This window comes from Magnolia sinica, chromosome 16 (assembly GCF_029962835.1).
Source record: "Magnolia sinica isolate HGM2019 chromosome 16, MsV1, whole genome shotgun sequence".
NCBI classification, from domain to species: domain Eukaryota; kingdom Viridiplantae; phylum Streptophyta; class Magnoliopsida; order Magnoliales; family Magnoliaceae; genus Magnolia; species Magnolia sinica.
In genome coordinates, this window is record NC_080588.1 from 55975087 (window position 1) to 56047175 (window position 72089).

Sequence of the window (72089 nt, forward strand, 5' to 3'; positions counted from 1 at the left end):
CGCAGGAATGTCCGTTTTATATGGTTGAGATGCCTGAGAATATGATAATGTTAAGCTTGTTGATAACTTGGATAGTTGACACGTTATGGATTACCTCACCCTCTTGGGTTGGTCAGGAACATGAAGAGAGATAGTAGTTCCATCGGTAGGACTATGCTATGGTTAGACCCGGGGGTTTGGACGGGTGTGTTCGGGTGGCTGTAGTTTGACTACATGGGTCCCTTATGCCCGATGTTACTCATCTTACGCTCGCCTGACTCATGCTGTCTAGCCTACTGTCTGACCAACCTTGTTTGTTAACCCTGTTTGCCCACACATGTATGGAACCTGAAACACCCTACGACCATTGTAGCTCATCAATAACCCACCTGAAATTGGTCCATAGCCTCGTGTGCCGGGCATGGTGAAATGGGACACTGTGTCTGAACTGTCGGCCTACACTGGGGTACTGCGCCTCCCCGTAGTGATTACGAGCGATCCCTTTCTCTTGGCACTCCTCATATGCTTGAAGTCAAGGATGAGGAACCCGATGGGATCATGGACCGCGGGGTCTCGGCCTCACGCATTGGGGGGTCTTGGCCTCACACCCAGTTTAGGGCATTAATACGTGGGGTGTACCAGATTCCCCAATCTTCTGGATGAATGGACCTAGCTAATAATTCGGCTAATACGATCGCATTGCATCGCACTAGTTAGGGTGGTGACTCGGTAGTCGAAGACGCATTGAGGGAGTGTTGTCATACGCGATCGTTAGATGGAGTTACTCGAGGGAGCGTTGTGGCGAGGGCATGCATCATATCATCCTGCATGCATGCGCATTAATAAGATTAGTTAGATGTTTATGCTTGACTGCTTTTCATTAAGGTCATCTTATAATTGATGCCTGTGATAACTTAAGATTAATAGCACCCACTGAGTTGATCACTCACTCCCACTCTGGGACGGTGTTTTAAAACACCAACTAGACCCTTTTCTGGATGCAGGTAAGGCGGAGCTCGATGAGCCGAGCGAGGTGAGCAAGGATAGGGAAGAGGAGCTTCTCTGCTCCTAGACTTTCGACAAGTCCATTTAGTTGAGTTCGGGCTACCGCAGGGTATGGATCAGGGCCCTAGTCGCTTTGGGTCATGTATGGGTGGGACTAGTTCCCTATTTAGATGACTTTAGATTCATTGTCTGTATATTTTTATAATTAGTAGCAATTGATACTACTTATGACGTACTTCTGCTTCATGCCTTGCTAAATTCATTCATTGCCTATGAGATCATCCAAATGTAATTAAAATATGAAGCCCATTAGGGCACCCATGACACCCGGGAATTCGAGAGCCGAGTTCTTACATGGCCCTTGAAAACCCGAGGTGTTACACTCTCTCTCTCCTTTTATAAGAGTGGGAATGTCAGTTGTTGGAGTCGGTGGGAGCTTGCGCGTGTGTAGCCCTTACGCAGTTCCTTTCGTATGTGTAGCAAAAAATCAAAAATTGACTTGCACTTGGCCTGATTTTCGGGTCTGTGAATGGCCTATCCTTGGAATCTAACTTCATGGATGGGGTCGTGGCCTCCTCTTACAACTTGTGGACAGTCCGGATCATGGATCCGACCGTGTCCATGATCACACAGTGGCCCACGGAGGACCGGACGTTCGGACGTTGCATGTTTGCGCACGTGACTATGCTAAGATGCTCGGTGGGCCCTTGATTGGCGTTAACGGAGAAATCCACTTCGTTCATTGGATTCGTGGCAAAATTTCAGTTAGGAATGGATGGTTTTTCTCGAGTTTGGTGTGGCCCAATGGATCAAATATTCCCACCATTCATCTTGCGTTTGAAATGGTCTTCTTTTGATCACATGCATGGGTGCTTTTGGACAACATGGTTATGGTCGGTTTCCCCTTTTGGATCGAATGGACAGTTCGGATCAGTCATCCGAGTGACTGAGGTGGGTCATATTAAATCACAGCGTTCGTCCCTTACGGACACTGTGTAAGCAAGGGAGATGGGTCGGGTCAACCGTTCTTTGACCGGTCTCTCTGGTTCGGTGCAGTGCAGGTGTGCACCTTTTATGCACACGCACGTCCTAGTGTGAGGCCCATGGTGATGTGAATGGGAAATTTGCACCATCCATTTGCCTTCCCTTCTAATTTAAGTGGTTGAGACCAAAATTGAAGCATATCCAAATATCAAGTGGGCCTCAAATTAATGTTTTTATGGCTGATATTTTTATTGGGCCACTTCCACAAAGATCCAATGGCTGAAATTTTACGTGTACGGTTACTTTATGGTCTTCAGGCTAAATATAAAGTTTCAAGCCAAATAGATGGTGGGAATCATATGATCTTGCATTTAGGATGATTTTCAGGCCTCTTTATCTTCAATCACTGGGTTTTCTCGGATCTCTGTCATCTGAATTCTTCAATCTCAGTCCCTTAAGATCTATCCCTTGTCTTGGTGATTTTTGAGCATCAAATCCATGCCTTTAGCACCCTTTTCAGTCCCAGCTATTAAATTCACCTTGCAACAAAAACATGATTAAAATAGAACGTTAAACATTATCATGTTCGTAAAACTATATGATAAATGGGGTCTAATAAGCAATATTTGACCCTCAACAATAGGGCGAAAATGGAAAACCTTACCCTTTATTCATTTTGGGTATGGATATTGTTCCTTGTATAATCCCCATTTTGTACGATCACTACTAATAGAATTGCATTTTTGCTTTTAGCCTTATATTTATTGACTATTGTTATCTCTACTTCACTTTGAATTTGCTAATTTGAATTGCACTACTCTAATTGCTCGTGTGTGAAATGAATGTGAATCTAAACTAAGTCACACGTGCATTTTCATTTAGGTAACACTTGGGAACTCGGGATAAGAGTCTATGTACTCAGGTGCTGATTTTTGGGACGTTACATAAATGTTGAAGAGGATTTATCATTAACATTCTTGACTCTAAGATAAAGAACTAGATTAGAATCTCTTGTACACACACATGGCACATATTTACATTTGTACATGTATTCATATAATTCATTGATTTTCCCTTTTAACTTTGGATTTATCCTAAGTGGTTGTACTTAAGGGCTTGTTGTATGCCATAGATGTATTTTATTCTTATATTAACGAAATTGCTTTAAAGGGATATTAATTTGGATTTAAACTTATCTTTAACCTTTTAATGAAAACCAGGAGGTGAGGGTGCCTAGAGGAAAGAGAGAGATAAAGAGAGCAATAAGGGAGACAAAAAGAGAGAGATGAAGAGAGGGGGTGAAGCTACATAGGAGCTTATATGCATTGAGAAAAACAATGAAAGGTTGAATGGTGGATGACCAATCCAATTGTTTCCGTTTTGTAGATCACTCAATTGTTCAATACCCTTATTTTTTTGTATCGACATCCTAATTTGAATTAGTACAACATATGCATAGAGTGGATGTAACACAATTTTATAATGGGCCCCATGGAGCCTTTAGCACAAGCTCCATAATACCTACTTCCGTGCATGCCACATGTAAAAGGGACGAGAGTAGGTGCATGTTACCAACAAGAAGAAGTGAAAGGAAAAAAAAATTTCTTGACAAAGCCACTGACCAGAGAGAAGTTCAAGTACTACATGGGCTTGATCAATCTCAATACTCATTGATGAGATTTGACACCCTTGCATAGGGGTGCAGATGGAGCTACATTCTAGGTGGAGAATGTAAGGAGTGGTTTACACTCAATGCAGAGGTTACATGGAAAGTCTTCAGGGTGACTTGGAAGAATACAATTTAAGGTGGAGATTGTTGTTCAGGATACCTTAAATTCTATCAATCTGTTGAATAGAGAAATCTTATCTCGGTTCGACCAAATTATTTTCAGTTCCATCGAAAATTGGGTGGTTTCTTAGGTTGCACACTGTGAAGGTTTGCACACTTTCAGTTTGTCCAAAATGTGTGAGTCTGTTCGGTTCATTCTAATTGAATGTTCCATTCGGTCCGACCGAACGACTTACACATATTAGTGCAAATCGGGATATTTAAGTCCGATCTGATTAGGGATTATTAATATGAGTGTTTTCTCTCTAAGGGCAAAGTTTTGAGAGGTGAGAGGTTTTTAAACACTTGTAAGAGCTTAGGAAGGGATTTTCTCAAGGGACTAGGGTTTTCCTAGGGTTGCCCATCGCAAGGGAAGATCGAGTACTTGTATAATAAAAAACGGTGAGTAGTGAAAACTATAAGGTTTTGATTATAGTTAATATATGTTGCTTTGTGCCATTGCTTATTCTGATTAGTTCAGAAATGTAGTTAGACAGATTAGGAAGAAGAAAGAAGATAAGAAGAAGAAATTGAGATTGAGACGGTTTGACTCACTCAATCAACACATTGAGTCACAAGTGAGTCAAACTCAATTTGAGTAATAATCAGGATAGATTTGGGTCTAAAACAATGGTGAGTGATTCCTCCTCTTTGAATTATGTTTCCTTTTCATAGAAGATTTCTCCAAGTCACTTAATTTCCTTATTTTGTCAAGTTTTGATCTAATTTGATCTAGCCTACTTAGAAAAGTTAGATATGGGTAGAATTGAATTCAAATTTAGGTGTAATCTATCATGGATTCCATCTCTATGTTTGTAGATGACTTTGCCCTCACTAGGAAAATCCTTTTCCTTTTCTCTCATTTCCTCATTCATACGATCAAGTTACACCGAACCGTGAAGGTTGGAAGAATCCTTAGATCGTAACGTATCATTATTGCGTTAACTTAGATGTTACTCTTATTTCATGTAGAATGTTTATATCAAATTAGGTATTATCCTACCCTACTCGGTGACTTGTCTATTCATGAAAATTACATGGATCATAGATGTTGTGTGTTTGAAATTGAGTTGTTAAATTGCATTACGATTGCTTGGGGAATGAATACATTACATGATCATGCTATGCTATAATTGGAAATTTAATAATGAATATTTAAAATTGGATTTATTTTCCTTTTGGGTGATGGATCTGTGGGCATGTCAGGATTGTCCATTTACGTGCATGTCAGGGTTGCTACAGCGCATGCCAGTTGGGTGAACATATAAGGATTGAAAAAAGTTTCTAATGTTAGTGTCATATGAGATCCGAGATCTATAGGCATTTCAGGATTGCCCATTTGTGTGCATGTTAGGATTGACGTAACACGTGTTGGTTAGGTAAGCATGTTAGAATTGTAAAAGGTTCTTAATATTAGTACCATGCAGGATTGATCCATGAGTATGCAAGGATTACTCATTTGCGTGCATGCCAGGATTGCTACAACATTGGACTGGTTAGGTGAGCATGTTAGGATTGCGAAAGGTTTCTAATGGCAATGTCAGTGAGATCTTGAAAATAAGTACACGTCTCGTGTTATACGAGTTGTGGAAAGAGATTGCTCTTCTTAATTAAACAAGATGAAATTAACCTACTGTGCATCATGCATTCATAACGTCAGCATAGTTATGCTTGGTATTTTAGGGTAAACTTAGACATATCTTAATCCTATTTAGTTTTCACCATATTGAATTGTCTATACTTTTCTTAGAATTTAATTGGAACAAATTTGATCTCATTGGGCTTCCCGCTTACATAACCAAATAACATGTGTAAGTTTGCAGGAGGAAGAATTTGCAAAAGGCGCTAAGTACTTGAATGGATATTTTAACTAAAGCATCACTAATAGTTAAGGTTTTATTTATATTTCCTTTCAAATTAATATAATGGGACATTAATGGAATTTTCTTTTAACAGGAATGACATTGAAGTAGATTAATTAAACTAGGATTTGAATTTTAAATTTAAATTTGGATTAAGTAATAGTTTAATAAAGTATTTAAATTAGGGAAAAAAATGTGGTATGTGGAATGAAATTGCAAGAATGTATGCTCAAATTTAAATCACACCCTGAAACTCACGATTTGAGTCACTATATTGGGATTCCAAATTTCAGGGCATGACAATTTATGTCCTTAGCAAAGTAGTCGGTTATTGATCATACATCGATATTGACATAGACTTAACGGTTCCTTATTCCTATCCACAGGTTACTTAAGTGGTATATGACTCTTAGAGGCCTGAACATTGATTAGCTAGCATTCGTGTATCTAGTGCATGTCGTGGAGATCTCGCTCATGTCATTGGGTTAGATCTGCATCATCGGATCTGGCACAACTGGATCTTGCCCAAACAATTACGTATAACACAAATTTACTTTTTAAAAAAAAAACAAGTCCCCATTAAAAACTTTTTTCATTGTTTGTGGACCCACCATGTACTTTTTACACTATCATATTCATTCTAAAGATGCATTTAACCAAGCTAAATAATTAGAAAAAAATAAGGCCATTCTAGAAGTCCAATGGGCTATATTAGAGGAAACATTTAGGATGTAGATGCCACAATTGAAAACTTTCCAGATTGTTTGTGGGCCCACCTTATAATGCATATATAGTCGAATCCATCAAGAAGATGAGTCTGACTGGGATGAACAATCAACCAAAAAATCAGGCCATTCCAAAAGTTCTGTGGGCCACAACACAAAGAATAGTTGATGAAAATTCTTCACATTGACTACAAGGCTAACCGTGTAGTGTACAAGTTATGCAATCCTTTTACAAATGTGTGTGATTCTTATGAATGGTTAGCCAAGAAAGTAGGCTATTCTAAAAGTCATTGTCTACACTATGTATTTTATATGTTATCTAATCCATTTGGCAAGTTTGTCTGGCACGATGATTGGTCAACTAAAATGGTTGATTCACAACTCTGGTGGGCAACATCGCGGGAACAAAAAATTAATGTACACATGCCCACTTTGGCTATCAAAGAGTTGGGTTTGAACTAAGGCAAGGTCATTCCAAGCCCAACCTACATAGTGGGACTTAAGCCTAATCTTAGCCCAAGCCCATGATGAGCCAAAATGGATAGGCCTAGGGCCGTGATAGGCGTAGAGCTGGGCAGGACCCGACTCGATTCGGCAGATCCGACTCGTCCGACTCGATCTAGTGGATATGACTCGACCCGAACCGAATGCTAGGGTCAGGTTCGGATCGAGTAGACTCACCCTGATCCGTATCCCGACCGATTGAGTCGAGTTCGGGTTACGTAGTAATCCGATCCGAAACCTGACTCAGAATGGAATCGAGTAGTATAAATTAAACTTCTTCTTTTTTATTACCTTTACCATTTTATCTACCCTAACCCTACTCGCGCCGGTGCCGCACCGAACCCGATTGGAATCTAGGCCAACCAGCAGCCCAGCACCCGATCTTTACCGGTCATTCTCGTCCATTAATCATGTATGTTTATTTTATAAGTTTTTGTTTCTGTGTTTTTTCGGTCTCAGGGTCTTGGGTGTAGACCGCTGGTGGTCCGCTTTGGTTCGGGACCTTGGGGCGCAGGCCGCTGGTGGTTCGACCGAGATCATGACTTCGGTCGTGGCCCGCCCTGGCTCTCGATGGATGCAGATTAACTACTTAAGTGACGTCATCATGTTCTTTGGGCCTCACTATGATGTATGTGTTGTATCCACACCATCCATCCATTCAGAGAGATCGTTTTAGGGCATGGTGTCCCACTCTGGCTTGACCTCACTGGTGGCCCGATCTAAATCATACCCAACTTGATCTGACTCGATTTCTCTAACCGAGTCAAAATTGGTTCGGATCAGCCCAGCCAAGATTCGGTTAGGATCGAGTTAGGCCTGTTGGACTCGGTCTCGAGTCGGATTGAGTTCAGGTCAGGGAGTTGGCAAAACCAGATTAAGTTGAGTTGGACCTAACTTGGTTCGACTCGACTTGATGCCCACCTCTCGATAGGCGTATATGGACAGGCCTATACCTGTAACAGGCCAAAATAGATAGGCCTAAGCCTGATCCTATAAGTTAATGACGTGCCCAGCTCAAGCTTATGCATGAATTTATTTACCAAATATGGAATTTTGATAATTATCTAAAAGAATATTAATTACTATTAATAATTATTTAGGAGAATGTTAATTGCTACTGGAATTTGAACAATCATAAAAAATGTTAATTGTTATTAATAAATTATTTAATATAGATTAACCATTGACTCTTTCGAAAATATATTGAAAAAAAAAAAGGAAATAAAATTTTGAAAAATCATAAATGGGCCAAGTTGCGATAGGCCTTTATATACAGCTCAAGCCCAACCCTATTAATAAATGGGCTTCACTTTTAGGGCTAGGTTGAGCCGAGCCTGGTCATATATGACCGCTCAAGTTTAGCCTCAAGTGAGTAAAGCTTAAGATAACAATCGAATTATGGAGTTTTGAATCGATCAGATGGTGGGAACCCTATGATCTTGCATTCTGGACACTTTTCAGGCCACTTGAGCTTCAATTTCGCAATTTTCTTGGATCTCTGGCGTTGATCTTGGTCTCCTGGAGTCTGGCCCTTGTCATGGTGATTCCTGAATGTTAAATCCATATTTTTAGCCTTCTATTTCAATCCATGCTTGTAAATGCGTCCTGTATTACAAATACGATTAAAACATGCCGTCAAACAGTATTATATTCGAAAAATCGGGTAATTACTGGGGTCTGATATGCAATATTTGACCCTCAACACAGTGGCCTGAAGACCATAAATGAACCGTACACGTAAAATTGCAGCTCCTGGATCACTGTGAAAGTGTCCCAATGGACAGATCAGCCTATAAAATAGTGATATGGGGCCCACCTGATCTTTGGATACGCTTCAGTCCTGGACTCAACGTCTTAATTTAAAGGAGGAAGTGGATGGATGGAGTGGATTTCTCGAATACATCACCTGGGACCCACATCATACAGTGCATGTGCACAGCACACACACCAGCCGAGCCGCACCGAACGGTCAGCCCAGTCAAAACAGGGCTGACCCGCCTTCTTCGCCCGCAGCAATAGCGGACGGACAGCGTCCGTCCGTTTTTCGGTAGTGGGCCCCACTCGCCCTCCAGATGATAGATCTGGACCGTCCATGTGAATCACAAGGGCCATATCATGCATGCCTAGGTGGACAATTCTCAAAAGGTCCCGGAGATTCAGTTTTGATCGTCCAAAAGAAAGATAGACGGTGAATGGATCTGGTCCAATGGGCCGTGCATAATTTGAAGAAACCCACCCTTCCTGACCAGTTTTTCGTCAGGAATCCAAATAACGGAGTGGATTTATCATTCAAACTCAATAAGTGGGTCCCACCGATAGCCAGCGCAAGAAGCGCTGGCTCTGTTCCGCAGGTCCCCGGCAACGGCGCCAAAAACTTGTTCACACCCCAAGTATAGGGTTGTGATGTAGTAATAAACTCGGTAAGACCGAGGTCGAATCCACAGGGACTGAAACTTGTACGTTTCCTGAAACTAGGTAGAAATAGAACTAGAATAAGATATGATCTAAATCAAATAGAATTTAAGAAATAATTGTGGAATAATTATCTTAAACTTTAAGGAATTCAGAGGAAAGAAACTAGGGTTTCAGGGGATCCACTTGTAGAGATCAGGGAGATCTTATGCCTGCATCAAGGATTATGGGATTCAAACTGAACTTAATTGATCTGGTTTTCAAGAGATGAAAGGTATATGAATTAGAATGGATTCCATCACCAAACCATGCCCAGGAGACAAAGTAAACAATAGAATTAAACTAATTACCAACCAATCAACAGTGTATGAAGATCAGGAAGGGGACTGTCATCCTACCATGCCCATGGAACAATGATGAACAACAGGGGTTCCTGACTTCATAAACATAAAAAGGGAAAAGAAATACTCAAAGCCATTGCAAACCCATTGTAATTTCAGTCACAACAGACCATAAAAGACTAAGAAAAATATTCCTTTGATAATCAACTATATCAAATTCAGTTTATGAATTAAAGGCATACAGTAAAATCTCCCATCTCGCTACAAGCTTCACCTCTTAGCCCTAGCTAAGAGGTTTAGCCGAGCATGATATGGGCTAAATTCCAATTAAAAAGAAAAAGAAGAAAAAGAAAAAGAAGAAGAAGAAACGGAAGAAGAAAAACCGGGCACACCTCAAAACCGAGCTCCCTGTCTCCTCTTTCTCTCTCCCTGATGTGCAGCAACCACAGGCGAGCTCCCTGTCTCCACACGCTGCCTCTGCCTTTCCAACCACGCCCGCTCCAGCAGCCGATCTGTTTTCCTTCCCACGTTCCCAGCAGCAGCCAAACTTCCTGTTTTTTTTCTTTTTTTTTTCAGCCGTCCTCCCTTCTCTCCTTTTATCCTTCCTTGAACGCCCCTTCCCAACCAAAGACGACCTCCTTTAATGCTCTCTGCGGAACTGCTGTTGAGTCCTGCTCGAAGTAGGCTGCGGAAGCTCTTAGAAAGTTTCTTACGCAGCCAGCTATGCAGCAGCATGCGCAGCAACGCAAAAGGAGTTGCGTTTGGCCTCAGTTTGGGAGGCTCGCCGTCTAGTAAACTTAAAACCGACTTCTTGGCTGGTCTTATGGGTACCCGTTTCAGCCTGTGAACGGTCTAGATCATGGATTCAGACGACCTCTTGATCACAGAACGGTCCTTCAGCGCCGGATTTCACGGAATGGATGCAATGGGAGCGTATTAGGTGCAATCCCTGCCTCAGCAGACAGTGTGGCCCTTTTTGTCAGGCCTATCTTGATGTATGTATTTTATATCCACGTCATCGTCCATTACGTGAGATTAATTATTTCAGTGCATGAACCCAAAGATGAAGAAGAACCAAATCTGAGGTGGACCATATTATAGGCAATAGTAGTGATTGCATGTCCTACCATTAAAAGCTTCGTAGAGACCACAATAATGCATCCCACATGTTTCTTTATCATCTAACCTATTGATAATGTCATATTAACAGATACCATCTCGATCCAAAACTTGTGGCCCATTAATGGTAAATCACTGGTTTTTGTTAATGTACTGTCCACCTGAGAATTGGATATACTGCATTTTTGGGCTCATGCTTCGAAACGATTGGACAAAATGGATGGATGACGTGGATATAGAATACATGCATCAAAGTGGGCCCTTAGTTCGTTCTTTTTCTCATGATCTAAAATGATCTCTCAGGATGGATGGACGGTGTGGATACAATAAATACATGATGGTGGGGCTCACAGAACTTGATGACGTCACTTCAGTGGCGGGTCTTGCTACTGAACATGTCAGCAGCTAATCGGCGTCCTGTACGGTAAGATTTCGTAATGAACTGGCAAACATATGCCCACCTCTCATTTGGAAGCAAATGTTTGGAAGAACACATCCCAAAGTATTAAAAGACGGTACGTCGCAACTGTATCTGTTAGATGCAGCGTCATGCTGGGTGATATAAACTTTCGGTGGATAAAATTGGCTACTTCATCACATCAGCATTCAGAGATCTCGATCAATGGCGAAATAAAATCCAAACTGACGGTCTATGCTCAAGGAAAATAATTGAATGTATACAGTATTGAAATATCTCAAATGCGAGTTATATTGTTGATCTACTGTAAGATCCATCGAGTAGACGGTTTGGATTACCGAATAAGCACGAAGATCCGACGAATCATGTCCCGACGTATCGTATCTTAATGCGTCCCGATGTATACAGCAAACCTCTTGGAAGCAAGAGGTCGTCTCAGGTCCGTCCGCATACTATACACACCAATACCATATCTCCTCGGAGGAGAGAGAGAGAGAGAGAGAGAGAGAGCATGCCGAGCATTGCTTCCCTTCTCTTCTCGCCTCTTCCTTCTCCTCTGCTCCGCCCACGCTCTCATCCTTCTTCATCTCTCTTCTTCCGTCGAAGCCCACAATCCCTCAATTATCCCTCGAAATTCCGACTCCTTACGGTTGCGTCTTCATCGTCGTCTTCTTTCGATGGTCTCAACTCCAGAAGAAGATCGGATGTCGATGGCTCGAAGGTTAGTCGGTTCTCTCTTCCCATTCATTTCCCAAATTATTTTCTGTTCAAGAGTTCGATTAGTTGAATTTTGGGGAATACTGTTTTGGATTTTAGTGTTTGATGATGTCGAATTCTGAAATTTAAATTTAGCTTATATTTGGATTCATGGATTCCAATGGAAAAAGAAAGGAAAAGGTAGTGGTTAGGCAATGGTTCTTTCCATGAGCACTATTGATCATGAGTTCCATTTTTGCGGGTCTTGTTGGGATAGCAAGTGGGAATTTCATATTTGATGAGACAATGGTCACTAAATTCTTGTGTCAGTTGGATAGCAATTGGAAATCTCATATTTGTAAGACAATGGTCACCTAATTATCTTGCCAGAGAATCCAAACTATGGAAAAGTGCAATAATTGCTTTGTGCAATCCTCCCTAAATCTCGTCACAACCATGTAACCCTTTTGTAGATCATCACAAGTCGCTCAATTCATATTGGAATAACGTGACTTGGGTTTTGAAAGCTAACTCAATAGGCTTTCAAACGGGGCTGACTTCGTGTCATTTGGATGTTGTTTGGTACCTAAAGTGGTCCGAAAACTAAGCGACAGGAGTAATGTTACTAATTAATCTGTTTTTTCTATTTAAAACTGCTAAACATGGGAGATAGTCTATTAGTATGGACCATACAGGCCCACAGATCAATCAGATCATCATGTGGGTCGATTGACCATCATGTGGGGTTCCACTAGCTGATTAGACAGTTTCATGGTTCCGATCCTCTGATTTGATATCTTGATCATGTCCACTCTTGGGCTTCATCACCTATGGATGCCCTTGCAAACAAGTTTTTCATGGTACTTCTCTCTACGCAGTCGTATCAAATCAACCATATACCCTTACATATGCACTTGCATGGGTTATAGTCAGGGTCCATAAGCCTTCAAGACATCTATCATCATCAACCAAGATCAGAACCAATCACACGTGGGCGTTAACACATCCACACACTGTACACCTTCCAGCATCCATAATATGTAATTCAACAGCTTGTGGTGTGCAGCAGCCAATGTTTTGCAGGTCAAATTGGATCGTAAAATCACACGAGGATTGAATCATAAATCATAATTGCAAATCATGAAATTGTGTAGGAATTTATTAATCTTTTACATAAATTTATATTCACAGCTGTGACTCACAGCTGGGAATATAATGTCCCCACACATCAAAAGGGGAAATTTGTGCAGTTTGGTATGTTGATTACTTTCCTCGCAAACACCGTAAGTTGTCCAAGTAAATCAGTAGACGAAATTAGGTTAAACAAAGTAAATACATTCCTATTTGGATAGCAGAATTCAAGGTGTTGGACATGGAACTAATGATAATTTCCATTGGCACTATTGAAAAATGGATCTCACTTTTGGGGGTCCTGTTTATTTTGCAAACGGAAATCCTAGATTCAAGTCGTAATGGTCACCTTGTGTCTTTTGCTAGGGAAATATAATTTTGGAGATTATTTTGTGGAATCGATGGTTTTCTTTGCAATATAAACAGCGAAAAACAGTTAATGATGGGGAGATGTTTTCTATTTCCTGTAGTTTCTGCTTATCCAAACAGGGTCTAAGGGATTAAGAGACATGGTAGAGGAGGATTAGCAGCAGGGAGAATCTGAGGAAAGGATGTGAGAGTAGCAGGGAATAAATTTTCTTTTCTATTTGTGGTGTGATATTCTTTAGTAGCAAAACAGCAACGTTGGTAAGGTTACAATTGTGAAAGCATTTTCAAGCAATAGTAATGTTGAAAACATTAGCAAAAACTGGAAAATAGGCATTTGGTTGCATCCTCTCATAAACTTATTTTGTTCGAAAGGTAACACTACTAGGGTTTGAACCCTAGATCACACGCACACATGCCTGTGCGCACAAACACATGTGCACGTGCGCGCGCACACACACACTAACTACACCGTCTCCACCAACCATTAATATGAATATTGGTATAGTATCGGTAGCTGATACGGCCGTATTGTATCTGTATCGGCCAGTGTTTTAAATAGTGGTAGCGTGATGCATAGTGCTCAGCCCTCTATAGCGTGTAGCGTAAATACATTGTGTATAGCGTAAGCTACACGATACTTCTATTTTTTAATTTAAAAATAGGACAAATTTAATAAATAGTGAAAAAAAAAGGAAAAAAAATATAAAAATGCCTAAAAGATGATTCATTTTATCAATTATAAGCATGTTCAAAAAAGTTATTAGTTATCATTTATCAGAAGCCAATCCACATATATAAGCCAAATCAAATAATTATCACATCAATAACTTTCTAAGCAAACCACTTTAATTAATAATGTCGAATTGAAACCACAAGTCACAATTATGAAAAGAAATAAAATCCCATAGGTTAAAAGTATTAAGTATAATACAAGTGTCACATTCCTCAACATTAGAAGCAAAGAAAATGTGAAAAAAATAATAAAAAAATACACTGTAGCTTACACTACGGATGCTACGTGCTACGATGCCTATAGCGTATGCTACATGGGATTTATGCTATTTGGGATGCTACGTAGCGCTACGGCCACGCTACGCTATGTAGCGTACGCTACGGGCACTATTTGAAACACTGGTATCGGCATGAGATGATACGCGATACGGGGTCGTATCGGACCGATACGAAAAAACTGACTTGTATTTGCTTGTATTGGCCAACACGGGGCATATCGACTATGATATGGGGCTGATATGGCCGATACAAGCTAACATGCCCATAAAAGCCCTTTTAAAAATAAAAAATAAAAAAAATTCCTTCAAAATTTCACTCGTAATTTTAGGCTAGATCTAGACCCAGTTTGGGATCAAAACAAACTATTTGAATGGGATTCGACAAATTGAAGCGAATTGAACCATTATGAGAAAAACTGGAGAGAGGGGTAAAACCTTCACTTATATATATATATATATATATATATATGTATATAGGTAAAAGGTACTATGCGCTCGACCTCACGATAAGCTCCCGTGAGGTCGAGCTGTGTGGGCCCCACTGTGATGCGTGTCGACCATCAACACCATGCATTTGATGGGTCCCCTCTAAATTATGGGATATCCCAAAAATCAGCCGTATACAGAACTCAGGTGGGCCATATCATCTAAAATCATGTGAAGACACCGTTAAAACATATAAAAGCACTTGGTGGGGACCACCTGAGTTTTGAATGCTGCTGAAACTTGGTCTGAACCCTCATGCAAGTGGGACACACATAATGGATGGGCTGGATTTGCAAACCACATCTCGGTGGGCCCAAAAAATGATTATGAATGTTTTAATGGTGCACGGCCCCTCCCCACTTCTGTATGTGGTGTGGCCCACACAAGTCACGGATTGACTTGATTTTTGAGACCTAGGCCCACGATGGAATGGTGCATTTGACTGATGGGGGTAGATGTTTGAAACGCATCACGGTGGGGCCCACACAGCTCGACCTCATGGGACGGACTCGTGAGGTCGAGCGCATAGTACCTTTTCCCATATATATATATATATATATATATATATATATTACATCTTCTTTTTGTTGTATTTCAATGTAATGGGTCCTAGTTCACCAAATCATGCTTGATTTGTGTTCAATCATGGGCCATTTAGTTGACCTTCAACAAGTCAAATCGACATACAACATTCTCATCAAAGAATGGACCAATATACAATTGAATACATGGTCAAAACACAAAAAAGGTAGATTCTTGGATATCTCATTTTTTCTTATTTTAAAATAAATTTTCATATGTATGTTTTTGTTTAAAAGAAATTCTGATCGATACGGGTCGATACAGCCCCAATCCCGATACGTGATGCCGTATTGTATCATTTTTCTGCCGGGCCAATACGTCGATTGATACCGACATTCAGAACCATGCCGCCAGTTCATCTAGTGAGCAGGAGACATCTAACAAGCTGGAGATTCCTCTCATAAACTCTACCAAACTTACAGAAAAGTTGCAACTGCATGATTGACTGGCCATCATTTTTTTAAAAAGAAAAAAAGCTGTCCAGGTTGATTTTGAACTTGACCATTAGTCCATTACCTTCGGATATGCAAAAAATCTGCCAAGCTTTTAGGATTCAATTCTTGGAGATTAGCCTTTGGCAAATTGGTGAAGTTCTGGATCAGAGACTGATGTTATTGAGCTTCGTTTTTTCTTTCTTTGAAGCTCTGCTTCCAACTGATAATTATGTGTTTGACATTTTCTAGTTGGAACTTCCATCTTAGATTTGTACCTCATACTAATGATTTCTTTGCACATAGAACTTTAAATTTAAGCTTCCAAGTTTTAGTTCTATTCTGCTAATCCTGTGGTTTAACCAGATTTCTTTTTTGGGGGGTAGAATTGGGTTGAAATTTACATTATATTTTATCCATTTCAGAAATCGGTCCTCTTAAATCTGATACAAGAAGTAGAGCCTTTGGATGTAAGCCTTATCCAAAAAGATGTTCCGGCAGATACAGTGGATGCCATGAAAAGGACTATCTCAGGCATGCTTGGTTTGCTTCCATCCGATCGGTTTCATGTCTTAATTGAGGCCTTCTGGGAGCCCCTTTCCAGGTTGTTGGTTTCTTCAATGATGACTGGGTACGTGTGTTCATTTATTTATTTATTTTTTTATTTATTAATCTTTGCTATTGTATAACATATGTCCAGTTATTGTTGTTGTTTCAGTTGTTCTATTTGGTGACAGATTGAATTTTGATTATGCCGAAATTCTGAGCTGTAATTTCTATCGAATCCCATCTGCAAACCTGTTTTATTCGTTTGTGTAAGAATGGTAGAGTTATTAGTACTTGTTACTGTAAATAGAAGGCTTCGAATTTCGGGAATGATTCATGAATTTCTTTAGTTGGACTTTGATACCAAAAAGAAAAAAAGAATGTAAAAGGAATTATACAAGCCCACAAACACCTCTTCATGTGCTACCCTGGCAAGTGTGTGGAGCATTTGAGCCATGCATCAGGTGGGCCCACCCTGCAGATGACCTGGTAAAATCAGGCTGGTCAACTCGTCAGGTGGGCCACACAGAGAAGAAAACCATTTTTTTTTTTTTTTTTTTGTAGTTGCAAAACCAGGTATGGTTTCGAAAAGTCGCCAACAGTTCACATTGAACATATATACATGGCTAATGGCTAACCTGATGAGTTGACTGCCCATTTTTGGGCAAGGTCATCTATGCAGTGAAGCTCTGGACATTAGTAGCAGTCAGCGTATGAGCTTGTTAAGTCTCGAGCTTCAAAGTCTAGTCTTTTTGTTATTGACAGAAGAAAAGTATTATGTGGGATCTCTCTCTCTCAAAAAAAGAAAAAAAGAAAAAAAAGGAAAAAAAAGAAGAAGAAGAAAAGAACAAAAAGAAAAAAAGAAAAAAGTCTCATGTGGGTTGCTGTTTTTCCATTTTCTTTGTTTGTATTTTGATTGGGCTTAGTTTCTATTGATGCCCCTGTTTTGTACCTATCATGCATTTTCTCATTGTATTTCTTTTTAATCTTTTCATTAAAATTCAGATTACTAATAAAAAGGGAAAAACTGTTTAATAACCATATCTTAGAGCCATGCCACTCAAATAACTCTATATTCATGATAATCTGGCAACTGACTAAAATAATTGAAGTCTTTTTTTAATCCCAATGACTCTTTATGAAAAGTCAAAAGATATTTGTAGAGAAAATGACAAAAAAATTCCATGATTCTTCGTCCATGGTGAGGGATTCCAATCATTGTGAGTTGCTTGCATGAGGGTAAATGCATCTATATTGCACCAAAAGAGGCAGTTTTGTCCCTGTTTCCAATTCAGGATGCAATGTTTGTTTTTGTCCGCTGGGGCCCACATGCTGAGTGGTCCACTGATTGGAACCCTTGATGTTTTGGAACTTAGGGTCGTGACCAATGTTGTCATAATCGGCATCGTATCGTGAATCATAATTTGGGATAAATCGTATTGTATTTTGAATCGTATCGTAAATCGTGAGTTTTGTTCCATTTTTTTAAATCATAAAAAATCTAAAAACTTTTAAATAAATCAGATAAAAACAGATCAATAGTCCATTTTCTCATGAATATGAGCCAAAAAACAATACTAATCATGATATTATCATGTGAACAATTGTATATGGTGTAAAGTTATGGGATTTGGTGATCGAGAACATAAGCTATCAAGTTGAAAAAAGCCATTATTCATCCTTTGGGGGCAGAATCACATTAATCAAATCTGCATTATCCAGCATGCCAATATTTTCTTGTTGTTCTTTCAGTGCTTACCCAATGTGATTCGGAGACTTCAATAAACTCCAAAGGGCTTGCTCTAGAAGGAGAGGCAATCAAGAACAAGTTTCACTTGGTGAAGGGGGAAGAGGTATACAAGTGAAAGTCAAAAGGTGGTTTGGGAATAAGAATTGTTATATTAATGAATGGGAATAGCAAGTTTGGGGAAGAAAACAAGTGTCTATGTCACCGAGTAGTTGGAGACATATATGGAGTTGAGATGGGATGGTTCCTGAAGACCACAACTAGGTACAAAGTGTCAGGTGCTTGGAAAGTGGTGCTAAAAGTGGCGAGCTTCCTCAGAAGGGAAATTGCATTCAGGCCTGGGGAAGGTACAAGCGTTAGCTTTTGGGGGATATATGGTGTGAAGAAAACACTCATTCAGAAGTGTTTCCTTCACTGTATAGGTAAGCAAAGCAGGAAAATAGCCTGATACATAGGTTTGTTTCGGGCGGGTGGGGTGTTGCCCTCCTTCTAGAATAAACCTTTATGGTGATGAAATTGAAATGATGGTTGGCCTCTTGAGCTTTATTCAGGATTGGATTTGAACTTAGAGGAGTTAGATCAATGGGTGTGGAAGGTGGATAGATTGTGTAGGTTTTCAGTCAAGTCCTATTTGGCGGTGGCTGGTTTCGAGGGTCATTCATTGAGTGACCCATCCATCCTTATATGGAAGTACAAAGGTCCAACCTGTGTTCTTGCTATTGCGTGGCTTGTACTAAGAACAAAAAGTGCTCACGATTGACAACTTAAGGAAGTGAGGTCTAGTCTCAGTCAATGGCTGCATGTTGTGTCTTCGCAAGGCAGAATTGGTTAGCCATCTATTCCTGCACTGATTGTTTGCTCCAGCAGTGTGGTGGAGAGCCTCGTCATTGTTTATGGAAGAGTGGGTGATGCCTCATTCTGTTGGGAAGCTCATTACTGCCTGGCTTGGTTTGTAAATGGAATGCAAGAAAAGGAAAAAGCTGTGGTGGACCTGGCGGTCGTTCTTACTCGTGGTTCTTAGATCAGTGTGGTTTGAGCATAATACCAGGATTTTTTGACAACTCAAACCAGCCCAATATTGTATTGCTTTTTGGGGGTGGGGCAAGTTGAGAAATATTCTTGAGGAAGGGAGGGTCCTTTTGTTAGCTTGTAGGGTTTGTTGGCCTGTTTCATCGATGACTTCTTGTCATCTTTTCTTCAGTAAAATATGGAATCCTTCATGACTTCTTGTCATCTTTTCTTCAGTAAAATATGGAATCCTCATTCCCCCACAAAAAAAAAAAAAAAAAACCGACTTCATATACTGTATCTATTAGTGTAGTGTGCCATTTGGTCATAATCGAGTTCGAAACATTTACTCTTTGCCCATGTATATGTATTCATCGTTGTAATTAAAAAAGAAAATTCCTTCGCCCATTTTAATGTATTCATTTGTATAATTTAAAACAAAACAAAATATCCAAAAAATCTACCTTGGCCCTCAACATCGATGAATCATCATCTTGGCCCTTGCTCTTGTCATTTGTGGCAGCGCCATCATCCTAATCATCGCTAATATTGATATCAACATTAGCATATTCTTTTTCTTCAGAATTTGAGGTTAAAACAAAATTCTTCTTATTCTTCTCCCACTCCTACTTTTCACAAAATATTGAGTTTCTTTCGATATATTTACCCTAAAAGAACAATAAAGGAAAGCGAAGAATCTATGACTAATTTATGTTTTTGTACCTATCTAAATGTAGAATCTCAATGGAGAAGCGATATTTGAATATGTTGACCATCAAAGAGCATCTTGAGTCCTTTTGTCTAGGTTTTTTAAGTTAAAAAATTCCAAGTCTCTTCTCTCATTCTCTCTCTCTCTGAAAGGACGCAAAAGAAGGTTTATTCTAATAGGTGTGGTCCATACATGTCTTTTACAAGTAAAAAGGGTTAAAAGAAGAATGAAAATTTAATTTGTCACTGATTTTTTGATGAATTATGCAGTTAATTGGGTCATATGATCAGTCGAATTGTACAATTCACCATTTGAACCGTATGATTTACATATGAATTGCATGATTCAATATCATATGCGATTTGGGTGTATGATCCCAATTGTGCACTACAATATGATCTGAATGATACGATTCAGATAACTTTGGTTGAGCCCATCCCACTTCCCAACTGTAGATGAATATAGAACAGTTAAAATAAAAATTTTTGATTGCCGTCATTCAACTCTAAAAACCAAAAGTTAGGATCATCAGTGGAGTGTGATAATGGGATAATAGCTTATCTATTGTATTAACAGCAATATGGATGGTTCACATCATCCGGCTATCTTTGCATGTAGGCCCCACTAGCAAGACATGAAAGATGTGAGTAGCCTGCACGACCCTAAGTGTGTATTCGGTACCTGCACCAAAAGTCTATGTCTGCACAATCTTTTTTAAGTTGTCCATGCAATAAGAAGCTCTGTGGGGCCCATCGTGTGTGTCTAAAATCCACTCCATCCATCATGTGTGACAGATCATCTTAGGACTTGTGGGATTCAACACTAAAGTTGGCCACACCACAAGGAAAAGTGAATATGAGGATGCCAATTATTGAAACATTCTTGGGGCTCACTGAAGTTTTGGATTAGGTTGATATTGTTTTTTTTTTCTCCGTCATTCTTGTGGGATTCTCCTTATGAACAGATTTGATGGCGCATATAAACATCATGGTGGCCCCTAGAATGTTTCAAGGGTGGGTGTCTCTAGCCCCACCATCCCATATAGTGTGGTTCACTTGAACCGTGGATTGGCCTGATTTTTGGGATGAAGTCTAACATGATCTGGTGTAAATGATGGATGAAGTGAATTTTACACACACTTTACGGTGGAACTCATGGAGCTTTTTCTTGCACATGCTCACTACAACAAGAGTGACCAAGTATGGTATGGTGTCCTATGGAGAGATGGCTCTACTTTATTTTGGTTTTTCCGGCTCTACTATATCGTCTTCCAATGATAAAGTAGATTGGGAAAATTGTAATATGGTAGACCTTATCTCCGCAAGACACATGGTAGACCAATGGGTCCACTGCATGTGCCTATGGCATCCAAACTGTGGATTATGGGTTAGGTGACCTTATCATGTTGCTAGAATAGTCAATACATGTTTAATAAACACAATATTACTATTAAATTAACTGGACCTGACTTGGACTCAATTTTGACTGGGTCCAGGTTATGGACCGGACCCAAGTCCGCTTGACTGGAATTATCCAGGTCCCAAAAGGCAAGACCTGTACCTCCCCCAATTTATTGATATGTCCAAAAGATTGGACCTGGACCTGTTAAAGTCAGGTTCATTCGCTACATGCTGATCTAGTTACTCTTTGGCAGTCCGGCATGCATTAAGTGAGCTTACCATGAAAGTTGGACACCCCTAAAGTCATGCTGATCCAACCAACATGTGGGCCACCATGTGAATTTGAATTTTTTGGATGGTTGTCCTATGCTTCCTTGGGTGGGATCCACTGTGTTGTGTATATGCCATCTCACCCTGCATTACGTGAACCCCACCATGATTTGGTGGGATGCCCCAAAAAGCAGGCCTATACAATCATTAGGCGGGCCACATCATAGAAAATCATCCAAAACCCTCCAAATTCTCATAGTGATCCACATGATGATTGGATTGTCCTGATTTTGGGGGCTTTCAATTTTCAGGGAGGGGCGATCCTATGGAATAGGTTTGATATTGTACACACTTAAGTGACTCCCACTCACACTTCTTGTAGAATAGCTTATCCTAAAAGGACTTTTAGAGGTTCCAGCCTCTCATACACTTGAATGAAGGGGGATGTGCTAGAATCAGAAGAACCAGAAAATGGTGGAGCCATCTCTCCACAGGAGATGGGTAGGGTGATTTATCGATAAGCTCCAACCATATACTGGCACTAGGATGGATGGCTTAAATTTCAACATTACAACCCATTAGACAATCCTATCCCACTGCTAATTTGACTGTTCACCACCACCACCACCATCAACATAGGGTTGTTTGATTGAATTAAAACTAAAAATAGGGTTATTTTAATATAGGGTTGCTTGAATGAAATAGATCTTGTATGTCTTTTTTTTTTTTGGTGAAAAATAACAATGAATTTTATTAAGACCAAGCAAGAAATGAAGAAATAATCTAGGGGAAGTGGGGTGAAGGATGGCAAAATGCCATTCCTCGAAACCCTCAATCCACCTGATTAAGCCACAATAGCTCAATCACCCATGCGAGTCATCCGTCTTACATAAATTGAGCCCCTTATTCCAAGATGTTCTATTCATGTGTCAGTCTGTTATGTCTGACTGTGTTGAGATGCAGCACAAAACTCGTAATAATATAAGACTCAGAGTAGCTAATTTGTTCAATGTACTTCTTGCACAATGTGGTTCTTTTATGGAGTTGGTATAAGTTTTTTGGGCTAGAAGCTGAGTTAGTTTTGCACGATTGTCTTCTTCCAATGTAGTACCCCTGCTCGATTGCTAATGAGATCTCAGATGTTTGACTCTTAGTTGCACAATCCTTACATCAAGGTGCCGCTCCCACTTTGAGTCGTGCTTCATTGGGGAGAGGCTGAGTCTTCTAGTAAGGGAGAACATGATGAGAGCAATATCAATATCACATAGAGTAGAAAGTTCATAGCCTTTCTTGATGAGTCCATTTCTCCTTTTGGGGAAAGTGAGTTGCCAATTGGTTATCTACTTTCTTTATTTGAAGCTCAACTCATCCCATTTCTTGCTTCGAAAACTCTCAATTTTCCTTTTCTTGTTAGAAGATCAAACTACAGTAGGCAAGAATAGAAAGATGAGATTGTATTTGGATGCGATACTTTCTAATAATTATTACGCATCACATAAATAGATGCATATTGATGGGAAAGATTGTGGGAAGAAGGTTGGCCAAGGAAGAAAAAAGAAAGGGATGGAAGATGGAGAGAGGAGGATTATTGTGTTTAGGAGAATTGATTTCTCTTTGTCAGGCCATTGGTTTATGATCTTACAGTGTATTGTGCCATTATATGTTATTATTTATAAGAGGGTTAGGCTAAGGAGAAAACATGCACATGCTAACTCTGACCTTTCCATGTAGGAGAGAGAAGGTTTAAGAACTTAAGGGAGTAGAGAGGGTTTTTAGTCAAATGTCCCCTGCTAAGTAGCAATGGTCTTATTTATGGATGTAGGAGATGGGTTTTTGGTAAATTTGGGTGAGCTTGATGGTAAAAAGGTACTAAGGACAAATGGCACAATTATATAAGATTGTGCACAAGGGACTCATGTCACATTCCCATAGGACATTGGGGTAGGTATTTTGGTAATTTATAACTCTTGAGGGTAAAGGTACATGGAGGATAGATGCCATATTCTAAAAAAATGTGGGAATAAAGGGGGAGGTTCCTATAAAGTTGCTTTTGTGCAAAAAGTGAAAGGAGGAGACATGGCATTTTCCTATGAGGGGGACACATGGCACAAAAAGACAAAATGAGACTCATGGAACAAAAAGAGAATGAGACTCATGCAATGGAAAGATATAATGGAAACACATGGCATAGAAGACAAAGGGGGACATGTGGCCAAAAGCCAAGAAAGAACATGGAACTTAAGGGAGACACATGGTCCTTTCCTAAGGGGGACAATGGTAAAAGGACAAAAAGGAGACACATGGCACTTTCCTAAGGGAGATACATGGTATTTTCCAAAGGGGGACACATGGAAAAAAGACAAAAGGGCTTGGTTTAATCCTATGGTCATGATCACTTGTGAAGTAGGAGTTGAAATGCGGCCACTCCTGATCTCTACTCTGATCAAATGATTTCTAGGAATTTTTAATGCTAGGTGCGGTGTCTACATAAAGATATGCATGTGCACATATATCTCTACAGCCCCCCTTAAACTAGAGCACAAATGTCAATTAGTTTGGTTGGTTTGTGGCAATCACATAAAACTCCAGAGGCAAAGGACCTTATAAGATAATGTAATTTCTATTGCACCTTTTATCTCATAATGAATGCTAAAAACTGCATGATATAGGCTTTATCATGAATGGAATTTTTTTTGGGTTGGAAGTTATCCCTTTCTTCTTCTTCTTTATTTATTTATTTCCTTCGAAATGTCTATCGAAAAATAATCAGTGGTCCCACCCTCTGCTTCCATTACAGGTATACACTAAGGAATGCTGAATATAGGCTTTGATGGATTATTTTTTGGGATTGGAAATTATCCCTTTCTTCTTCTTTATCTATTTATTTCCTTTGAAATGTCTATTGAAAAATATTTAGCGGTCCCTCACTCCCTCTACTTCCATTACAGGTATACACTAAGGAATGCGGAATATAGGCTTTGCCTTGAAAGGAACCTTGATATACACGACAGCCATTTTGAAAAACAGAAAGAAGACGGTGCAAAGCATGATGATCATGAGATGTTGCTTCATAGGAACACAAGAATATTTAATTCGTCCAATAAAGATGATTCCTTACCTGAATCTGAAAGAACCAGAGAAGATCTGCCCTGGGAAAATACTGATGTTCAAGGTCTTAAGGAATTGACCCCTGAGGCTCGGGATTATATTCTTCAGTTGCAGTCTCGTTTATCTTCTGCAAAAAATGTACGTGGCATCTCTCACAATCCATTGGTTCTTTATTCGGTGAATTAGATCTAAATTGTAATGATCGATCATCGTTTTCACCTGAGACACCCAAGAGACAATGCTCTCTTTAAAATTGTGGACTTTTATGGTTAGTTGAATGCATAGTTGATATCTGCTTTTGGTTTTTGTGACTTAAAAATCTTCAGTTGCATCTGCTTCTACAGATAATAGTGCAAAGTGGCGTGAAATGCAACAAACATTTCATCTAAAGGGATTTGAGTATGAATGTGTGTGAAGTTAATTCGTTCTCAGTAGGGCTGTCAACGGGCTGGGCCTGGGGTAGGTCTTAGATTCATAATTCTGATTTTTCAGGCCCAAGCCCGGCCCATTGACAGTCCTAGTTCTCAGTGGTTGGGTGCATCTGTAGACTAAACACTGATTTGATTAATCATCTGCATGTTCATTATGAGTTATTATTACAATGATCAGGCTGAAAGTTTGTGCACTATCCCTTGTGTTTATGATGCAGGACAATTAACCATTTGCTCTAAAATCTCGAACTGTTAGAGTATGACGAATTAATCCCTTTATCTCATAGCCCATGCCCCACATCGCATGGGTTAGGACCTCGGCCAAACCCCCTTCGTGGGCCCCAAATCACATGGGCCGCCCACCCCGTGTGTGTCCCCGCATCCCACGGGCTACCCCACTCGAGCCTAGTGTGAAATGCGCATTGATCACCCTCGGTGAGGAGTCTCGAACACGAGACCTCCTCCATGGGCCGCACCCACCCCGAATGTGCTCCTGCATCCCACAAGCGACCCCACTCGAGCCCGGTGTGAAAATGCCCATGCATTAGTTTATGGTTTGTAAAATTTGGTTCACTATGAATGGCACATTCACCAAAAATCTCTCAAATGGAAAATTCCTTAACATTGAACACATGCCCAACAAATAAACGGTTAAGAAAGAAACTACAGCTATAATTCACATTTAATAAAAGAAGCCAAATATTCTATAGGTAGGATCTTACAATCCGGGGGATTTTTGGTGCATGTGCCCACCCTGGGGAGGTCCATTTTATCAGTGCTTTAGACCATTTGAGTGTAAATTGAAAACCCAAATGCTACTGTTAAAATTCTTGGCTGTGCATTACATAATACCTCATGTATACCCAAATACCTAGAACTTGTTTAAGACACGTACATGTGAGGCTCCTGAAAGCTAATATGACTAACAATTCTTTACCTTTTCATTTGCATCCTCTGCCTTGTCAACCATAGCATAAAATCTTGACAGTTATTATTTTGCTTGCCATCATTCATGAGAATCTAATTTATGTATGAGATTGATGGGTTCTTTAACCATTTATCATTTTTGGATAGGACATCTTCATGTTCCTTAGTTTCTTGTGAAGCATGCTGGGGATAGTTTGTTAAACAATTAGCATCCATATTTAGAAATGTTCCCAGTCTTTCCCTAAATTTCTTATATGCCTCTCATTCCTCTCATTTGTTGTTTGTCTGTCTATTTTAATCATATTAATTCATTGAAAAAAGAAGGAATTCATATTATCTAACAATATGTTGTAGAACTTGCTGTTAATTTGTTTCATGTTGGCAAACTGTTGCTATGCCCTTTAGAAATGCTAATGCTTGATACAGTCCTATAATGATTAAAGATGTGTAAATTCCCAATGAGTGCTGGCACACAGAAAGTTGGATGATTTCAGCTATTTTGCCATTCCACTCTATCACACTCCATCATCATCAGCTTGAAAGGAACCTGTTAATATCTACTCAGTGACATCAACTGGCACTTGACTGCTGTAAGCTTTGGTAACTTTAAAGTGACTGGAAATTACTGTCACATATATGTACTGCTCACAGTAACTACCAAATATACCTGGATGCTTGTATATGATGAGCAGTCAGCACAGTAATAACAGTTAAAACACAATATGATAATGATACAATGAACTGGATACTTGTATGATATTTTTAACTGGGTCCTGTTGTATTAGGTTCTTGACATTTAAACGGCTGTTGCATACTTGAGAATGTTAGAAATGGGGTACCAATATCTGTATGTGTCCTGATATTTGGGAATGGAGCTGTCTTCCCATTCCCTGTATCCATGTCCATATTTGGGAATCATAGATAACTACTAATTCACTGATTTGTTCGCAAGAAGAAAGTAAACAGCGATTATATTAATGCAGCTAGTCCACTCTAGTAGACTATGGCCTGGTTTCAAGATATTTCCAACTTTTTATTATACCTATTGAGGACTTCTTCTTTTTTTTCTTTTTTTTTTCTTTTCTTTGTTTTTTGTTGGGGGGGGGGGCAAAAGACTGGATACTCTCTCGCGTGACCGCTTCTCAGACCCACCCACAACCCCGAATTTGTTGAATATTTGACGGATTTTTTCCTGTCTCCAAAAGTTGATTTGATACCCTACTATATATCAAGCATTCGAATCCCTTCTTGTCACTTTTGTGGAAGATTTCACAAAATTTTCAGGTCGAATTACAGCATTCATCTGGCACAGTTCATTGGTATTCACTTGATATCCTCGACCATTTTTTGCTCTATCTAGACACCTACCAAATTTTTGTTCTAACCATTCCATATTCCAGGGGTGGTGGAGCATTTAGCTAATATGCAATTCACACAGTTGATGCTCCATTTTTTTTTATCATGACAGATTGGATCCTAGATCTCATCTGGTTTTTATATGGGCATGTCTAGGAAAAAAGAAAAAGAAAAAGAAATGGGTGAATGATTTGATTGATAAGAAAGTTTTAGTATTTCTAGATCTCAATTTTTGGTAACGTGTATGATTTTCCTCTTTTGTATCTCTAATGCAGCTTTAGTTTGACATTTAGGAGATTTTTCGAAGTGATCTGTTCTGTGATCTTGAGTGTAAATGTTGGCGAGATCGAGCAAGATGAATGGTTACCAAACCAAGAAATGGCTGTCTGAAAAGTCTAATTTTATAATAGAGCATTAGCTAGAATTGTGAACAAACACAGGATATGGGAAGTGAGAAACGGTGGTATTTGTTATAAAAATGAGTTTCTAGGTAACCAGTGTTTCCATTTTGACAAAATGTCGATATTATCGCCGATAATATCAGTGTCGCTAGTCTAGTGACACTGAAACCCCATTTTTTCGTTTCTCTTCGGATTATTGGCGAAATATCTGAGATATCGCTGATAATTTTGGATTATCGCTGATAATATCGGCTGTAGCCACCAACCATGTTACCTATCACGGGAAAACTATAGCCAACAACTTGTATTTTCAATAAATAGGTAAAAGTTTGGAAAAAATATTGGAACTGAGAAGATATCGTACTTGGTTGATTGGAACTTGGAGCTTGGAAGAACGCCTCGATCAACAACGCTGATCTTCGAAGATTCCGTTCCGATTTGCAGGTAAGAAAACCCCTCTTTCTTCGGCAACAACCCTCCCTCAAAAACTCTCTTTCTTCGGCAGCAATCGCCTCTTCTATATATACGAAACTTCCAAAATATAGAAGAAATTGGATTGCGTACCGAGTTACTCAATACGCTTTATCATACTGAGTAAATTGATTTGGGTCCACCTTGAATGTATGTGGTCTATTCGCGCCGTCCATCTCTCTTTCCATCTAATTTAAGGGGTTGAGCCTAAAACTGAAGCATATCCAAAGATCAGGTGGATTATACCACAGGAAAGAATGGGGACAATGATTTCCAGCGTTGAAACCTTGTTAGGCCCCACATTGATGTTTATTTGTCATCCAACCTGTTCACAAGATCATAAAGATATGGATGAACGGAAAACACAAATATAAGCTTGATCCAAAACTTCTGTAGTCTCCAAGAAATTTTCAATGGTAGAAGTTCAATTCAACTGTTTCCTATGGTGTGGTCCACTTGAACATTGCATATGCTTCATTTTTGGGCTTAAGCCATAAAATTATTTCGGAAAATGGATGGATGGAGCGGATAAAATACATAAATCATGGTGGACCTCACAGAGTTTACTTAGTATGCTAATCGTAGTGAGTTACTACGCAATCCGCTTCCGATATATAAGGGACGTGGTTTGGCTAATGACGCTGCCACTAGCTAGGGGGCTAGTGGTCAGTGCTATGTGGGACCCACCATGATCTATGTGTTTTATCCACACCGTCCATTCATGCTTACACATCATTTTAATAATTTTCCCCATAAATGAGACAGATCAAAATCTCAGATGGACCACACCATGGGAAAACAGTAATGATTGAACATGTACCATAAAAACCAATGGTAATTGGTAAAATAAATTTTCCTTGTAGCCTCTAGAAATATTGGTGATTAAAAATAATGAACTGTGAATCCGTGTTTACAGTTGTTGTGGTTTAGGGATGCTAGGGGTACGTTCTCATCCGCACTAGCAAAAGCATCGACAGAAAAGATATTACCGTGTGGGTATGGTAACATAATTAGGTAATTGCATTTTTCGTTTAAACTTCAAACTAAAATAAGCTCCTTATGGATATATAGGTGAGTGGTGGGCGATGTACGGAGTCGACATGCCCGCATTGCAGTTATTGGTTGTCTGTGTTCTCGCATAGACTGTATCCTCTTCACCGTGCGAGAGGAATTGAAACACATGGTTACAAATACACACTAACAAGAGAAACATGTTAGCATATGAGAAGTTGCAGATGCTCGTTTACTGCCATTATAATATGAAGTTAAGACAAAGGCAGTTGTGGGTAGACCGAGACATGGAGGAAAATCTAGACCCGCTCAGCCTGTTATCTATAGGTACCATGACATAGATAAGTGATGATGATGAGGACCCACTGTATGAGTGGGTTAGCTGATTTAGATGATGCGGAGGGAGGCCCTGCTCCACAGGTACCCGAAGGAGCAACGTCTCTTGGTATCGATGTCAATTATGTAGTAAGCTAATAGAGGGTGGATACAGACTCCTTTGATCCTTTGGTGAGGAGTTCGACACTTTCTGATAAGGGTGAGGAAGCATCTTCACGGCCTCCTCTCCATCATCAAGTCGTAGTGAATGATAATGATGAGACTCAACCCCTACTCGACATTGGTCGTGTGGACGACGATGACGACGACGGTGATGAGGGAGGGGACAGAGGCACCGACACTAGTATGAGTGGTACTAGTGGGGGTGGGGGTGGCAGGGGTGGGGGTACACGATTGGTCAGAGCCAACGATCCGTTGGCCAGCACACTGAGGAGTAGAGCTTTGACCATGCCATTCAGGATGAGGACCATGGATCTCGTCCACCATCCAGGGTGAGAGCATTAGAGGCCACATATATGTTCGAGTGTCGTTCGAAGAAGAAAGCCAGACACGCCGCAGCTAATGCTCTTACACGTAACTTGTCATCTATGGACATAAGTTCAGATAAGGGGAGCTCCACCTCCGTCCCACCTTATGTTCATGGGGGATATCATGGGTATGACCATGACAACTCTAACATTCAGTCACACTCATCTACCCATGGGTACAGGTAGCCGGAAGATAGTTCTTTAAGTCATGACCATTTGATCGGTGGATATTCGGGGTACTCGTATGACTGACAACAATACTATCAAGGAGTCAGGGTTGGACTTAATCTGTTCCCTCAGCACCCTACTCAGCAAATGCCGTCGATGTATGTCACGCAATACCCACGTCTAGGCATACTCGTACAGTTCGGGGAGGATGATTATCAAAGGTACATAAGAGAGTTCCTCAATTGGTACGAGCAGAGGATGAGCTGGGAACAGTACTGCCAACATGTTGGGCAACAGTACCACTCTCAACTGCCACGAGATCCGGACAATGATTACGAGCCACCTCGTCATTCTATGTGGGGATGATATATGACTAGAAACGTGTATTTTTTTGAATTCATTTACTTTTGCATGTCTTAATTATTGTAAGCTTGCATTTATATTGTATAAACTCATTTTGGTTACCATTTGAGTGATTTCTTACGACAACGCATGCCTTTTGGCCCCCATTAAATGGAAACTTATTATTTAATGCATTCTTTTTGCAATTTTTTCATTCTTGAATATGTATATATGTATATGTGTGTATTTAGGCATGTCCTGAAGTTTCATTGAAAAATTCCACCATTTTCTCCCTTTTCCCCCGCATTTCCGGTTATCGGTGATATTATCGGCGATAACAATATTATATCTTTATCTCCGGCCAGCGAAACTTGTAGCGATACCGACAACTCGAACACTGCAGGTAACCACTATAGGATGCTTCTACCAATTCTAGAGCTGGGTGGAAGAAATGGAGATGCGCCTTTGGAGTTCTGTGTGATTGCTGCATGCCCATAGAACTTAAGAGTGAAGTTTTCAAAGATGAATGTGAGAATGGAAACTTTAGGCGAAACAGGATTCATAAGGCTGAACAAACTTAGCTGAGACGAGGGTATTATGATGATTATGATCTATGAATTTTCTTTTTTGTCATGATGAGAAGCCTTACGGAAGTCATGCATCTTCTTTTGCTGCTGTGGAATGTGTTGTCTTTTCAAGAGGAAATGATTACTGAAACTTCAATACAACGGGTTTAGCCATGTCTTCTATATTCAGGATGACACCTTGCCAATTATTTTATTAGTCTGTGACTTTTTTCGTACTTATTCTAAGAGAGTTATGTACTTCAGTCTCAACCTACACCTGCTCTTAACATGTATTATGCACCCACGTATATGTTATTGTCCTACGATTGTTCATAGCTATGCCATGAGAATTTAACAGCCCCCTCAACACCCTATGCAAAAGCCAAGAAAGATCTATGTATGATTGTATTCAAATTTAAAGCTAAGTATTATTATTATTATTATTTTAAATTTTAATAATATTTTCTATTATGTATTTATGAACAAGTTGAAATAGGACTTCACGGAAACCTGAGAAAATTCAGATCTTATGGCTTGAAGAATCTAAGAGTACACAGACCAAGGCCCCACAAGAAACAAGTTAAAAATAGGGAATGAAGTTCCAAGTTGTCGGCAACGTTGATTGGACACCATGATTTTCTGATTCAGATTTTGATCTTTTTGAATAATCCAAGAGGTAGTATGGCAGCCCCCAAAATCTTGGATTTTCAGCAGGTGGGAATTGAAATTCGGGATTTGTAAAAGTGGGGTCATTTGGCACCCCTGAAAATCCTGAATTTCAATTCTAGGGTGGTTCAAAATCTAGATTTTCACCCCTTTTCAATTCCAATGAAGACCCTAGCTTGCAAAATCCTGGATTTTTGGGTCATCTCCAACCTAAGGTATTCAATAACGATAATGGTGGCCGCAACAGCTGTTGCTGTTACCGTTATGATACAGGTTCTAACGGCTGTTACGATCTCTCTGAAAATAACCCGTGATAGGGCTGTTATGGGTCATGTTTTCTATAACGGCTGTTATGGCCCCATAATGCGTAATGGTTCCCACCATTACTGTTACATAACTGTTTTTTAATACCATGCTCCAACCACCATAACCACTATACCATCTCCTCATTTCTTAAGGTATTCACATTCTTTCACACCTTTGAATGTTTTCACTTTGCATTCACACCAATGATGGGTTGCTACAAAAATCAAAGCCTATGCAATTATCATGTGGGCCATCTCATAAATTTTTTTTTTTTTTGACAATCACCCAAAAAGAAACATAGGATTTGGTTTCAAATATGAAATTAGTGGGCCCAATTTTGCAAGCTACTAAAAGCTTGGAATTGCCTTATGTTTGGGTCATGACCTTCTTACAATGGCCTTAGTGTGATGATCAGTCTTATGATGCACGTGTATCATGTTTAGAATATGTGAGAGCATTTAATTCATCACATTCATTTTCCTGCAAATATACCATATATATATATATATATATATATATAATCTAGGAATCAAGGAGTCAAAATCCAAGCTCCCAAACACAAATTTTGAATCTAGGATCTTAATTCCATGCTCCCAAACGAGCCGTATGCGTCACTATATAAACATCTGATATTCAAGTTATCACTTTGTTTCTTACAAATCTTCTTCTGCTTCTCATGATCATCCCACCCCAACCCCCCCTCCCCCTACTTTGTTGTTGAATGTTGCTTGTTTGAGGCTATACAGCAGCAACGCTAAGTGAGAAGAGATAGTTTCATTTGAAAAGAAAGCCTTCTCTGGGAAGGAAGAAATTTGGGTACAAGGTGAAGCACAATGCTAATGGATCAATTTAAAGATTCAGGGATCTTCTGGTTCTGAAGGATTACACTTAGGATATGGAGTTGCCCTCGTGGAGAGTATTGCCTCCATGCATTGGATGACTACTGTTTTGTCCTTATTATTGTTAATGTTATCTTTTGATGTTATTTTATGTCTAAGTCTCCAAAGGTTGTCCATTTTTCAGCTTGACATGAAAAATTCCTTCCTTCCTGAGAATGAGGTTTGGCTCGAGTTGTCACTTGATTATTTAGGAGCCGTGGAAGAAACTATGAACGCTTCAAAGAATCGTCAGCTCAAATTTTATTTGTAGTCTCAAATCTGTTCTAAGAGCTTGTTCTTGAAGTTTCATGAGGTTTTTGAAGATAGTTGATTTTGGGTGTATTTTGAAATGGTATTCCACCAATATCTGTTAATGCTCATGTGGCTTGGAAACAAGCAATAATTTGGGAAATGTGGAAATAATTTTTAGATAGTCTCTCTTAAGGGAATTGGTATGTACACTCAGCCTGATTGATTTGCTTACACCCATTTTCTTTTTTGGGAATTGAAGCAGATATATCAGTGTGGGTGTGTAGATAGTGGCTCCCTTCTCTTAATTGACAATCTTCAATATGTTTCTGCACCCCATGTACAGAGTCGATTGTGAAATCCCTTTTCTGTATGACATCTTCTGTTTACTTCGCTGTTTTGGGATATAATGGAAGTCCTCAAAATTCCAGTAGCTGTTACTGTTCTGTATTCCATGGTCCATTTATTTTCGTGCAGTGTATTCTAGTAGTTGTTTCACGGGCTAATGGGATGTTCATTCATGTCAATACTTCATGGATTTTCTTGTTTATGATTTTGGCAGGAATTACATGAAATGGAAAGGAAAAATGCTGCCCTTCAGATGCAAAAATTTGTTGGGGAAGAAAAGAACGACTTGTTGGACTACTTGAGATCACTGCAACCTGAAAAGGTTTGTTTCAATTTTTCTTTTAGTGTTTCTTGTCAAGCATTTGTGAATTCATTATGCAACAAAAATAAGTGTTTCTCATGTTTTACAAAGCTCTCATGATTTGAGGTAGTCTCAAGTGTTTCATGCAAGGATTAACTATTCAATCCTAATTCTTGAAGGAGCACCCTCAATATTTGTAATGAACTGGATCCATTGTCCTGCTACCAACTCGTAAAAGGTGACAAATATGTAGAGTTAATTTCTCAATGAATTTTTTAGAGAAGCCTTTTGAGAATGGCTTGTGCAATGATGCATTTGAGTGGTGTGAATGTTTTGTGGGTTCCTCTATACTTGTTGATTTATATCAAGGTGTCCCGTATCGGTATCGGTTGGCGTAACGGTGCCATCCGAAACCGATACGGATACGGGGGCATGACGGCCCGTAACGCTGTAATTTTATTTTATTTTTTTGCCAAAAAAAATGAAAAAATATGGATTAAATCCAGAATATTCTAAGCATTCCAAATATGCATTCATTTATAAATTGGAAAATGTTTATGGTGGTGTAACGGTCCACTCTTTGGTGAGAAGTTGTATCGGACTATCTGATGAATTTATGAACCAGATAACTTGAATTTGATTACAAAATTCATATATTTAATTTTCTAAATATATAATTTATATACTTAACAATTTGATATCGTTTCTCCTAATAGTTTTTTAAAAGAATGAAATTAAATTCAGGTAGATGGTGTTGCCAAGTTGGGGCTGACTTGGAGGACCAATCCATGCCCCAAATCAGCCTCAAATTCATGCAATTTATTGGCGTTATCCCACTTATAATTGGTGGACATTTATTGGATAGTGAATCATGAAAAAAAAAATCAAAAGGCCCTATTTAAAAAAAATAAGCGTCCACAAATTAATAATTATAACTATTCAAACAATTTGATTTTGGCATTGTGAGTTAACATCTATAGTTCATAATTTAATTGGTAAATTTTAAGTTAATACATGTCTGGTGTACAATTTTTTAAGGGCCCAAATTAGGCGGGATTCGGATTGTGAAGTGTAGCACACGAGTGTCAAAGTTTTTTGGGCCCCACCGTGATGAATGTGTTATATCCACACCGTCCATCCATTTTGCCAAATAATTTTAGGGTATGAGCCCAAAAATGAGGCAGATCCAAAGCTCAGGTGGACCGCAGCATAAGAAACAACAATAATTAAACATCCACCGTTAAAAATTTATTGGGGGCTACAAAAGTTTTAGATCAAGCTGACGTGTGTGTTTTCCCTTCATCCACGTCAGTGTAACCTAATTAACAAGTTAGATGGAAAATAAACATTATAGCGGACCGTGTAACAAAACAATGCAAGTGCACTGTTCAGCGTGCACCGCAGAACACAAAAAAATAAAAAATAATAAGCGCGTGGCTGTGAAACAGCCACACAGTCCATTCCGATTTCGACGTTGGAAATGAAAAAGAAGAGGGGGAAATCGAAAAGAAAAGAGAGAGAGAGAGAGAGAGAGAGAGAGAGAGAGAGAGAGAGAGAGAGAAGAAGAAGAAGAAGAAGAAGAAGAAGAAGAAGAAAAAGAAGAAAGAAGTTGCGGCCGAAGCCACAGTAGGGCCGCAGCTCACAGCCACGCGGTCCATTCCGTTTTCGATGTCGGAAATGAAAAAGAAGAGAGAGGGAAACTGAAAAGAAAAGAGAGAGAGAGAGAGAGAGAGAGAGAGAGAGAGAGAGAGATGAAGAAGAAGAAGAAGCTGCGGCTGCAGCCACAGTAGTTCGAGAAGAAGGAGAAGAGGAAGAAGAAAGAAAGAAAAGGTATGTATTTTTTCCTTTTTTTTTTTGCCCGTAACAGCTGTTACGGGTCAGTAACGGCCGTTACGCCCGTAACGGGCCCGTATCGGCTGATACGGGTACAAAAAAGGGGAACGGCCGATACAGCCCCGAATCGCGTAACGGGTACCACCGTTACCGATACGTATCGGCCATTACGGCCGATACGTCACCGATATGGGACACCCTGATTTATATGCATGGTGTTGGGGGACCGCGGAAGCACACATAGACGAATCAATCAAAGTATTCCAATCGACAACCAAGTCCAATCACAAACACTCTGAATTCAATGTAGAAAAACCCTTTTGGAAAAAAAACCACGGCACAAAGCGACAGTAATACACTATGAAAGCAGAAAATAGAGATTACCCGATTTGAACAAGCCTCGAATCTCCCTTACAAGCCCTTGAAACCCCTTGGAATGAATTAGAAAGCCCTTAGATCTCTATGATATCTCCCTAATCCCGATTACACCTGCATATATAGCTTATATGAGAATCACAATCGAAATAGGAAACAAATCCTGCACTTACGCAACTCTGCGTAACTCTGCAAGATCGTTTGATGTCACTTCGATGGCATTGATAAAATGTCAATAACACCAAACATCTTCGATGTCATCGAACTAAACATTAAAATGTTATATCGATAAAACATGGATTTTCCGGATTTTTCTGATGGCATCAAGCAGCCTTCGATGCCATTGAAGTCTGCTTGATGGCATTGAGCTGTCATCGACAGACCTGTTAATTTTCAGATTTGAAGACATCAACAACACATGGAACTTCCCACATTTAGTAGGTAGCATCTCAGGGCAGACTACTGACCAATAAACATAATCACTTATTACTTATGCTTATTCTTATTCAGATTAGGCACAGGTTATGTGATAATGTATGGTAATCATAGTTTGGGGAAGGCACCATCCATTGGATTGACATAATAAAGTAGCTGGACATTGTAGGGTGATCCTTTGAGAGCAATTTTCCTTTTGTTTTGGATATGGAAGCAGATGTTCCTTGCCACAGCAGTGGACTTCCCTTATGTTTCATTTTCCGTACTGTAAAATCATGGTTACAAAATTGGTGACATCGAAAAGCCGGTGGGGTGATTTTCTGAGATGGAATTACATTTGAAGTGTGGAGAGATGATAGAGCGAGATTTTGAGAGGACCTTTCGCTTAGAAGGGACACCCTTGCAGTGAAATTCCCTCAGCTTTATAGGGTGATATTGAGAAGGGAACTTTTGACTATGATAGCTACAAAAAAAGGTTAGAAGTTAGTTTGGGACAATTTCTTTTAGGGCGCGTATGGATTGAGGGAAAGTGAAGGAAAACTAATGATAGCAAACTGTTTTTCTTTGATGTGACATTTCATTTGTTTGAATCCCAGAAAAGGGAAGCAAATCAATTTCCTTTCCTTGGCAAGGGAGTAAAACCTTATTTTTCAGAAAGTCAAATGGTGGGAAAACATTTTTCCATCTGAATTGACATTTTAAATAGCAAAATTGGAGGGACAAGAGGGTTCCCTTGAAAAATTGTAACCTAAACAATGGAAAAGATAAAGGGAAACCACTTTCCTTTATAGTTTCTTTAGCAAAACAAACAGGTACAAGGTATTTCCTTTCCTCTATGCTTATGTCAACTTTATAGTTGCTTATGCCATCAACTATCTTTTACTTTTCTTTGTTTTGTTTTCACCCAATTCAAACACACCTTTAGGAGAAATCTGAAGGGTGAAGAGGTGAGGTGTTTGGGGATCTTTTGGTTTGTTTGAATGGTTTACATTATAAGTGACGGGACTTAATAAATTCGAGATGGAACACAAGAGGTTCATTCTCCATGATCCTTCTATGAAACCTTGACTTCCTAATACACTTACTATTGAGAAGCTATTCATCCACCATGCTTCCTATTGAGGCGTTGAACATCCACGACACCCTAAATGGAGAGAGAATGCACACACCTACCTAGCCACCATATAATGGAAGAATAGATGATTAACTGACTCTTTGTCATTCCTGTGCATGACGCATGTAGGGAAGATCCATGTTCCGCTTCTTTAAGTTATATAACGTAATGAACTTGTCCGCTGTTGCCAACCCAGCCAATGCTTTAACCCTTGGTGGAACAAAAGGCTTTCATACTTTAGCACCTGAAGATGTCCCCTCACTTGCTGTCAACATTGAGAATTTTTTAAAGCTGAATATTCACCATTTTCAGACCACCCCCATACTTACCTATCCTCCACTCATTGATCCTCATCCATCTTATTCAACTTAGAAGACTAGCAAATTGGCCCAATCCCGCATCATATAGGTTCCTTTTCATATTAATTTCCCAAACCATGGTCTCCCCCACCATTTTGTAGCATTCTTGAATCTTTGCCTCAACAGCTAGATCAAGTAGATCTTGGAAAGACTACTTTATAGGCTAGTCATCTAACCATGCATCCTTCTAGAAGGAAACTCTATCACCCTACCAATCGAAAACCGGATCCCCATTTCAAACTCTTTACTGACTACTAGGGGTATGGCATGTGTGACACACATGGAGTGAGGAAGGGAAAGAGATTTGGAGAGGGAGAGGAAATAGGAGAGAGAGGCAGAAGGACTGCAGTCCTCTACAACACCTATTTTGTGCACCACATAAATCGCCCTAGTTTGTGCAGTTCACCATGTTCTGAATGTAAAATCCACTCTATCCATCAGGTTCTATACTTTATGGGCCACATCACATGGAAAAATAGGAATGAGATGCCGACCATAGGTTTATGCGCAGAGCACCATGTGGTGTATCTTTCATCAAAGCCATTGATCAGGTCTAATTCACCAGGATGAAGAGAAAATACAAAAATCAGCATAATAAAAAACTTGGGTCGGCCACACCGTGTGAACTAAGCTGTTTTAGGGTTCAGTTTTACATTGTTGCCATTTGTGTGGCCCATTTGAGTTTTTTTGTCAGGTTTATCTTCTAATTGGCTCAAACAATGGTTCTCATATGATGGATGGAGTGGATTTTACATAGACAACATGGTGGACCCCACAGCTTCTCAGTCTCCTCTTCATGCCGGATACACCCACATAATATGAGAAATTGTGCGTGCTACACGCATTGAAAGAAGTGAAGGAAGTGAGTTCAGTCTAAGCTATCCCTGATGTGGTAAAATCTCAACCGTTCTTTGCCAAGCAGCTACATTTTTATGACGAATTTACCCTTTCTTAACCAATGTTGTGAAGAGTAATGCATGGTCAAAAATGTCCAAAGCTATCGGCCTTCTATATACTAGAGATGAGTGAAATGGTCCTATTAGCAAAATTTCATGAAGAATAATCCATTTGCCTACTGCTCATGCCTTGAAACCGTTCTCCCTCTGATGAACCATATACTGATGACATTTTACATTATCATATTTATCAGTAATGGTAAAGCTCGAACAATGTAATTTCAAGGGTTAGTATTTCTACTGGTGTAGCTTTCATTAATTCTCTCTCAGGCCTAACATGGTTCTACTGGTTTCATGACAGGTAGCTGAACTATCAGAACCAACATCCCCTGAATTGCATGATACGGTTCACTCTGTTGTACATGGTCTCCTGGCAACACTTTCTCCAAAGATGCATTCAAAGGCTCCTCCCCAGTCTGAAAATGCCCCATCTGGAACCCTGAATGTCGGGAAGGAAGATTGTGCAGAGCTTCTTGAGAACACTTCCCTTCAATTTCAGCCCCTTATTTCAGTTACCCGGGATTACCTAGCACGTCTGCTCTTCTGGTTTGTCTAAGCTCTTTTAACCTGTCCACTTTATGATTTACAATTGAAATCCCTTCTATTTGGCTGCTTGCCAGAGTATGTTGAATCCTACTCATCCACATGCCAATGTGTACAAGATCCAAGCTGTTCATCCAGTGAGCCCCACCATGTATGTATTCTGGTCTGAAAATAAGGCTGGTTTGGCCTCTGGTTTGTGTACTTATGTACACGTTGAATGTGGACCATTAGTCATTCTTTAAATCCATCCATCTTTTCAGACACGTGAGCAACCTAGTTATGAGAGGTGGGTGACTACCAGCTGAATGGCACAGATACGACAACATGCTGCACGTGCACATGTGGGAATTGCAAGCTGCTGTTGTGTTCCTCTACCATTGGTAGTTGTCTGGTATTTTGATCTTATGGAATCTCCTCTTTTGTCATGGTATTAGGTGCATGCTATTGGGACACTACCTTAGAGGTCTTGAATACCGACTGGAACTGATGCAGCTGCTGACTGTGTCTGGTGTCAATGCCCAAGATGGTGAGCATGCTGCTTGATAGCTGCTGAAGTTTTCCTTTACATCCATTCTTAAAGAGCACAAGTTGCCCATTAAAAGCCGGCGAAGTGTCCCGTACACAGGCATCAATTGAGAGCTTATTTCCATGAAACAACACCTTTTGGGAGAGATTTGGCCAGAATTTCAACACGCGAATGTCACGCGTAGAATATCTACAGTTAGCTTCATATTAGCATGGAGTAGGGAAGGACTTGGGGTGTGTTTAGAAGTATCTGGGTAACATTGAGGCCTGATAATTGTGAATGGAATCCAGGTAAGGAATGGAGGAAGATGATGATCTCAATGTCAGATGGATGGAGGCTTCTGTATTCTCAGCCCTTTAAAATGGCAAGATGTTTTTTTTATTAGCAAATTGGGACCATAAATAGGATCAAGGGATAACCCAAAATTGGTTGAGGTAATGGTACTAAAGTTAGTACGTGTTATCTTTGGAAATAGCTACCTTCTCTTTGGCTCTGTTTCGGAGTCTGTTTAATTCATGAACTCTGTGAAGTTCATTGTATTGTTTTCATCAAGTATCTGGATAGATCATTGCTTCATTGATTCAATATGGATACAGAAACAGAATGCATTGACCAATTAGATTCTCTCTCCTTGTTGGAAATTTATACTTCATTGATTTTATTCAATCTGTTGAATTTTGAGGAAACCTTATATATAAGTTCGTATACCTAACCCCCCCCCCCTATTCTAAAGGAATGGAATCACACTTTGTCAAATGATTTGGCAGATTCACTAATAAAAATAAAAATAGAAAAAAGCACAAACATTGATTAGGACCAATTCAATCTTTGAAATTAGGGTTCTTGTTTCATAAAAAAACACCCAAAGTTCCAATGGCCCCTAATCTTCTTGCTGTCTGCATGGGTAGAAAAGGAATGGAATCACGCTTTGTCAAATGATTTGACAGATTCACTAATAAAAATAAAAATAGAAAAAAGCACAAACATTGATTAGGACCAATTCAATCTTTGAAATTAGGGTTCTTGTTTCATAAAAAACACCCAAAGTTCAAATGGCCCCTAATCTTTTTGCTGTCTGCATGGGTAGAACAGGAATGACAAGCAATTGGATTGGAGTAGATTGGAATACAAAAAAATAACTACTGTCTAGAAACTGAAAGATGGCTACTTGTTTTGCTAGGCCAGTTATAGGAAAAGCCTATTTTACAATGAAAGTTACCAACTTTGTTTTTGAAACTACGGCTATTCTACAAATACAATAACTTTTCTACAAATACAAGAACAAGAATAGGTAGTAGATCCGTGTGAATTACTTCGATTTGATTTGGATGAGTCAGGTTGGAGTTTAGCCAAGGCTCATGTTATGATTTTGACTTTATAAATTGCCTTTGGGTACCAAAGCAAAGAAGTATTATTAAATATTTTATCATGGACAAAGAAAGAGGAAAAGAGTTGTCTGTCATTTACACATGAAGATTAATGAGGCAGAATGGCTTTGTTTGTCTGAGCTTTGAAAATATTGATCTGATTGGATTCATTGGAATAAATTATTGTTTTCATTTTCATGCCCTGAGGTATGCGTCTCCGTGTGAACACGCGCGAATGGTTTCATTTATATGGACCAATGAACCGGCCAGCCACAATCATTAATAAAATGAAAACCATACAAAAAACGTATAGGGCTATATGGACTGGAACCATATACCTCAATAAAACGGGTCATTGATTATTATCAAAATGATCCCAACATGCATTTTTTAAAATCCCATTTGGGCTCTTTCATCAACTGATATAAAGATCAGCTAGTCCACGAGATGATTGCATTGGATTTGGATCTGACAATTTCCAAAGTCTGCTGTTTGGGAATCAAATTTCAATCTATGGATTTATGGGAACATTTATTGTAAAAGAATGGCTTCTTTTTTAATTTTTTATTTTAAAAGACTTATTGTGAGGATTCTTATTTATTTATTTTTGGGATTTGGACTTGCCTTTCCTTGAATTATGGTGACATGAATTTGGGAAATCCATGGATTTGACAAATTCCCAACCCTGAATCAAATTGCATTACTCTGGGCGGAACAAATAGACCCAGCCTCTCACTGTCGAGGTTTCAAAGGAAATCGCTATTTATTGCAGTATGGATGTTTAGGGATTCGCTCAGGTGCTCCTGGAGGCATGAAAATTAGGGATTCGCTCAGGTGCTCCTAGAGGCATGAAAATTTCACACCACCATATGAAGGGTTATGTGATGACAATCCAAATCAGTTCATTCATTGTAGGCAACCTTGGGTGGGCCACCACCAAATCACGCTGACGGGACAATCCCGGCTTCCTAAAATTGGTATACAAAAATAAGTTTTTATTATTTTTTGTAGACCCTTTATTTAAAAGGGTTTTTTACCTGAAAATTCTTGGGAGCTTATGTTATTCCCTTGACATTATTTGACTCTTCGTATTTATCAAAACCTTCCACTGCCTGCACGGATGGGGCATGAAAAGTCAAAATTACCTGAAATTTGAAGAACCAGCACCCTCATCCTAAAGGAAATTAGGCTCCTATGTTGGCCCTAACTTGTGTTTCTGAAAATCCAAACCTATCACTAGTTGCATGACCTAATTTTAGGCATATAATAAAACAATGAGTTCCATGATTTAGGTAGACCATATCATTGGAAAAAGTGTATATGAAGATACCCACCTAAATCATGGGTTGTCCTGATTATGGGCCCTAGGCCTAAATGTTTTTATGGAATATAATGTTTGGAGTGAATTTCTTATAACCTTCATGGTGGTATGCACTATTTCCTTTGGTGTGGCCCATTTGAATCATGGGTTAATCTGGTTTTCTGGCCATGGACATAATGTCGGATGAACAACTTGCGATCATAATGGATTTCACATACACACCATGGTGGGCCCCACAAAAAATTGACAGTGGCATCCTTCCTGCAACTAAGAGATATAGCTTGGGTATATGCGGTGGCCTTGGAAGCGAATTGCGTGGTGTCCACAACCACAACCTAGGTGGTGTGTTCACGTCACCAAATTCTATGGCCCCACAATGATATAGGTGTTATATTCAAACTATCCATCAATTTGGGAGAACATTTTTACGCATGAGCTAAAAAATGTGGCAGATCTAAATCTCAAGTGGACCACACTACAAAAAGTAGTGGGGATTGAACGCTTGTCACTGAAAACTTATCAGGGCTATAGAAATTTTGAATCAAGCTGATATTTGATTTTTTCCTTTATCCAGGTTTGTGTGACCTTATGAGCAAATTAGATGGCAAATAAATATCATGGTGGGCCTTAGGAAGGTTTCAACAGTGGGCATCATTGTTCCCACTGCTTTCTATGGTGTGGTCCACTTGATCTTTGAATTTTCCCCAATTTTTTGGATCATGTCCTAGATTATCTCGCCAAATGGATGGGCGGTGTGGATATAACACATACATTATGGTGGGGCCCATAAAACTTGACGGTGTGTGGCACGGTTTGGATAGAAGTAAATGGAAGCGTATGAAGGGAATTGGGAGTAAATGAAAGTAAATAATATTTTAAGTGTGTTTGGATAAAAATAAATGCATGTAAATAAAATGAAATGGAAGTAAATGGGCTTGTAAGTGAAATACTCTCCACCACATGTGATTTTGGAAGTAAATGGTTTTTGAGCTCCCTTGGAGAGTTGTGTGGCTAAACAAAAGTGGTGCTATGCACATGTCCACCATATACATGACATGCTAGAGATGCTAAAAAAAACTATTTAAATATAGGATACATCACTAAAATCACACTAATAAAATAATTCAAAGTTTCTTGTTTGTGTTCCTTATATTTGTGGCCCATCTAAGGCTCAAGATTTGTTTTTTTAGTAAAATTATATATTTTAATAGACTTATTACAATCAATCTATTAAATATCACATGCATATACTGGTTTGAGATATTAAAGTTGAATTTGAATATCACATTTGTTACTGTGAATATATCGAAAAATTCCAATGTATTCCAAATCCTCCCATTTACTTCCATATTCTAAATAAAATATTTAAATTTTAAATGCATTTTATCCACTCCCAGTACATTTACCTCCGTTTAGGAGCTATCAGATAAGAGCTATCCGCTTCTAGGCTTCTAGCAATCAATGGAATGAAGAGATTTAATTTTAGAGAAAAAGAAAATTATGAGAGGCACATACAAGCCCACTATAATGTGTATGTGAAATCTATTCCGATCATTAGTAGTGTAATGCAATGTTAGGCTCAAAGCCAAAAATAATAAGGCTGACCCGTCATTTAGATGAGCCACGCCAAAAGAAGCAGTTGGAGAGATGTCCGACATTGATTTTTTACACGGCTCATTACGAAGATTATAAGAAATCCACTCCAACCATTAGATTCCGTAAAAAACTTTCAAGTATGTGGCTTAAGAATCAGGACAATCAATAATTTAGGTGGGTCAAACAAAGGCAAACAGTTTGAAGGGTGAGCATGTTGTATACTCCGTTTCCAATCAAATGATTTACCTAAATCAAGAATGGAGCTCTTCTTATTATATATATATATATATATATATATATATATATATATATATATATATATATATATATATATAAGGTAACGCAATTCGTAGTCAACTTAGATTTTCGGAAGAACCCTAGGGACATCATAGCTTCGAGAATTCGGACCCTAATTTCCTTCCACGCAGGAAAAGGATGGGGCATCCGGTTCTTCCAAATTCTCCCCAATAATGATATTTTTGACTTCTTCCTCCAAACCTACAATTAAAGAAAATAACGGTTTGATAAACATGAAGGGGCAAGGCATGTTCAAGTTTAAAATGGTGATAATTGTAATGTTTAGTCTATATTTAAAAAGATTTATTTCAAATTATCAAATAAACAAAATTCATTCAAAATTACTTTAAAAAAAAAGAAGAAGATAATATCCGGACATTAGCAATATCGCGAAAAAAAATTGATAATTTAAAATCTGCCGAGATTTTTGGAAGTTTCCAAATTTATCCATTAATAATTAATAAAAAGGTATGCTCAGCACATTCGTGTATGGCCTTCCACATCTACAAGCCAACACATCAGCCTATATGGCATACGTGTAGAGGATCTAAGCTTACCACAAGATGGGCCACGTTGTTTTGATCATCAACTCCAGAATCAGGCCGTTTAACTGCTAAGGTAGGCAGGAACGGCTCAGATTACTTTTTGCTGGCTGTCCATTTGTTTCGTGTAATATAGCCCAAGTAATAGTGAATCCGCGAATCCGCCTGACCAGGCAGATGATCCAGACATTGTGGGCCATGTCATTGAAGGCTCGGATCTCATACGCATGTGCCATATTGGCATGTGAGGTGGCACGTACATGAGCAGGGCTATTCACACGTTGGATTAGCAAACCATATCTCCGTAATTTTTCATTTTATTTTCCTAATTTCTAAATATGGCTTTTATTTTTTATTTTCTAAATTGAACCAACATTACAACTAGAAGTTGCATAAATGCATATTCATCCAAACAATCCAAAACTGTCGGCTCAATGTGGATGAAGCATAGGCCAAAGTTGACACAATTACGATGATCCTACCTGTACAATTATTTTCCACTAGATGGACGGTTAAAAGAAAGTGATAGATGGCCAAATTTTTACCTGATGGAGATTTGAAAAGAATGCTTCAACCATGAAATAGTTGGTAGTCAAATGGATGGTTTAAAAGAAAATGCGTTTATCACTGTTTCTTGACGCGCACCCTCCCTACATTTGCTATAGTACGTCGACCTAATGTAGTTAGGGTGTGTTGACCTGACATACAGGGTAGATGGTGACTGCCTTTGAAATGTTTCAAATTGGAAGATCCTTTTATACATATGTATATCTTTTTAACTAAGAATTTTTATTCCATAGAGCTGATCTTACATTTTCAGGTACCCCAGGAGAAAAAAAGGACTTGGACGGAACCTATAATAAGAAAAACTAAAAATCCCCAAAGGACCAAAAGAAAAGGCAGATCTGAGCACCTAACTTCTAGCTTCCGGCCAAATCCACTCTATTGAGGAACAGCTGACCCTGACAATGTTGGGAAGATCGGCCTTGACCCTAATCAGGGCTAAATTTTGATTAACGCTACCCCATTTGGCCATCCTGGCCGGTTCATTCCCTTCCCCGAGAATGTGCTCAAAATTTACGTGACCTTTCTACCAAAACCTATTAATCCTATCCAACCAATGCTTCCACTTCCACCCCGGATTTAACAACCTAGTAAAAAAATTTACCACCAGCTGAGAGTCGGATTCAACAACTACGCACTCGGATTTCCAACCTCGTATTTAACGCCATCCTGTAACCCGGGAAGAAACCAAATTGGAAGATCCTAAACTTCAATAATTTCAATAAGTGGTCTATAAAATAATTAGACAAGACCGTCCATATTCGAAGGAAAATAGTTAAAATTTTCCAAAGAGTTTATATGCAAGCCTTATGCGCAAAGATTCTGTGTGGGGCCCACTGTGATGTTTGTGATAAATCTGACCCGTCCATCCATTTTTTGAAATTATTTTAGGACATGCGACCAAAAATGAGGAGGATCCAAAAATTAAATGGGCCACATGAGAGGAAATAGTGGGAATTTACTGACCACCGTTGAAACATTCATATGGCTATGAAAGTTTTGTATCGATTAAAGTTCCTGGTGTTTTCATTTCATCTCAGTGAAAATGACCTTATAAACGGTTTGGATGGAATATGAACATCAAGGTGGAGCCTAGGAAGGTTTCAATGGTAAGCATTCCTTTTCCCATTGTTTCATCTCCTATGGCCCACTTGAATTTTGGATCCTCTTCATTTTTTGTATAATGTCCTAAATTGATATCTAAAAACGAATGGACGGGCTGGATTTCACACAAAGATCACAGCAGGCCCCACATAGAATCCTTCCACGGGATCTTCATGGGAAAGGCTTTAGCAGGAAATCCGCGTCCCTTGGGTTTGGGAAACGGACTGGCTACTCCCCTGCCACCTGCCAATGGTGGGTGGTGGGTGCTATGTGGGCCCCACTATGATGTATGTGTTTCATCTATGTCATTCATCTGTTATTTTAGATCATTTTATGATATGAGACCAAAAATGGGGTATATCCTAATCTCAAGTGTACCACATTAGAGGAAACGGTGTTGAATGAACGTCGACCATTAATTTTTTTTTTTTTGGAGGCCATAAAAGTTTTGGATCAAGTTGATCTTTGTTTTTTCCCTTCATATGGGTCCATATGACCTAATCAACAGGTTGGATGTCAAAGAGAAGATTACTATTGTAGACCTTAGCTTTTATCCAACGTTTTTTTATAAAGGATCCAAAACTTACCTTCCCAACTTAGACCTTGCACATATGGATAGAGCATTTGAGGATGAAAATACCCCTACTTTTCAAAGTGATTTGTCATTTCTATAGGCCTAGGGCTACGGATTATAACCATAGCCATAGGTAGCATAAGCAGGGATATTTTCATCCTTAAATGCTCTGCGCGTACATGCAAGGTCTAAGTTGTGAAGGTAAGTTTTGGATCCTTTATAAAAGATGCCGGATAAAAGGTGGGGTCTATAGGGGTCTACAGTGATAATTTTCTCGATGTTAAATAAACATTACAGTATAATACGGTGTGGACATAATACATACATGGTGGGACCCACAAAACTTAGTCATGTCACTTTAGCTCCTCAACCTCTCGTTAGCTAATCCACGTCCCTCTCCTCTCCGAGACTGAAGCGGATTGGCAGGTGTACCACACACCAGCTATATAGCTGATGTATTGATGTCAGCAAGTTTTGTTGGTCCCATCATGAGGTATGTGTTATATCCAAAACATTCATCCATTTGGCAAGCTCATCTTAAGGCTTGAGCCAAAAGATAAGACAAATATAAAGATCAAGCAAACCACAATGCAAAAAGTAGTTGGGGATTGAACGTCTACCATTGAAACCCTTTGGAGTCATGGAAGTTTCTAATTAATAAGAAATTTATTTTTCCTCTTCATCTATATATTTGTGATCTTATTAACAGATTGGATGGAAAATAAATGTTATGGTGGGCCCTACAAATTTTTTAACGATGAAAATCATTGTCCTGGTTGCTATTATTGGTGTGGTCCATTTTAGCTTTGGATATGATTCATTTTTAATTTAATGCTCTATATTGATCTCAAAAAATGGATGAACTGTGTGGATATAATAAATAAATCATTGTGGTGCCCATGTAACTTTGATCTCCTTTGAACTGTACGTACAACTCGGAGCTCAAAGAGTGTCCACGCTTGTCTTCGCACGACATTAATCTACCCCAGCTATACAGTTGGCGTGTGGTACAACAGCTAATTCGCTTCCCTCTGAGATGGAAGGGGATTGCTTAGCTTATTGAGTAAACTGTGTGAGGTCCACCATGATTTACGTATTTTATCTCCTCTGTCCATCCATTTTCTCAGATAAATTTATGGCTTGATCCCCAAAAATGAAGTATATACAATGTTCAAATGGACCACATGAAACAGTTGAATTGAACTTCTACTGTTAAAAATTTCTTGGGGTCACAGTAGTTTTGGATCAAGCTTATATTTTTGTTTTCTGCTCATCCATGTCTATATGATCTTATGAACAGGTTGAATGACAAATAAACATCACTATGGGGCCTAACAAGGTTTCAACGGTGGAAATCATTATGCCCACTATTTCCTTGGCATGATCCACTTGATCTTTGGATATACTTCAATTTTGGTCTCAACACCTTAAATTAGATGGACAAAGGGATGGACGGGGTGGATAGATCACATACATTCAAGGTGGGCACAACTCAGTTTACTATAAGGTACGTGGGCAATTCGATTTAATCTGACAACGCAGGCAATCCGATTTAATCAGACGCTGAGACTCTCTCTTTGCGCCGTATAATTGGATGCCGATTGTGTCCTACCCCCTCCCAGACGGTCATCCGTTTGGGCAGGGCTCTGTGGGGCCTGTGGTGATGTAAGTATTTTATCCACGCCGTTCATAGTTTTTCTCTCATCATTTTAAGTTATGAAAAAAAAAAACAATGAGGTCTCAGGTACAGGGCTTAAGTGGACCACAAAGTGGGTGTTGAATGTCCACCATTAAAACTTCTTAGGAGCTGGAGAAGTTTCGGATAAGTTGATATTTGTATTTTCACTTCATCCACATCTACATGACCTTATGAATAGGTTGGATGGTAAAAAAACATCACTGTGGCCCTTAGAAAGGTTTTAACAGTGGGCGCCATTATCACTGTAGCTTCCTCTGGTGTGGTCCACTAAAGCTGTGTCCCTGCTTCATTTTTTTGATCATAGCTTAAAATGATCTAAGAAAAGTGATGAATGGCATGGATAAAGCATCATAGTGGGCCCTACACAAAATCCTTGCACATGATCTTTATGCGAAAGGCTTTCGTGGTAAATTCGCTTGCAATTCCAAGAGTCTCTCATGAGTGTAAGAGAGAGTCTTTTATAATTTTTTTTAAAGTCTCTCTCTCAATGAAGCTGAATCCTAGTTGTTCTACTCATTTTATGCTTACACGAAGGCTCGCATATAAACTCCTTGCGGTATTGTGTGCAGGAGACCATTATTCTCTCTCTCTCTCTGTGTGTGTGTATATATATATATATATATATATATGAAAGTGCCCTGGTTTGTCAATTAGCGTGAGTGTTGAGTCAGTTAGACTGCAGAGCCTCATAAGAAGATCAATTCAAAGCGTCTGCCTCAACCGGATGCGTGCAAGCTCGCCACAGGTAAATCTAAGCCTCACATCCCATGTCCCAAAACACCAAGTATATAAAACCTTTAAAACAAACTATAACATCATAGGATTTTTAAGTTAAGAAAACTTTTTCAAAAATTAAAAAATTCTCTAAGTTTTCTTGCTTTGTCGATTTTATCGATACACATCTCGATATGATCGATCTATGCTGTCGATGTCCTTGATGCTTAAACGATATCATCGAAATGAGGATAAAGTACGTCCAACAACCACATATACCTCGGGACAGATTTATCGATGTATTGATATACCTATCAATATCATTTAATTTGAATCTCGAGTCCATCGAAGGCGACTCAATAATATCGACAGATAGATCTCCGGTGCCCCTATTTTTACTTAAGAAAATCACATGTGCATCGATATATAGAAGCCCTTCTCGAGACCATCGAAATTTAAATCTTGATGATATCGGAAGGCCTGCGATGTTATCGATCATGGGCGCTTAGTTTTTCAATAATTATTTCAAATATCGATAACATCAGTACAGTTCATAGCAAGTCCATCTCAATTTTCAAAGTATCGATGAATCAAACCTCTCATCGATGTTATCGGAGTTCGAAATTCGATGACATCGACATGTGTTTCGATTTCATCGACCAGCTGGCAAAAGGGTTCAAAAGCGTATGACATTTGAGTTTGTGTCATCGAGCGGCAAGTCGATGCAATCGAGAGTATACGCTCGATGATATCGAACTCTGTCATAAATGTGACCGTTTTATATCCGTTGGAACCTTTTGCCTATATAAAGAGGACTTGTTTATTGTTGCGGGTAGAGAAAGAAGAGAGTGCTTTTGAGTATTTTACCTTAGATCATTTACCCAAAGCCCTTTCTCTCATGGGAGTTCATCCTCCAATCCACCCTCATCATTGATATTCAATAGAGTGGATTGGGGAATGAACTTCCGCATTCAGGGATCCTCCAGCTACTACCTTAATGGTAAATCATTAAGCTGGGATGCCTTGAATGCATAGATGACTGGAATCATTCTATCTTCCTTATAGGAAAATATTTAATAGAGTAGGATTCCGTCTTGACCTTGACCGAACCCAAAGTCGTGTATTGTTACATCATCTATGTTGTGGATCAAAGAAGCAGAAGATTCTTCATCAATAAGGAGGAGATCTTCATTAACGTACTGAATGGGACTCATCCACTTATTTGTAAGTTATTAGAGTCTAGAGGATACTTGTGATCATTCCTTTTTAGGATTGGGTCTAAGGTGTTTCTCTCCCTTGCAAGCCCTCGTAGGAGGCCTCCGGCGGGAGTGTACGTAGTGGGTACGTTGTGTTGACTCTTGCTCTGTGAAGAGCATAAAAGTTAGGTTCCTTGTGTGGATCCTGGGCTAGTGTGCCTAAAACCGGGTGCGTTGTGTTGACCTTTGCTCATGGGAGCATAAACAGAGGTTCCTTGTGTGGATCCTTGAATAGTGTGCCTTAAATCGGGTGCTATGTGTTGACCCTTGCTTAGGGAGCATAAACAGTCAGCCTCAGTGTAGGTTGTAAAGGTTGAAGGTGAACCTGATTTAAAACCTTAGGTTTGAGGTGAACTGCTGTGAAACCTCCTTAGTGAAATTCGGCAAACTCAAGGGTTGAGTGCGTCTGCCGGGAGTGGAGTAGACAAGTAGTCGAACCACTATAAAAATGATTGTGTTTGTGATTGATCTGTCTCTTATTATTTGTGTGATTTCTTTAAATGCTTTTATATTTGATCACACTTCACACACAGTCACATCCATCATAGACTATAAACTATTTCATGTTTATCATTCAAATAACTTTGTGATTGGTTCCTTAATTTGGCTTGGAAGCCATTTGAGTTACTCTAATGATATCCTGATGCTCTTTATGCCTAATCACTCAGGATTAGATTAATAGGATTGTTAATAAGCATAAAATTTTAAAAAGTCCTATTCACCCCCCTCTAGGACTATTGGCATACTCCTACTTCAACTTAAGCAGTCATTACCACTGTCACGCCCCAAACTCGGAAACCGGGCTCACAAAATTCCCGATCGCCGAATCCGGCGCCGACAGCCTCCGTAGAACCCCATTCTCAGCTTCCAGCGCCCATTCACCAGGTTCCGATCCTGGGATGCTACGAGGAAGATTTTTCAACATCAGTTTGATTCGTAATAAGCATAACCAAAGGCATAACCCACAAACAACAACCAAAACTCCATCACATTTCCACTATGATAAAAAACTTTACAAGTACAATGAGCATAAAGGGAAATACAATAATGATGAACAAAACTCCAAAATAATCTGCCACGTGCTCAAACCTCAACGTTGCTGCGATCCATCGTCACCTGCACGCAACGGTCGTGCATAAGCTTATAGAAAGCTTAGAGGGTGGTGAAAGTGTGTGCTCAAGGTGGTAATGCAGTTATGCAGTATCAGAGTAATGCGGAACATGCTGATGAAAGCTAAGAATACCGTAGCCGTACCAAGGCCATGCGGTGCAAAGCATGAATGATGTCGACCATACCAAGGCCATGCAATGCGAAATGCAACTCAAGCATACAAATCCTCATCTAAGTCCACATATCAATACAACTCAAAATCTGGAATATCACTGGGATCTAGTACACCCCAACCAGATTGTCGCCCCATCGCGCGCAATAAGGTGAGTGGAAGAGACCTCACTATCCGCCTGTCAATATCGGGCTCGGCTCGTCAATAGCGGACCCATTCCTCGAGCTGGTCAGACTCAGCCTAGCATTGCCCCCTACTCTCGGGCGGGTAAGGCCGCACCCCCTTCCAACCAACCACGACACAATGGAAAGCGCAACCGTCTGGTAATCGGCACTCGGCGCTCATGCACTCACTCGGTCTAGACGTTGGAGCAACCTCTTGGTACCATAAGGGTTTAGGGACTTTCACCCAGGGATATCTATAACACCCCATATAAAATAAAATTTTCGGTATCCAATTCTGCCACCACGATACGCCTGTGGAGGCTACGGCCCTGATGTCGCTAGGGCGTACGGTAACCATGTCACGTAATGCAAATGCATGAATCACACTATCCAGTCATGCAGCAGTCCTGCGCGTATCGTGCGCTCATGTAGGGCAGCACCGCCTATCCGGGAGCCCATAAACAAACTACCCGAAGGCATATGCTATGATCAGTCACTTCTCATACCAAGCATACATATGATGCGTATGATCATGAATCATGGAACTATACTAAACATGTTATATGGTAATGGATGCAGTTCATAACGAAGATGGGCTTAGACGGCCTACACATTATATGTACGCGCCTATCAATGGGCCTTGGGGAAAGTCATAATGCGGACATTTAACCAACACTATACTTGCAATGTGAAAGTCAAACCACCATTGCTCCCAAGGCATAGCCCGTCGTAAACATCATTACATAAACCATGTTGGGGTCACACATTGCAATGGTCCTTAGGTACATCCCATTGGCCTTCAATATATCAAATGGGCCAAATCACATGGGCCTTATATTCATCAAGTGGGCCACATCAATGGGCCGCACCAATGGGCCTTATGTACATTGCAATGGGCCATAACCCGTGAGCCTTAAAATACATCACAATGGGCCTCATAATATGGGCCTTATGTGTATCAAATGGGCCACACCAATTGGGCCCCATATGTACATCAAATGGGCCTCAACCCATATGCCCCAATACATTTTAATGGGCCTTAACCCATGGGGCCCTAATACATCTAATGGGCCTTACAACATGCCAAGGTGGGGTCCACTTGGACTATGGATCTGATTCATTCTTCATGCCCATGCCATAAAATAAGCTTTTTAAAATGGATGGACAGATTGGATGCAGCACCTGCCTCATGGTGGGGGTCCACATGAAGGCCAACCATCACAAATTTTATATAATATAATATATATTTTATATACAGTATAAATGCAATATTATATATATAATATAATATTATACACACACACACACACACACACACCCACACACACACGCACACGCACACATACATGCCCACTGTCCCCTAGACGGTGGGGATATGACACATAATCACAGTGGGCTCCACTGTTTGCCTGTACGGTGGAAGTAAAACACATATATTACTGTGGGCTCCACGTGGGGCCCACCATAATGTTTACATACCATCCAATCCGTTGGTAAGGTCCCATGGACCCAAATGAATAAGAAGAAAAAATCTCAGCTGGATCCAAAACTTCTGTGGCCCAGAAAAGGGCTTCAATGGTAGACCTTCATCGTCATTGTTTCCTACGGTGTGGGCCACCTGAGTTCTAGATCTGGCTGATTTTTTAGAGTGGGCCCACTTCAGGGAGTGGCCCATCCAATGAACAGGTTAGATGATAGATATGCATCATGGTGGGGCCCACGGCTGGGGCCGTGTGTTGCTGTCTGCCTGGCCATCTGCTCGTGCATGCACAGGCAACGCCTGCTGCCATTCTAACAACAGCAGCAGCTGCTGCTTAAAATATAGGTATATATATGTATATTTTAAATCGCATTTTCCTGTGGTTTTTCGGGTGTGCGGCCTGCATCATGTAAATCCACCCCAGGCATTGGTCTTTACTACTCAAGACAGACCCAACGAGTCCAATATTTAATATATTTTTGGCATATAAAAACTTCAGGGTAGATTTTAATGGTAGACAAACTGTTTGCTATACTATGGTCCGCCAGCACCTCGGATTGGCTCCATTTTTCAGCCCAACGCCTAAAATGGTCTGAGGAAAAGGTTGGACGGTGTGGATTGAACACATGCATCAAGGTGGGGCCTACATGAATGGACCACCCCATTTGGAAACAAGCTAACATTTTTTTTTCTTCCAGCGACGTCCAGCGTCCCTGGACGTTGCACATGCATGGAGGCTTTGCTCAAGTCGGCCACCTCATGATGAATGGCATGTGTACAACACCTAAAAGGTGGGCCCCACTTTTAGATGTTTTGGATAAAAATACATACCTCGTGGAGGGGTCCATCCAAGTAGGCCACACAACCATATAATAATCTCATAAAGAAAAAGAAATAGAGAGGAAGAGAGAGAGATAGAGAGTGGGACGCGCATGATGGAGGGACCCCGGCACTATGGGCCCTCCCTTCAATGATCTACAATATAAATCAAGTGGGTCCCATTACATGTGGGCCCACTAAATCGAAATCCAATGGTGGAGATCCCTTCCCCACTAAAATAGACGGTTTAGATGACCCTAAGTATGCAAGGAAATTAAACATCATGATGGGGTCCATGGAGAATGGCCCCATCATGGAATAATCATGATGATCTAAGTGGGCCATCGGCCACATCTTAGGGTCCAAAGTGAGATTCAAACCATTGATCGGTTGGCCTCACTTGGCCCATCTTAAAAAAAATTAAAACTACCCTATCAAAGCACCCACCGCTTGATCTTCTTGCTCCCTTGGCTTCTCTAGTTCCTTAGCTTCGATTCCAATAGAGGAGATGAGGTTTGGATGGTTGAGATGGGAGATGAGAGGGATAGGAAAGGTGGGCCATAAACAAAGCTCTCTTGGAGGCAGAAATGGCTTGGACGTGTGAAGGTTTTCTCTTGCTTAGGAGAGTTTGAAAATGAGAGAGAGACTTATAAAGGGAGAGAGAGTGAGTGATGGGTGATGGAGTGATGGATGTGGTGGTGATGGGTGTGTAAGAGCTTTTTGACATTAGGGGTAAATGTTGTAAGAAAAGCATGGGTTTGTAAGAAACTTTTTGACTTTGTGGTTGCTTGTGAAATGAGTGAAAGGTGATGTGTACTTGACATGATGGGATGGATTGATTGATTGATTGAGGTGACATCTCGTAGAGATTCTCTCGGGTTTTGCAACGCGTGGTGTTTTTCTCGCACTGAACGCTGGCCCACATCTCCTGACCAGGGTATCGCCTCGGCGCGCGAGTCGCGGTATCGGAACCGCGGCGACGGCGCGGTCGCTATGGTAAAGGTCTTGGGTTGAGTTGACTTGGGTTGACGGCATGAGAATTAAGGTCACGCACAAATACCGGTTAAGGGTCCAAGTTGCCGGAATTCGACCGAAAAGACCGCTGAAGTCTATGGAATGGTACGGTCTAAGATATAGGGCTTACAACCGTAATTTCAATTGGTATCAGAGCGGGTCTCTCTTTATGGGCTTCATCACCTAGAGAGTGATCTTGACTGAAGTTGGGAATATGGCCAAAGGAGAGGGCTCATCAGTCACCAGGCCTCCAGTTTTTGATGGCTCAAATTATGCATACTGGAAGGCTAGGATGCACTACTTTCTGAGATCTTTAGATCATGATGTTTGGGAGATAGTTGAAAGTGGATATGTGCTGCCAACTGAACAAATTGTACTTGACAGTGGCACAATCATCACAAAACCCAAACCCAAAGAAAAGTGGACGACATTCAATAAAGAAAAACAGATAGCTGAAGCTAAAGCTATGAACGCCATCTACTGTGCCATGTCTCAAGATATATTCAATCAAATAAGTATGTGTGGGACATCCAAAGAAGCATGAGTTCTATTGGAAACAACCCATGAAGGCAAAGAGACCCAAACTACAAATCCTTACTTCACAGTTCGAAAGTCTTAGAATGGAAGAGCATGAGACCTTTATGGAGTTTTTCACAAAGTTGAATATTATTTGCAACTCCATGGGTGGATTGGGAGAAAAAGTTCCAGTTCCTAAAATCTGTAGGAAAATACTGAGATCATTGCCGGAATGGTTTAATCCCAAAGTAACAACCATTGAAGAGTATAGGAATACTGATGAAATGAAAGTAGAAGAACTAGTAGGTTCCCTACAAACTTTTGAACTACACTTCAAACAGATCCCAAAATCCAAAACAACTGTCCTAAAAACTTCAAAGAAAATAATGAATGAGGACAGTGGAAGTGAAAAGGAAGATGAAGATGAGGAAGTGGCTTTGCTGGCACAACGATTCAGGAAATTCTTTTAAAAGAATTGTGACCGTCCTTCTAGAGGAAGATGGGTGGACAACAAACCTTCGGTAGGCAAATTTGGTAGAAAGACCAAAGAACCACAATGCTACACTTGTCAGAAGTATGAACACCTACCTACTGAATGCCCAAACAGAAAAACTAAGGGCAAGGCGATGGCTGCCACATGGGATGATACAAAAGAGTCAAACTCAGAATTTAGTGACTCAGAGAGTGATGGAAACCATAAATCCTTGAAAATTCTTATGGTCTCCACTACCCCAATCATTCCCAATGAATCTGAGAACGAGAAAGAACAACAAGCCACTGAATCATTTCCGTCAGATAATGAGAAAATGGAAAAGGAAGAAGAAGAAGATCAAAACAAACTACAAGAAGCTTACAATCAACTTTATATCTATAGCATCAAAGTGGTTAAAAGACTTGGAATATTTGAGAACAAAAAGGAATTGCTACAAAATGATTTGGATAAAACCTTAGAAATTAATACACATCTAATCAATGATTTACAGCAATATCACTCAACTAATGATAAACTTGAGAAAATTAACTCCTTCCTTAAATTTAAGTCCGAAAAACTAAACAAATAGGTTGAGCAATTAAAAGACAAAAATATGCTCATTCAAAATGAAAATCATACACTCCTGGTTGATCTAGAAGAGTCCCGAAAAATTGCCAAGCTAAACTGTAAGTTTTCCCCAGAGTGTTGAGAAGTTAGAAAAACTTTTAGGTATGGGAAAATCTAGAAATAACAAAAATGGCTTAGGGTATGAGAAAGCTAGAGCAAAAACTAGGTATGGAACACAAATACTTTAAAAATCTAATGCCTCCAGTCATAACATAGAAACTAATCAAGTAGTTGAATCAAATAAGAAAACTAAATCTACTATAATTAAGAATCCTGTCACAAAGTGGGTAATTAAAGAACCAAAAAAATTATCTTGCTACTCACTCAAATCACTTAACAGGCAATGACACTAAGTGATACCTAGACAATAGTTGCTTAAGACATGTCACAGGTGACAAGTCCCTTCTTTCAAACTATAAGAATCTTTATAATGGGATAGTCACCTACGGAGATGGAACCACTATTAAAGTAATTGGATAGGGAATCATAAAAGGGATTAATTTGCTTAAAAATGAGAATACTTTCTGCATAAAAGGTTTGACACATAATCTCCTAAGCATATCTCAAATCTATGATAATGGGCATGTGGTCAAATTCAACAAACATGAATGCGAAATCCTAAACCAATCAGGAAAATCTGTAATGAGAGTCAACGCACAAATAACCACTGCTACATTATCAGAGGCAAAGAAAGGACAGATGCCTAGAAGTACTGAGCATAGAAAAACAAGTCCAGGTCATGCATCTAGATCTGGACATTTGCTGAAATGATGCAATTTTTGCTGAGCTCTAAATGAAATATTTGAGGTTCCTCACCTCAATCTTTTGTATTTAAACATTCAAATGTTTAATTTTGATGTGTGCATTGATTGTACAAAATTTTGCTGTGTATACTATTGATACATAGATATACTAATAGTATACATGGAAGATTGTTTAAATGCTAAAAACTGAAAACATTTACCTTTAAGACACCGATTGATAAATCGAGGGAACAGTTCGATTGCATTGACCAAGAATCAATACCATCGAAGATCTCTCGAAAAACTGAATCGTTGGGACGATTGAACTTCCTTCTGATCTTCAATGAAAATATCAATAAGGTAACCCGATGTCATCGAAACGATGATCGATGATATCGATGGTTACTGAAAAATTAAAGACTAAAGAATGGAAAAAGAGACTCACTGGTTGATCTTGGAATGGGATTACATTTCTCAGAACAGGTATCCTTTCAAACAAAAATGTTTAAAAATCTAGTACTTCCACAACAACCCTCAATGAAGAGCGAGAAAGGAAAGAATAAAGCAACTGACTCATCTCCACTTTTGCAACCTAAACCTTGTGGCAGAACGGTCAGTTCAGAGGAAGAGCATTACACCTTTTGGGATCATTAATCTATTAGAACTGATTGGATGGGGGAATGTCATGAATCTTGGTGGAGGATTTCAGCATAATCTGGTGCATCAGTTTTTGAGTCTAATATACAATGTTGAAAATAATCCTCCAATTGTTTCAGTAGCTATCACAAATCGGACCGAGCACATCACTCGTAAACTGATAAGCCGATTGATTGGGGTAGAGGTCACTAGAATACCTATATCAGAACGAAATATGAATGGTCTTGGTGTATGGGGTGAAGTTACTCGAGCGCTGTGTGATGGTACTACTATACCGAGATATGCAATCCTTCATGTTAAATATCTCAATCCTGCATACAAAATTCTTCATAGCATTTTCAACACAAATGTCTATCCCTGTGAAGTCTCTGATAACATGCTTTCTCCATACATGTTAAATGTTTTGTATGATGTTTATATCGGTATTCACATCTGCCTACGCACTCTTAGTCTACAACAATTAATTCGGGTGTCTTTAGATGAATCCATCACTATACTACCATTCCCATGTCTTATATCCAAACTATCACGTCAATTTGGGCTGCCTCCTACAAATGATATCCCACACCCGTGTGCCTGGTTCAATCTAAAAGATATCCACAAAATCGTTGCCAACGCGCCTCGTGGGGGAAAAATCGATTCAAGCTCAGACAAAGGATATCCTGTACTCCGTCCCGTCTCTATTGAGAACATTTAGGCTGTCCCCGAACAAGATACTATCCAGGATTTGCTTGAGAGATAATCCTACATAATGAAGTGGCTGGATGACTGTGAAGCCTGTCTATTGAAGATCAAAACCATGCTAGTAACTCAGCAACATGCTACTCAACAAATTTTCGATGCCTTACTAGCACAATAAAGGTTTTTGATTGTCTAATGTATGACCAATGCATCACACACCTGGAGTCTCCCTGAAATGTTAAGGGCATAAAATATTTTTTGAATGCTCTTCGCTCATATATATGTGTTATGCATTACTAATCTACCAAGTGTGGATTTTTTTTATCCTCTAAGTAAAGAATATACTTCGGTGTTGGGGGCCCGTGAAGTTTACTGCTGTCTGAGGCAGTATAAGTATTGGATATTTTCTTAAATATGGCTACTTAAAATTCACTAATTTTACTGCCATGATTATGTTTTGAGATCTCCTGGTTCATCAAGTTTGTGGTGTGAAAAGCATATGATGTTTTGATTTAGTTTATCTGCTTCTATCACTACTCTATGTAATTTGCTATGCATACATAATTACTACAATTGATGTCTGATTAATCAACTGTTTGACCATTATACATTTATTCATTATATGCATATTCCTCTGAATATTGGTTCTCCTAAATACTTCAAACTTTAGTCAATATCAACTGCTATATCTTTGACAATGACTGACAAAAAGGGGGAGGAGTTCAAACAGTCCAAACGAAAAATTGTATATCTGCTTGAATGGTGCTGCAGGTGTTAGGGGGAGCAGCTGCACCAAGATAAGGGAAGTTTGCAGTTAGGGGGAGCAGCTGCACCAAGATAAGGGAAGTTTGTAGTTAGGGAGAGCAGATACTGGGTTGTGTACATGGTTTCACTAGAAATTGTAAAATTGTGTAAAATGCATGTACACACAATTTAGGATGTGGTTGTCTAGATATTGCTCTAGGGTGTTTTGGTATTTTTTCACGTAATTGACAAAGGGGGAGATTGAAAGTGCCCTAGTTTGTCAATTAGCGTGAGTGTTGAGTTAGCTAGACTGCAGAGCCTCATAGGAAGATTAATTTAAAGCGTCTGCCTCAACCGGATGTTTTCAAGCTCGCCACAGTTAAATCTAAGCCTCACATCCCATGTCCTAAAACACCAGGTATATAAAATCCTTAAAACAAACTAGAACATCATAAGATTTTTAAGTTAAGAAAACTTTTTCAAAAATTAAAAAATTCTCTAAGTTTTCTTGCTTTGTCGATTTTATCGATACACATTTCGATATGATCGACCTGTGCTGTCGATGTCCTCGATGCTTAAACAATATCATTGAAATGAGGACAAAATACGTCCAACAACCACATATACCTCTGGATGGACTTATCGATGTATCGATATACCTATCGATATCATCGATATTTGAATCTCGAGTCCATCAAAGGTGACTCGATAATATCGACAGATAGATCTCCAATGCCCCTATTTTTACTCGAGAAAATCACATGTGCATCAATATATAGAAGGCCTTCTCCAGACCATCAAAATTCAAATCTCGATGATATCAGAAGGCCCGCGATGTTATCGATCATGGGCGCTTAGTCTTTCAGCAATTATTTCAGGATCGTTTATTTATGATCGAGGGTCACTCGATAGAATCGATATTCAAATATCGATGATATCAATACAGTTTCTGTAAGACCCATATCCTAGTCCGTACTGTTCCATCAAATCCCGCGATCTTTCTTGTCAAATTCCGGTAACCTGCGATCGGTAATCGACGTTTGCGATCGACCCTAAGTCGTATGTTGTAGATTTGAGTCGGCTTAATTCGAGACTTGTACCATTACGACCGCACCGTCGCCGGGGTTTCAATGCCGCGACTCGTGCACCGATCCAATACCTTGACAGGAAGATGTGCGTCGGCGTCTATTTCGAAGAAAACACCGTGCGTTTGCAATCCCAAGAGAATCTCTACAACATGTCAAATCAATCCCATCAATCAATCCCATCCATCACCTCATGTCAAGTACAAAGCAACCCATGCTTTCTCTCTCCAGAGTCAACCCTTTCTCACCCTCTCTCTTACACACCCATGCTAGTTAAGTACAATATGACCTCACCCATCACTCACATCCATCATTCTCTCTCTCTTTACATCCCATCTCCCTCTCTCTCTCTCTCATTTCTCAACTCAATCCCAAGCAAACAAGAGAGCTCACGTCCAAGCTTCTCCATGTGAGAGAAATGTGATTTTGGTGGCCCGCTTTCCCATCCCAAATCCTCCATCCTAGCCATTCACTTCTTATCTTCCACCATCAAAGTGAAGCTTAAGGAGACCGGCATTCCAACGGACCAAGAAGATCGATCGGTGGGTGCCTTATAGGATAGTTTTTTTATGTTTTTATGATGGGACAAGTGAGGCCTACTGATTGATGGTATGGATCTCACTTTGAACCCTTGATGTGGTCGATGGACCACTTTGATCCTCATGATCATTCCATGATGGGGCCATTCTCCACGGACCCCATCATGATGTTTATTTTCTTGCATAGATAGGGTCATCTAGACCTTTCATTTTGGTGGGGAAAGGATCTCCACCATTGATTTTCAATTTGATGGGCCCACGTGTAATGGGACCCACTTGATGTATGAATGGATGCTTGAAACGGAGGGCCCATAGTGCCGGGGTCCCTCCATCTCACGTGTCCCACTCTCTTTTTCTCTCTCTCCCTCTCTTGTTATTTGTGTATTTTGTGTATGATGGAATGGCCATATGGCCCACCCGAATGGACCCCACCATGAAGCATGGTTTGGACCCAATCCATTTGTGGGTGAGGCCCACCTTACATGTGTATGTGATCCACACCACCCTACCATATGGTGGCCTACCTAAGTAGGGCCCACCTCAATGCATGTGTTAGGTCAAAAACATCCAGCATCCAGGGACGCTGGACGGAAATTAAAACACAAATATTAGCTTGGTTCCAAGCCAATGGGGGTGGCCCACTTGTGTAGGCCCCATCTTGATGTATGTTTTCAATCCATACCATCCATTCCACTCCCTACCTCATTTTAGACATTGAGCCGAAAAATGGATTCAATCTGAGATTTTGGCGGGCCATTGCTTAGCAAACAGTGATCTCCACCATTGAAAGTTCTCCGGATTTTTCTACACGCTGAAACAGGCCCAATATTGGGCTTGATAAACTTGTTATGAACTATGAAATCTAATGGTTAGAGTGGATTACCTTGAAACGGGCCCCACACGTGAAAAACCACAAAAATACGGGTTTTCAAAAAAAAAAAAAAGAAGGGGCAGCGCCTGCTACCGCTGACACAGCAGTAGCACGCTGCTGCATTTTGACGGTCGGCCAGCAGGGATCCACGGCTCCAGCCGTGGGCCCCATCTTGATGTTTATCTGTCATCCAAGCCGTTCATATGGTGGGCCCTTAGGGCAGCGGGCCGCCCTCCAAATTTTAGCCTCACCCAAAGCTTAGGTGGCCCACATCATAGGAAACAATGCGGATTGAACGGCTACCTTTGGAGCGTCCAGAAGTTTTGGTTCAATATGAAAATTGTTTTTACTCTTCGTCCAGGTCTATGTGACCACATGGACAAATTGGATGGTGGACAAACATTACGGTGGGCCCCACGTGGGACCCACAATGATACATATGTTTTATTCATACCGTCCACAGGCAATGGACGGTGGGCCCCACGTGGGACCCACAAGTGTTTTAGTTACACCGTCTAGGCAGACGGTGGGACCCCCTTTATGTGTTTTATTCACATTGTTCCATGACAGTGGGGTCCACCATGATGCCTGTGTTGCATCCAATCCGTCCAACCATTTTAAAGGTTCATTTTATGGTTTGAGATTAAGAATGAGACAGATCTATGGTTCAAGTGGGCCCACCTTGGTATGTGTGTGAGACCCATTTTGATTTATTTGGGGCCATTGTTGAGGCCCACCTTGACATGAATCTAAGGCCCATTAGTGCGGCCCAATTGGTGTGGCCCATTTGATACATGTAAGGCCCATATTATAAGGCCCATTTTGATGTATTCAAAGGCCCATGGGTTATGGCCCATTGCAATGTACATGAGGCCCGTTGGTGAGGCCCATTAATGTGGCCCATTTGATGAATGTAAGGCCCATGTGATACGGCCCGTTTGATGTATCTAAGGCCCATGGGTCGAGGCCCAATGGGTTGTCCTTAGGGTCTATTGCCTATATAAAGAGTGTCTCTCATTTCGATGATCTCGAAGGTCCCTCGATCATACTTGTAAACTTGAAATATTTCATAGCAAGTGTCTCTCATTTTTCAAAGTATCGATGAATCGAACCTCTCATCGATGTTATCGGAGTTTGAAATCCGATGACATCGACATGTGTTTCGATTCCATCGACTAGATGGCAAAAGGGTTCAAAAGCGTATGACATTTGAGTTTGTGTCATTGAGCGGCTAGTCGATGCAATCGAGAGTATACGCTCGATGATATCGACCCTACTTGATGATATCGAATTCTGTCATAAATGTGACCGTTTTATATCCGTTGGAACCTTTTGCCTATATAAAGAGGACTTGTCTGTTGTTGCTAGTAGAGAAAGAAGAGAGTGCTTTTGAATGTTTTACCTTAGATCATATACCCAAAGCCCTTTCTCTCATAGGAGTTCATCCTCTAATCCACCCTCACCATTGATATTTAATAGAGCAGATTGGGGAATGAACTTCTGCATTCAAGGATCCTCCAGCTACTACCTTAATGGCAAATCATTAAGCTGGGATGCCTTGAATGCGTAGATGACTGGAATCACTCTATCTTCCTTATAGGAAAATATTCAATAGAGTAGGATTTCGTCTTGACCTTGACTTAACCCAAAGCCGTGTATTCTTACATCATCTATGTTGTGGATCAAGGAAGCAGAAGATTCTTCATCAACAAGGAGGAGATCTTTGTCAACGTACTGAATGAGACTCATCCACCTATTTGTAAGTTATTAGAGTCCAGAGGACACTTGTGATTATTCCTTTTTAGGATTGGGTCTAAGGTGTTTCTCACCCTTGCAAGCCCTCGTAGGAGGCCTATGGCGGGAGTGTACGTGGTGGGTGCATTGTGTTGACCCTTGCTCTGTGGAGAGCATAAACAGTTAGGTTTCTTGTGTGGATCCTTGGCCAGTGTGCCTAAAATTAGGTGCGTTGTGTTGACCCTTGCTTGTGGGAGCATAAACAGAGGTTCCTTAGCGAGTGTGCCTAAAACCGGGTGCTATGTGTTGACCCTTACTCAGGGAACATAAACAGTCAGGCTCAGTGTAGGTTGTAAAGGTTGAAGGTGAACCTGATTCCTTAAGTTTGAGGTGAACTGCTGTGAAACCTCCTTAGTGAAATTCAGCACACTCAAGGGTTAAGTGCGTCTGCCGGGAGTGGAGTAGACAAGTAGTCAAACCACTATAAAAATGACTGTATTTGTGATTGATCTTTGTCTTATTATTTGTGTGATTTCTTTAAATGCTTTTATATTTGATCACACTTCACAAACAGTCACATCCATCATAGATTATAAAATATTTCATGTTTATCATTCGAATAGCTTTGTGATTGGTTCCTCAATTTGGCTTGGAAGCTATTTGAGTTACTCTAATGATATCCTGATGCTCTTCATGCCTAATCACTCAGGATTAGATTAATAGGATTGTTAATAAGCATAAAATTTTTAAAAGTCCTATTCACCCCCCTTTAGGACTATTGGTATACTCCTACTTCAACTTAAGCGGTCATTACCGCAATTTCACTATATAGATACACCTATTCTCTTATGAGCAAGATTGTATACCCTTTCGTGCACACTGAGTCGCATTACCGTTGGATCATTTGGATGGTCCAGATACATCCCTCTTAGAACTCATGTTAAAACTATTCCTTTTACCACTCTCAGTTTAAAAGTCTCCTCATGTGGGTGTTCAGCTCACCATGAATGTATGTGGTTTATTCATGTTGTCTATCCATTTTTCCAGCTCATTTTATGGGTTGAGCCCAAAATTGAAGCACATCAAAAGCTCAAGTGGAACGCATGGCAGGAGAAAAGTGTGAATTGAATGTCCACCTTTGAAAATTTCTTTGGGCTATAGATGTTTTGGCTCAAGTTGATATTTGTGTTTTACATTCATCCATGTCTGTGTAATCTTATTCAGTAAAATGGATAGACAGCGGATAAAACAGGTAAATCATGGTGGGCCCACAAAGTTTACTCAATACTACTTAGTTGCTCAGTATGTATTCCGCTTCCGGTCTTTATGGGAAGTGGGTTGGCTAGTGTACCACACACCATTGATGTGGCTGGTGTGTTGACGCCACCAAGTTATGTGGGTCGCATATGAGTTATATCCAAACCGTCCATTCACTTGGTGAGCTTGTCGTAACACTTGAGCCGAAAATAAGACCGATCCAAAAATTAAGTGGACCACACAATAAAAAGCTGTGGGGGATTGAACGCCTGCCATTGAAACCCTTTTGGGGGTCATAGAAATTTTGGATTAATATGATATTTGGTTTTTCTCTTCATCCAAGTTTGTGTGACCTGATGGGCAAATTAGATGGAAAGTAAACGTTACGGTGGGCCCTACAAATATTTTAATAGTGAGAATCATTGGCCCCACTGTTATTTGTGGTGTGGTCCACTTAAGCCTTGTAAATTACTCATTTTTGAGATAGATCTAAAATAATCTCACCAAATGGATGATGAACAGTGTAGATACGATAAATACATAATTGTGGGGGCCATGTAACTTTGATATCTTTTGGATTGTTGGTACAACTTGGCGTACCCACACTTAAAGCTAGGCATGTCTGACCCAATCCGGTCGATCAGACCCAATCTGACCCGATTCGAACCAAATTGAAGGCCTAGATCGGTCAGGTTCGAGCAAGATCAGGCAGATCTGACCGTTAATCGGATCGGGTTCGAGTCAATGTCAATTCAGACTGGACCGATCCAAAATCTAATCCGATTGGATCCGATCCGATCCGATTCAGATCGAACCGGATGTATTAATAACTAATAATACATTTGAGACGGCTCGCTGCCTCTATTTTTCAGCTGAATCCTATCATCAGATATGTCTGATAAGCATGAGTAAAGCTTATAGGATACCATGAGAGAGACAAGATGGTGTGTGTCTCCTTTGTGTAGAGGTAGATGGTGAATGAGAGGTGTTGGGAGAGAGAGAGCGAGGGACTACCGAAGAAGATGGGTGTTAGTCACGAGAACTGGTGCACCCCATTTACTGTTATGGTACTCCTCCTTCCTTTCTTCTTTAGAAAGAAAGGAAGCTTTTGCTAATCCTATAAATGTCTATTGAGAGATAAGATTGTAGATGTGAGAGAGAGAGAAATAAGGAAGATCCGCATCGTATATTCGTGTAGATTGTGTGTATATGTAGATGTTTTCTATTGATTTTGGCTGAGAAAATTTGGGCCCATAGATTGCTTCTCAACAACATCTTGATTCGAGAAGAGGGATTGCGTTTTATATGGCTGCAGCTGCGGCAGCCCGTTGCCTCTATTTGGCGGCATCACCGGAAGTGACTTGTAGCCTCAGTTCTTGGATCATGGCATCCTCCATCAAGCCTAGGTGGACTGATCAAAACCTTGCCCATTCTAATTTGACTTGGTTTTCCTTATCAAGATGGACTCGGATCGGTTCAAGCTAACATGGGTTCGGATCAGTTCGAGTTAAATGACCTGGACTCGGTCCCGGATCAGATTGAGTTCGGGTCAGGCCATGTAGAACCCGGACTAAGTTGAGTTGGACCCAATCCGATCTGACTCGGTTCGATGCCCATCTCTACCCACACCAGCTAGATCGGTGGTGAGTGGTACACCAGCCAATCTGCTTCTGTCTTGATCGGGTGGTACCAGACGCGGATTTCCTGGGAAAGGCTGCGCTGGGATGCTATGTGGAACCTATCATGATGTTTCTAAGAAATCCACACCGTCCATCCATTATTTCAGATCATTTTAGGGCATTAGAACAAAAATTATGTGGATCCAAACCATAAGTGGGCCGCACGAGAGGAAACAGTGGAGATTCAGTGACCACCATTTAAATATTTGTATGGCTACAGAAGTTTAGTACAAGGCTAATAGTTTTGTGTTTTCACTTCATCCCAATGGGAATGAACTTATAAACACTATAAACACTCTAGATGGCATATAGAATCAAGATGGAGCCCAATAAAGTTTCAACGGTGGAAAACTCTTTCTCCAGTTTTCCTTCTCATGTGGACGCCTTTAGTTTTGGATCTACCTGATTTTTGGTTTCATCTCCTAAAATGATTTGAAAAAAATAGATAAATAGGTGATTTTTTTAAAAATATCATGGTGGGCCCCATGTAGCATCCAAAGGCTTTTGGAGGGAATCCGCGTCTGGGTGGTACGCATGCATCCAGGGGACGTGGATTGCCTTAAGATGCTGCTAGTCAGCAGGTGGCTACTGCAAGGTACTCTGTGGGCTCCATCATGATGTATGTATTTAATCCACGCCATCCATTCATTTTGAATGATTATTTTAAAGCATGACCTAAAAAAGAGGTAGATCCAAATCTCAAATGGACCCCACCACTGGAAACAATGGTGATTCAATGCCCACCATTAAAAACTTCTTGAGGGCCATAAGTTTTCCATAAATTGGATATTTTTGTTTTCTCATCATCTAAGTCTGTGTGACCTAATGAACATGTTGGATGGCAAAGAAACGTTATAGTGGGCCCTAGGAAGTTTTTAATGATGGGTGTTCAATCACTAATGTTTTCCTATGGTGTGGTCCATTTGAGATTTGGATCTACCTTGTTTTCGGGCTCATGTTCGAAAATGATTTGAAAAATTAGATGGAAAACATGGATAAAACACACACATCATGATAGGCCCATAGAGCACCGTCCAATAGCTACCTAACCGCAAACAACGTGCAATTCCCATGAGCGTGCGGGAGTCTCGATGTGAGTCATTATTTTTAAGATTCTCTCATTCTCAATGCTGTTGAATCCTAACCGTGAGTGTAATCTAATAGCTTCGTGCAACTTTACATGGGAGACCAAATTCCTATATATCTTTCTTTCGCGTTTATCAAGAGAAACCTTGTTGCAGATAGCCTTGCTCGAATAGGAAGTACTAGCCTTAAAGATAAAATTTAAACTGGAAGAGATGATCTCCCTCGTGTATTTATAGGTTGGCTCACTTAGGATGCCCCAGGGCTGAGCAATATCAGAGAGAGAGAGAGAGAGATGAAAAGTTACATATAAGGAGGGTTTGTCAGCCCTTGGGAAAGGCAGGTTTTCCCTTCGAATGCAATCAACTTCTAGAGTAAAAGTAGAGGTGTTGTCAAAAGCTCGAAAGGATGAATGTGGATGGATGTGTTTTCCAACTTATCTGAGTAGTGATGGTGGTTCTGATGTCATGCTTCGATTGTGTATTGGTGCAGTTGGGGCTTCTAAGGAGCATTCAATTGTTAGATGGTTGGATTTGGTGCTGTGTTGGTTGCGTCGGCCTTGCTATGCTTAAGATCTATTGTTTTGTTTTGCTCCTATGGGTTTTGGACTATGCTTGTCGGCCTTGCCTAAATTTCTGAATCTTGTGAAATGACATTTTTAGGGCTTTAGATCTGTTAATTCCTCAAGGAAGGGCCGTGTTTTCTTCAATTCATTCCAATCAATCCTTCGGTTAAGGCTCTATTATTAGTTTCTTCATATGTACATTGAGGCTCTTTTTTTTTTTTTTTTTAAAGATACAAGATGTTCAACTTCACTAGGGAGCTTGGCTCTCTCTTATTCTCTCGGTTTGGGTTGAAAGGCAGTTAGAGTCCTTGTCTCTTGTATAGTCCTATTGAACAATGTGTTCCAGCTCTTTGCAGGGCTTGCCTTGCAGATATAAATAAGAGTGTAGGATGCTTTGTTTGTCAGGAGAGTCTTCAGGTCCCAAACCTTTTAGCCGATGGACAATAGTCATGATGGAAGTGAATGTGTTCCTAGAGGATGACAATGTGGGGATGTGGTCTGGAGCTAAAGTTGCATGGCGGTTGTGTTGGATGGGTTGAAGAAAGTGGAGCTCTTCTATTAGTGTGTGGCAATCCAATCCTGTCACATTTTTTATGGCTTCTTCTGTCAAATGTCTCCTAGGCTTTTAGAGAGGTCGTGGCCTACGTCTGATCTGTTTTGAGAGATCGTTATGGCAATGTCCCAATCTATCTCTATTTATCAAGTTTACATCTTCTATTGTTTTAGTGAGTGAGTGAGTGTGTGTGTGTGTGTGTGTGTGTGTGTGTGTGTGTGTGTGTGTGTGTGTGTGTGTATTTGGAATTCATCATTTTTTTAAAATTTTTTCATTTCAATATATTATCGACCAAAATTTACATTCGGGCTACCCCATGACCAAAAAGTCGGGGGTTGCCTATCATGGCAAAAGACGAAAACTACACAAAATTATAAAACAGAAAGGAAGGGAGCCTTATGCTTCCCTTATCGTACCGAGCCCAACCTTATCTAGGAAGAGAAGACCTCTGACCTGCGGGGGAAGCTCAGCGAAATGATCATAGAAAGAGAAGGATTGGGTGTCACTTCCCAAGCAGGCCATAATCCCTGTAGATATGCACAAATAGAACCTGCCCCCTGAGCTTAAACCTTTTGATTATAATGAGCCAGTAGTTCCATTTCTAGCCTGGCTGGGAGTCTGCATTCAGCACATTAATAACCAGTCTCGAATCTGATTCTACAACATCATTGGTTAAACCTCTGAAAGGACAGTGGGATAGACCGTCGTGAATGGCTCACAGCTCTGTGTTGGTGTTCAAGCCCTCACCATAGCCTGAAGAAAAAGAAAATAGAAATTTACCTCTATCACCCCTACAGATTCCTCCACCTCCTGATTTCCCTAGATTCCCTCTAGCAGATCCGTCAACGTTTACTTTAACCCAACCTTCTATTGGCTTTGCCCACTTAACGATCATAGGCAAACAGTGGGGACTCCTTCATGCTGACGAAGCGCCAGCCCCTTGAAGGGTATGGTAGACATGGTCTTGACCAATAAGCTTCCTGTTGGAGCGCTGAATGCAGGTGATCCACCATTTCACTTTGGTTGACACAACAGAAACTGATACAGGTCTACCCCTAAATACCGCAGCATTACAGGATTTCCAGAGCTCTCAGATGGTCAAACATGAAGACAGCATTTGGAGTACATATTTCCTCACCCTAGATGAGGCCGCACTCCGCCACTGTGCTAATCTAGCTTCAATGGGGGTTTCCATCATCACGTTGATATCAAACAAACTACCAGACGATGCCCAAATTGTCCGCGCCAGTAGACTGTCAATGAACAGATGGTTCAGGGACTCCATCGAGGGGGACTGAGCAACTGGGGAACTGCAACACACACACACCTGGATGCTAGGTGGATACCCTGAGCTTGGACAGCGCAATCGACCGGGATTGCGTTATGAAATGCCTTCCAAACAAAGAGAGAAATTTTGGGAGGCAATTTCACATGTCACACCCACTTTGACCAGTCCTTATCCGGACGGATAAGCCTATAAATATTCCATGCAGATTTCATAGAAAATTCACCTGAGGGGGTTAAAGGCTAGAAAGGGGTATTTCGACCTTCCTAATGCAATAACTGGCCTGAAAGATGAAATCAATAATCTCTTGCGGGAGAATGCCGAAGACCACAAAGGGAGGGATTCGGCCGTTAGAGTCTAGAAACTGACTCACTTGCATATTTAGCAGAACCTCCAGGATGGTTGCCTCTGTAAATTGCAGGAACGGGCCTAAACTGATCCAATTTGTGTTCCAGAGGTTGCAATTTCCTTCACCAATCCTCCATTGAACATGGGACTCTGGGACGAGAATCTGAGCCAAAATACGTTTCCACTGAGGGGAGGCGAGGCGATAAGGACGAACCGACACAGCTAGGGATAAATCATGGCTATATTTGGTAGACATAAACGAGCTCTATGGGTTGACTTCTTTCCTAAATTTTATTACCCATGCCATCTTCAGTCGGAACGCCTTCATGACGTTGGAAAATTTTCTGATACCGAAGCCGCCTTCTTCCTTAGTGTAACACACCAAATTTTTGCTATTTTGGATTTCCAAAAAAAAAGAAAATCCTTAAATTTTTTTATTATATATAACGAGTCACGTCATCACTTACTGACCCTTAACGCTTAAGGTGAGCTTATACGTGGCTGGTACCGATAAAGAACCGTATAAATAAGATTAATCAACCGTAGAAAACCAATGAATCCAACCGATTACTTAAATATCAAGTTTAGCCCCATGATTTATTCATATAGGGCCCAAATAAAACCGACCTACCACTGATTATTCAAGACAATCATAACTAAGTTAAAGATTTACCCGAAGCTGAGTCAGCTATGGCCCGGATCTTGACTAATGGACCAAATCAACCCAGTTACTCTTTTAGCCTAAAATTGACAGTTTAGAGT

The 72089-nt window shown here is 40.1% G+C and overlaps 1 protein-coding gene across 1 annotated transcript; it reads left to right on the forward strand.

Annotated features, from left to right (window-relative positions):
- Positions 1-11635: 11635 nt before the first annotated feature.
- LOC131228705 (uncharacterized) lies at positions 11636-40582 on the forward strand. Its single transcript, XM_058224552.1, has 6 exons — positions 11636-11898; positions 16308-16513; positions 24511-24808; positions 33868-33975; positions 39328-39572; positions 40004-40582. Exons 1-6 carry the CDS (start codon positions 11689-11691, stop codon positions 40110-40112), a joined length of 1176 nt encoding a protein of 391 aa, XP_058080535.1. The 5' UTR covers positions 11636-11688; the 3' UTR covers positions 40113-40582.
- The last annotated feature ends 31507 nt before the right edge of the window (positions 40583-72089 follow it).

Excerpts from the sequence above, each read along its gene's own strand:
- LOC131228705 (XM_058224552.1), top strand. The coding sequence starts at position 11,689 with ATGCCGAGCATTGCTTCCCTTCTCTTCTCGCCTCTTCCTTCTCCTCTG. Across the intron at positions 11,899-16,307 it reads CGGATGTCGATGGCTCGAAG|AAATCGGTCCTCTTAAATCT; the intron begins GTTAGTCGGTTC and ends TATCCATTTCAG. Across the intron at positions 39,573-40,003 it reads CTAGCACGTCTGCTCTTCTG|GTGCATGCTATTGGGACACT; the intron begins GTTTGTCTAAGC and ends TCATGGTATTAG.